This window comes from Nelumbo lutea, chromosome 3, assembly GCF_056320005.1.
Source record: "Nelumbo lutea isolate HS-2025 chromosome 3, American lotus-T2T, whole genome shotgun sequence".
NCBI lineage: Eukaryota > Viridiplantae > Streptophyta > Magnoliopsida > Proteales > Nelumbonaceae > Nelumbo > Nelumbo lutea.
In genome coordinates, this window is record NC_142686.1 from 100,942,446 (window position 1) to 101,013,619 (window position 71,174).

A 71,174-nucleotide genomic window follows, 5' to 3' on the forward strand; every position below is an offset into this window, starting at 1 on the left:
CTGACCCGATGCCTTCTACTCCCTCAGATGGTCCAAGCAAGGAGATGGTGAGTGTTCCTCGGGATGAGTATGAGAGGTTTGTTCAATCCAAGTCGTAGCAGAACACAACTTCCTTTGCACACTTAGGTATGGCTTGTTTAGCATCCACACCCAACCCCTGGATTATTGACTCTGGAGCCTCCGATCACATGACGGAAACTCCAGGTTTGTTTTCATCTCTCACTCATTGCTCAACATCACAATCTGTTACCCTTGCTAATGGCTCCACATCATCTATCTGTGGTGTTGGTAATGTTGACCTAGACCCTGTATCCCTATCATCTGTTTTTTATGTACCTAAGCTTCCATTTAATCTTATGTTTGTTAGTAAGCTGACCAAGTCCCTTAAGTGCTCCATCACATTTTACCCTTCTATGTGTGTTTTTCAGGATCTTAAGACGGGGATGAAAATTGGTGGAGGGCATGAAGCCGATGGATTGTATTATCTTGATGGTGGTGGACGAACGTCGACGGCCCTTCAGTCATCCATTTCTCCTCTCTAGTGGCATTGTAGATTTGGTCATCCTTCGCTAAAAGTGTTGCAGTCCTTAGTCCCTTCATTGAGTCAACTTTCTGTTTTGGATTGTGAGTCGTGTCAATTTGGGAAACACCATCGTGTTCCCTTTCGTTCTAGGGTCGATAATCGTGTGTCAAGTCTTTTTTTCTTTAATTCATTCAGATGTTTGGGGTCCTTATAAAGTGATGTCATATAATGGATACCAATATTTTGTTATTTTTGTTGATGACTGTTCAAGAATGATGTGGCTCTATTTAATGAAAGAAAGAAGTGAATTATTTGCCATCTTCCAGAAATTTTATGCTGAGATCCGTAATTAATTTGGCGTTCACATCAAAATTTTCCATTCTAATAATGGTCGTGTATACTTGTCTTCATCTTTTCAAGAATACTTGGACCAACATGGCATTATACACTAAACTTCATGTACCTACACTCCGCAACAAAAATGGGGTGGCTGAGAGAAAGAACCACCATCTTGTAGAAACAACACGCTCCCTCATGCACCACATAAATGTTCCCAAAACCTTTTGGAGCGATGCAATGCTCACCTCTTGTTTCTTAATTAATCGGATGCCCACGTTTATCCTTGATGGTCGTTCTCCTTTTAGTGTCTTATTCCCTAACATGTCTTCGTTTTCGCTTTCTCCTTGGGTATTTGGGTGTGTCTGCTTCGTTCATAATCTGGGTCCTGGGACTGACAAATTAGATGCACGTTCCCTGAAGTGTATATTCCTTGGCTATTCCCGAACTCAGAAAGGGTACAAGTGTTATCATCCCAGTTATCGTCGTTCCTTGGTATGTGCTGATGTTACATTCTTCGAGTCTACTCCGTTCTTCGTGGGGTCCGGTGCTGCTGCTTCCTCCTCATCACCACCTCCTCTTCCTCTTCCTGTGGCTGATCCACCTCCTATAGTTCCAGTCATGCCTACGTCCTTGCCTCCGGTGCCATCGTCAGTTGACCGTCCACCCATCCATCACGTGTATGCACATCGCCCGCGTGTACCGACTACAGCTCATCCAGCTTCATCACCGTCGACAGATCCAACTCTAGCTCCGACACCAACCTCCGACTTAGATCTTCCTATTGCCTTTCGGAAAGGTAAACATACTTGCACCCTTCACCCTATTTCCAATTTTGTTTCACTTACCCACCTCTCCGCCTCCCATCGCCAGTTCATCTCTTTGTTATCCTCCATGCTATGGAAGAAGAGCTCTCTGCTCTGCATCATAATCACACTTGGGATCTCACCGCTCTTCCTCCTGGGAAGCAGGCTGTCGGTTGTAAGTGGGTGTATAGTGTTAAGTACTTGCCAGATGGTCATGTTGAGCGCCTGAAGGCGTGGCTGGTTGCCAAAGGGTACTCCCAAACCTATGGCATTGACTACATAGAGACATTCTCCCCGGTTGCTAAGATAGGGTCAGTTCGTGTCGTTATCTCCCTTGTAGCTATGTATGATTGGCCTCTCCATCAGCTAGATATCAAAAATGCCTTTTTGCATGGTGATTTGTTCGAGGAGGTCTACATGGAGCAACCACCATGGTTTGTTGCTCAGGGGGAGGATGGTAAGGTATGCAGACTTAAGAAGGCTATTTATGGACTTAAATAGTCCTCTCGAGCATGGTTTGGTAGGTTCAGTGAGGTGGTCAAGAAGTTTGGTATGAAACAGTGCCAAATTGATCATTCTGTCTTCAGTTTTGACTTTTCAGCAGACAAAATAATATTGGTGGTGTATGTGGATGACATCGTTGTGACTGAGAATGATAAAATGGGCATTGACAGATTGAAGGCCTTCCTACAGGAACACTTTCAGACAAAGGACCTTGGCAAGTTGAAATACTTTTTGGGCATAGAGGTAGCAAGATCTAAGCATGACATTAATTTGTGTCAGGGGAAATATGTGCTTGATTTACTGGAAGAAACAAGGTTGTTTGGTACTAAACCGACTGAGACACCTATGGAGACAAATACGAGGCTAAGTAGTGATAGGTGAAGTATTTGAAGACCATAGCAGATACTGACGACCTGTAGGCAAACTAAACTATCTAACCATTACTCAGCCAGATATTTCATTTGCGGTTAGTGTGGTGAGTCAGTTCATGCAGAAACCTTTGATCCCACATTGGAATGCAGTGCTAAGGATTGTGAGGTATCTGAAAGGAACTCCTGGTCGTGGTTTGCTGTACCGGAGTGGTGGAAAACTGGTAGTAGAAGGATACACCGATGCTGATTGGGTAGGTTCTATGTCTGATAGACGATCCACCACAAGCTATTGCACCTTTCTAGGGGGTAACCTGGTAATGTGGAAAAGTAAGAAGTAAACAGTTGTGGCAAGAAGCAGTGTAGAAGCAGAATATAGGGCCATGACACATATTGCTTGTGAATTAGTGTGGCTGAGGAACCTTCTACAGGAGATAGGATATGACATCAGTACTCCAATGAAGCTCTATTGTGACAATCAGGCAGCGGTTCATATCTCTTCCAATCCGGCGTTTCATGAAAGAACCAAGCACATCGAAGTTGACTGTCATTTTGTGAGAGAGAAGGTGCTGAATGGGGTGATAGAAACTGCATATGTTAGTATGGGAAACCAGTGGGCAGACTTGTTTACAAAAGGTTTGAGTCGGGGGAGAGTAGACTACATATGTAACAAGCTGGGATTATATGGTATATATTTACCAGCTTGAGGGGGAGTGTTAGTGGTGTTAGTAAAGGGGTATTTCGGTCTTTGTACTTGTTGAGAATGTTGATGTGTACTGTTATGTTAGTTCAAGTGCTTCTTACTTAAAGAAGGGCACTTAAGTCTTTTCCAATAAGTTAATAATATAATAACAGGTCTGGCCGAATCTAGGGATAACTTCTTTCTCTAATTCGAACCAGCCTATCTCTCTTTCCTCTTTTTTCTCTCTTCTTCTTTTCTCTCCTACTTCTTGTTTATTTTACTTTACAGTCAACGAATAAGACAGAATTCTAGGGCAGGTCAAACTTCAACAATTGACAACAATACCCCTGACCGGAGCTTACTTTTATTTAGCTGGATTTGGGTTTGGGTGGTTGGATGGGAGGGGAGGTTGATGCAGCAAACATGTGGGCTAACAAGAGAGTTTTGGAAAGTCTTGTGAATTGCGATAACCATCTTTGATAATCCGAAATGCAAACGGTTTCTGGAGCAGTTTTGGGTCACATCATGCATCACTCCATTGAAATGTTGGAAAACCTATCAGTCTCTGGTCCTTTTTTTTTCCATAGAAAAAAGATTAAAAAAATGCAACCAGTTTTGCTAGTTTCATTAGTTTGTTACTTTGTTCTGATGGTTTTGTAGGGTTAGGTAGGTTGGTTTACAACCCTAGTTGAAATTTGTCCAAGGAGGTATAGAGAAGTCTTTACTTTTGTTGGTAAGATCTGGTTGAAGCTCTGGAAATTATTTGAGCATTGACAGGGTAACTACTAACAACTTTCTGCCATGGGACATGATGATTTATAAGGGATGGAAGAAACCAACACAGTACCTTTGCAAGCTGCTAAGAGACAGAGGTGAAGCCCGCCCTACTATAGTGTCGGTTGTTAGCTGTTAAAGTCATATAGCTGTTGAACTTCTGTTTCTTTTCCTCATCAAGAGTTTGAGTCTCGTGATAATATAAATGATTTTGATGGTGGTCCAACATGGTTGGTAACGCCCACACTAAGGGTCCTCAACTAAGGGTTGATTAAAGGCCTGTAGATGGCCAAAATAAATATAATCTTACCACCATTTATTATTATAGGATGGATTTTTATATGCTTCACTTGGTACAGAATCTATACTGTACATCTCACTGAAGTAAGTAACTTCTCAGTTTTTCCCTAATCGTTTCGGTTCTGATTTCAGAACTGGTGTCTATTGGGTAGGCTGTAAGCCTGTAAGTTTGCTCATTCTACTTATCCATGGCTTTCTTATATCAATCTCAGGGCATTCCTGCAGAGGGGATTGCGGATTCCATTGGCCCATAGAAAGTTTTAGAGAGAAGTTGTTTTCTTTATACCGTGAAGAATGCTATTAAATAATGAGTTTAATGGACTTCTTGGGCCAATCGAATCCACAACGCCATAAAAATATACACTACAAGCCAAAGTTGGACATGTCTTTTCATCAGTGGTCCTATCTTCTCAGTAGGGAGTAGGGTAGTCGTCGTTTGCTAGCATTCCTCTTGTACATGAAAAATATATACATTAATGCACTAGAGCCCATTAAGAGCAGCTCTCCTCTAGGAAAAATCCATCCAAGCAAAGAGCTGCCTCTGTAAAAAAAGGGTCCCATCTGTCCCAGATTTAGCAAGACAATTAACCATGTCGCTTTGCTGCCAGGGTATCTATTACCCCCATTCTGGCTTCGTTTTATGACGTTAGCTGAGTCCTTTCACCAACTAAGAGATTTGGGTCTGTCTAACAATGAGGGGGTTCTGACCTCGGGTTCCAACGAGTCCTTGTCTTTGTCTAATGGAACTACTGAAGGCCCAAAGACATCATCATCAGGCTTGAGGAACAACCCCACCAACCTCCCCACAAAAAAATGCCAGCTGGACTTAGACATTGAACCGTAGGAGGCACCTGTCTCATAACCACCATGTTGGTCCATGATTTGGCCAGAGGGTTGCTGCAAATTGTCTGAGGTTCTGAGCCGAGAAGATCCCGGGGTGGGGAGTGAGAGAGACAGTGAATAGGAGGGGAACTTTTCCCAGGGAGACAGAGACTGGGCATATTACTCTATGCAGTAAGATAAATTGAATTGTATTTGGTAACTTTTCTCTGTTATGTACTCTATTTTTTTTTTTTTGTTACTGTATACTCCCTTCACCTAGCCCATTTCATCTCTGAGAGGGTTTTGTAATTGTTCTCCTTACCCGCATTTGAACAAATTAGTTACCAATAGAAAAATAAGAAAAACAACATTTTCTAATTTACAGCTCTAAATTGAAATTATGATAAAAACTTGTAAATATCCAACATATCAATAAAAGCATCCAAAGTAAAACAATACAAGAAACATAAACCAAGGTTTTTTAAAATGCCTGACGTATTTAATGGAGGAGAAGCAGAAGAGTTGCCCAAACTGGGAGATTAAGCTGATTTAATTAAGATTAATTTTATTAATTACATCTCAACTATATTCTTTTTTTTTGGAGTGCTAAAAAAATAGATTATAAAGAGTAATGAGTCATGTGAATCCTATGCAAAACTCACAATGCAGCACTACCCCAATTAAGAACATCAGCAGGCAAAGTGCTCCCATACCCAACCAGCACCCTAACCTCACTGGTACATGAGCATACCGTTTTGAATTTTCATCCAGAAAATATGAACAATGAAAGTTAGAAAGACTGTACCTAAATTCATTACAACAGCTTGGTAGCCTCTAAGATCCTAATAGATCCTTCCAGTCCATCAAATGGCATTTTCTAAACATAGTTCAATTGCTGAAGAGGCAGGGCCAAAATCTCAAGGCTAATAGTCTTTAAAGTGTAAGCAAAGCCACCACCTCTGCCTTGGTAGAATTTGAATGCCTGACTGGTTCACTAAAAGCCCAGAAGATGCCTAATCCCAATTGAAGCTTCACCAATACCGGATGGACCAGAATAGAATTTCAATTAAATTATAACTTTATCCTCTCAGTGAATGAGGAAGACTTACAATAGGAAGTCAACCAAGATAGGATTGAAGCTTCTTGGAATGCAACAGTTTTTTAGGCTAAGATTTTACAAGAAGAACCTGCCTATTAAGGCTTCAAAGTAGCCAGCTTTTCTCCATAAAAAATTACATCTGTTTCTTTCCTCCCGCACTTCCTAGGTGACAGCACGGATGTGAACTTCTGAAAACAGCAACCCTGTCAATATAAGCCTAAGTGACTTCCATTGAAAAACATATCCACAACTTGAAACTGCCCGTTCTAATCTTAACAATCCCAACAAGTGCAAATTTCCTTCTTTTCACACAATGAAATGCTTTACTTCAAAAATTAGGTTTCTTGAATATGACTTGCAAGGCCACATTACTGTTATTGTTCAAGAGTAAAAGTTTATAATTAATCTCCACCTGTCCATGTAATTAAACACTCCATATAGTTTCAGCAAATGATCAACCAGTAAGAGAAGGCTTATTCACGGTAAACATAGGGCCAGTATTCAAAGGGAGTAAACTCCAGTACGAACCATGACTGTCAATAAAGCACCCGTGCCACTTGATCTTGTAAGAACCCACTGGAAAAGCAGAAACATTAAGCATGCAGGTTGAGAACCCTTGCCCTCTCTCATTGAATTCTAAACAAACACAAGCACTAATAGACCCATCACAATTTTTGCTTTCCCTCTCATGCCTTCTGCCTGTCCCATTCATATCTTCCCTGACATATTGCAGGAGCTGTTCATTCAAACTTACCATTTCTTCTGTTTCCCAAGCTCGAAATCTCAACTGAGTTTGTCCCTTGACTTCACCTTGTATAGGTAAGAAATCAGATATCCTACAGGAAAGAATGCAGTACAACTTAGAAAGCTGGAAAGAAGGGACATGGTGTGCATCTTTCAACTGGAGACAGAGGTTTAGTGAGAGATGGAAACCCTGAAAGATGGATAATCCACCTGGGTTTCTGTTATTGGCATGGGAGGCAAAGAGCTCTGCTCCAATGCAAGGCCTGAAGAGCATAGATTTCAAAACATCAGAATGCTTTTCATGAAAATTCTGTTACACTACAATGGAAATAAGAATGCTTAGAACCTTGAGAATAATAGAACAATCATGCCTGATCTTGAGTGGGAGGAAAATAGTTGAGTAAGATGTTCTATAAATATGTCAAAATAAGGGGCATGCCCTGAAATTACAAGGTATTAAACATGGTTAACGAGTTAGACTAGTAAGACCAAGCCACTGACCCTTGTCCCAAATACAGTAGTTTTCTTCTGGTTTGCAGTTGGCTAGCTCCAACCTTATTTATAATCTATGCATAATACCACCAAAATAAGTCTGTCAAATGGTATGGGTTGACCTGCAAGACCCAAATTGATCATACCCTACTACACAGAATCTGAGTCTGCATTTTCAGTCCTGATTATTAATAGATTAGGTTACATTTTACCAGTTTCTACCTGATTAAAGTTGTTTATGGTGCTGTAGTGTGTTGAGTCTCAACATTTGTTCTTGAAATTCCACAGAAGTATCATGTAGGCATTTTTCCTTTATGGTACAAAATTTGTATTTTGTTGGGTATATTTAAGTTCCAACATTTATACCATTTGTTGCATAGGGTTATGTGCCTGGGGTGTTTCCTCCAACAGGGGGTGTTTCTACTTTAGTGTTTTACATGGTGTCTAGTGGCACCTGTATGTCTAAAATCACAATAAATTATTATACATTGTATAGTTTGCCAAAACATTTTACTTTCCCAATTTCCAATGGAATATTTCAAGTACAAAACTTGACACTAAACACACCATGGTACCAAACATACCCTAAGACCCAAAGCATATTATATGGTTTACCTTTAAAAGCTTCATATAAGATGTTTAAAATTGTAATTTTATAGAATTTTGAGAAGAGAGAACAAAAGAATAACAGATATATTGTCAGATTACCGGGCAAGATGTCAGTCAGTTATAATAAGGTCTTATTAGGTCAGACCTGATAATCTTCATTAATAATAATTTCTGGGTCTGTTACTTACAGACCCCACGGTGTCAGGATCAGGAGTAGTCTCTTTTATTACGGTTCAGGACCAGGTCTACACTAATCCAGCCCAGACTTGACCAACCCATTGACAGGCTTAGAGAAAGAACAAACCAAGCCTGTTTAGCTTTCTGTGGTTTGCGTTGACTAATCCCACCAAGGTTTGATCAAGGATCTGGTTAGTTTCTTCTCCCCAACATCCCCCATCCCCACCCTCCCTCTGAAGGAGAAAGGATAAAAAAAAAAAAAGATGTGAATTTGTCACAACAAAATCCAGCAAATCACCTCAAAGAGGAATTTATAAATCCCCTCAAAAACCATTATAATAAACATTATACTGTATGAGTTCCTAGCCATTTTACATTTAACTGCACCGATAAACCTTACCAGGCATCTAATAACCTAATTCTGTTTACCACTTCCAGATCAATAACTTCTAATTGTGAAGCTACAAGAATAATTGTAATGCAAGAAGCTTAATTTTATGCACATCGGCGACATCGTACCTTACTTGAAAAAAGAATCTGGGAATCCAAAAAGGAATGCATATCCATTCCTTAAGTATGTTAGACAGAAATTTCAAATAGCCTCTCGAAAGTTGGAAAAGACCACCTTCATTATCCATTCTCTTAGTTCTTTCTTCAAGCTGGAGAGCAGCTGAAACAGCAGACCTACAAACCCTTAGAGTATTTCTTTCATGATGGCCAACCCTCAATAACTGGGTTCTAGACTGCAAGTGGGAACATTTTTCAGGCTCTCCTGTAATTTTCAGAAGCAGCTTCAGGTTTGAAATGGTCTCATTGTCAATATGCCACAATCGCTCAGCTAAATCTTGTATTAGAAAAGAATGTGAAAACTTCTCTGAGTTTGAGACATAAATAGTAGAATTCTGATAACCAGGCAACGCTGGAATAAAGCCAGTACAAAAGGCCAATAACGAACAGTTAAGTGCAAGCACAGAAATAGTTCTAAAACTATCAGCATCCAAGTCCATGAATGATATGGCAAGAAGATCAAATTCTTGTGCTAACTTCTTCAAACGGAAAGAAATACTAGTGACAAAGTACATGAATGAGTGGATATACTCTGCATGTCCTGGGGAAATAATCTCATTACTTCCCTCAGCCTGCTGATTACTGCCAATGTGTCCCTGGTTAGCATTAGCACTCAAGAGTCTGAACAAGTCTACAATGGTTTGAAGAACCTTAGCTCTTAGAGACAAAAACCATCTTTGAAAATAGAAGGCTCGACCCAGTATGACATTACCAGACAAAAGTTCCTCTGAAAAGCAAATATTACTACAAGCCTTAGATAGGTTATCACCATAGTCCTGCAAGCTGCTGGTAATACCTTCACCAACTTCACCAACCCCAAATTCATGTATCTCAAATCCATTTACTAATTCTTGACCTTGTTTAGGAAAAAGAAACAAAAGTATGTTGCTTTCAGCACTGGAAAATAAAACCAAAGATTTCAACCAGTAAAAATTGGAATCTGTTTGAACCTTATTTGTTAGTTTGTTAAATATAAATGTAGCAGCAAACCATACTCCTTGACATGCTGCATATTGTCCAAGTTTGTAGGCAGACCAGGTATAATTCATTTCCATCATCTTCTTTGCAAACTCAAGAGTCAGCTTTTCATGTTCAACCCAATAATAATCTTGACATGTATACAAGTCTTTGTAAAAGTTGGAGGTCCCACTGCCCTCATTTGTCAAGCAACTTTGCATGATTTGATAATGCAAACAAAGTGAATGAACTGAGAATGTATTGGGATCAAATAAACTGCTTTGTTGTATGCATATAACCAGAAGCTTCACATTGTGAAGTACCTGGGTAGTGATAGCACTGGTTTGATTAAGTGTTTCAACACAACCCTCTGCAAACCTGTAGAGGCATAGGACAAGCTTTGACACATTGGACATATGTTTTTTGCCTTCAAACTCAAAAGACTCATTGGCAGAAGAATTTGGTCCCCTTGGGTGTATGCACCCTTCTTGCATGTTCAACAGAGACTCCACTGAGACTCTTATCTTGTCTAGAACAAAAGCTCCCAATGTTGAATACTCTTTAACAAGAGAAAGAGTTAAATAGAGTAGGTGTTGGCATTCTTTCCACAATTCATTTTCAGCCCAACAATGCTTCTTCAGAAGTAAGGTAATCTGATCAATAACTAATGAGATAACCTGGGATGGAAAATATGTGGAATAATCACCATCAGATGCTATTTCAATTCTCCCCCTAAGTTTGGATGATATATCAACAAGAAGATAGAGGGACAAGAATATCTTTGATTTGGCTGGAGATTTAGCTGCATTCTCAACAATCTGTAGAAGCTTCCCAAGTTCCACCATGCCCACAAAAGACAGATTTGGCAGGGAACAGAAGATCTGCAGGTTCCCCAATAATTCAGTGAATAGATGTTTAATTAAAACTAATCAGAGATTAGAGTAATTGGTTGCACAAAAATGACCTTACGTAATATCCGTAGGACTTTACATTGCAGATCAAGGGGAATGTCAGGCTTATCTACTAAATGGAACAAAGCTTCGAGTAGACTTCCACTGATTGGAAGCCGACAAACCCCACTCATGCAGAGAAAACAAAGACATCTCAGTGCCATGACTTGCACATTCAAACAAGATTTCTGGGCAAGAAATGACACAAGCAAGTCCACCTATACTCAGAAGCAACACGAAAAAAATATATCAGAATAAAGTCTGAACAAGCATTGTTACAAATAGTGTAGACAAGGCGGTCATGGGCACATTTAAGCAACCTAGGAGATGAAACCATATATTTGTTCCAAAAAAAGGATATGAGGTGGAACACTAAATAACGCATGTAATAATTAGATGTTATCCCAAAGTCATAAATCAGAAATAAAAGGTATTAATAAGACAGCAGAGTTAAAAGAACAATCAGATTGAATTAAAAATGGAACTCCAGACACCAGAAGTTAAATATCATACAAATTATATTTAAAATATCAAAAACAAATCCAAAATAAAAAAAAAATGAATATTAATTGTGTATGCACCACAATGATTTAAGAAACAGATCCAAACGCCTTGACTTTTAGCAACTAGGCGCCCGCCTAGGCAACAAAAATGACAAGGCGGGTGGGTGCCTTTCATATTATCATTTATATTGCTGTATCTTATTAATGTATGTGTTAATACATTTTATTATATATATATATATATATATATATATATATATATATCGATTATACTTTGTTTTAATGTTTTACTATTGAAATTTAAAAGATCAAAGGGTTTTAAGGAGAGAAAAAGAAAAAAAGAAAGAAAGAAAAGAAAGAGGAAAGAAAGAATAGAATAATAAAGTTTTTTTTTTCTACTCTCTCTCTCTCTATTTAAATAAAACAGAAACTCCATCATTGTTTTTTTTTTCTATTTTACTTTCCATCTTGAATATTTATCATATAAAGTTAATAACCTTCTTTAGCTGCTCATTGATATGAAATTGCTTTATTAAATTCATTATAGTAGTATTATTTTTGAAAATAATGAAATTAATATATGTAAAAGATTTTTATCTTTTAGATGTGATGATTTGCCACTAGAGGAAATTTAATGTTCTTAACAAAGAGAATTTCTATTTTTTTCAATTAATATACATGCTGAATGGTATATAAATGTAGGAAACTAGCCAAAAGTTAGTTTTTTATATTATAAAATTTTTATCGCCTAGATGCCTTGAAAATTATGATGTTTAACTCACCTAATCATCTGGGAACCAATTTGGTATAAAGGGTTTAATTGGATAGACAACACCCAGTGCCTTGACTACACGTCTTCTACTCCCCTATATTTTTTGTACTATTTGCATTTTCTTCATAATGTTTATAAATAAGGATGCTGATTTGGCAGAAAGGGTCCGTGAGTTTGGTTTCTATGGACAGATGGAAAAGGTGAGCAGCAATGAGACAGAACCATGGCTCTTCTGTCTGAAGTCTAGAACCCAAGGCAAATGGTTTTGATGTCTTGAGCAACAACATTAAACAGAACATGGTGAAGCTTCGAGCACATGGAAAATGGCCTTGTGAATCAGGGAAATAAGAATTTTGTTTTTGGTTAGAGAGGTTCAAGCTTCTCTTAGATGGATACCAAAGGAATAAGACACCAGAGCTGATTTTTCACCAGATTGTAAAGATTACTTGCTGGTTTCTTTTTGTAATTCCTCCCTTTTTTATCTTTATACACACTGTAAATCTTCTTTTTGTCCATTATTAATGAAAATTTAATGCTATTCATTAGCCAAAAATAGCAATTTGATCTCAACAACCAAAATGACTACCTGCTCAGAAATCAACACTCCTGAGTAAGAAGCAAGCTTTGAGAGTGACATTAGCATCACAACTATGAAATTTTCATCTGAAGAGTCCAGTACCATCTTTCGACCTGTCTGCAACATCATATCATGAACCACACACACATACACACAAACAAATATAGCATGGAAAAATAATGAAGGGTGACAACTCTTTCCAAAATCAAGTGGTGTTTGAAAATTGTTGAAATCGATGCCAAAAGCAGAATGTGGGAAAGATTCCAAACTCAAGAATAGCTTAAATCCAGTGTATTATTGGTAATATGGTAATATTTTTAGGGGTAAATAATCACCCCAATGTCCACATTTCATCATTAAACAGTAAGTGGGTAACAAGTTACTGAAATGTTGAATGGGGCAATTTTAAATTTGAAAGCTTTTCGACATTCTGCTTTCAGTGCCTATTTCAGCAATTATCAATGCCACCTTAGGTTGAATGAACAATGTCTAAATTTGTCACCGTGGAAGGAAAACCCCCCTCTGCAGCAGCTCTCTTAGAATCATATTACAGCAACTACTTGTTCATAAAAAAAGAAAAAGTTCTGATCAAAGTGGGTATTGGCAGTAGGAGGAGGTCAGCTGTTTAAAACTAATTTCCTCCAACAACATATCTGCTTCGAATGCAAGTAATAGAATACCGGTATTGGAAAACATATTTTAAATATAAATTTGTCATTTAAATTGCTATACTGTGACCTCAAATCCAATTCCAGAGTTCTGGAGGCTACAGCTGTTTGTGAATAGGATGTATCTACAAGGACAAATCTGTCTGGATTTATTTATTTTTTTATAGATAAAATTCAATTGATTTCATTAGATGTGAATGAAAAATAGTTCGTTACAAGCATCCCAATATGAGGCGCAAGGTGCAGCCTCACTCTGTCTGGATTTAGAACACAGGGATTTAACAAATATTGGTTATGGTCATAAGGTCTTCTGAACAACCAATTTAGAGACAATGGTACTGGTAGAGGGGCATAAAATCATCAAAAATTTGATCTTTGATCTCAAATCAGAAGTAAACAAAGCTCTGGGGAAAAGAAATTTGAAAAAACTGGGCAGATGGTCTGGCTACTTAATGTGAAAATTCCATTAGCTAGCTCAATCCTTTTTTATTGGAAATTTGCTAAGTTTCTGTTCCATTCAGTCTTCGAAGTAGAAAACACATTTGTATGGACAAAAAGATAAGAAAAAAGAAGGATCACTTGGGAGGTAGCTTTTCAACTTGATCTGAAACTCTCACTAGTTAGCATAATCCCACTGCTTCACCTCCAATACAAAAAATATTGTATTGGTGGTTGCCAACTTCATGGACTTGTCTGTCATGGGTCTCTCAAATCAAAAAAGGGCAAGACATAACCTCCCAATAACTCCTGTATTTCACAAACCCTCGTTTACAACTTGTTCTCTTATGATTTGAGGTCTCCATGAAGGACGAGGCACATGATGCAAGCATTGCTCTATTGTCTTTCACATATGCACTTTCCTTTATCTTGTCATAACAACTTGGTGAAATAGCACACATAATAGATACATAAGTGGCCATATATTAATTAGATATGACATGCAAGAAGAAGGAATGCAGTACCTTATAAGCTCTACAGGAAAGTAAAGAAGAGTATCCCATTTTAGCAAAGGCACGTGCCCCTCTAAGCCTTATATCAGAGGATGTTTTCGATAAGGACACCATATTAATCAGCATCTCCAAAACAATAGTTGCAAAGTCTTCTGATAACTCAGAGAAGCAACCTGCAGCAAATAATGATGCTTTTACCTGCAAAATTCCGACAAAAGATTCTAGTGCAGCTCTAAGTCATCTTAGTCTACATAACATCCACTTTGATGATGAGGAGAAAGGAGGAAAAGAAACTCGGAGATAAAAAAGAAAAAAAGAAAAAGTAAGTTGATTATAGGAGAGTGTAATTTTCAAATTGCAAAATTCATGATATAGATGAAAAAATATAAATTAATTCATTGGGTAACCAGTAAGGCATGGTGATCTAAACAAAACCATAGCTGTAGATTCATGACATACATGAAACAGGATAAACTATTTGTTAGATGATATATAAGGTAGGCTACCAAAAGCATAACAACACAAGAAAGAGTTGGGTGTTGCTAAGCAAGAAACAATTGGAATTCTGTTTAACTTGGACAATTAAGGTCAATGCTAACCCTCCATGCAATAAAAACAATCTTGTGGATTACCCATTCGTTTTTGATTGGTAACTTACCTGAGAAATTTTAATAAGTCAAAAGAGGATAAGAGTACAAAAGGAAGAAAAGACAACTGACAGTGTATGGATGTAGAACTAGTTATGGACAAACTAACCAACCTAAAGCAATACCCTGATAAAATGTAAAACATTTGCTTATGTTGAATTCCACACTATTCCTTCTGATCATTTAACACAACCAACCACTTTGGGTGATTTGTTGGTATATATACTCAATGATTACTTCACAATTTACATATCCTCATAATATATGTAAGAGCACATAATTAATGGTAGAAAGAAATTTCACCTCCAAATCATGGCATGACCCCATACTTGACAGTATCATATAGCGTATTTGAGCACTATCCTTCCCAAGGTCGGCCCAACAACCAAGGAGATATAATGCCAATGCTCTTGATTCAACATCACCAGTATCAAAAACTATCTTTACTCTTTTAAGCAGTTCTGTGTGGTTATGTACTCTGTGCCTTGCCAGAATCCCGTTATATTGTCTACCTTTCTTTTTACGGTGCCTCATCTCTAAGAGAAAGACCTTTAGAACAGAGAGCCTAGTATGCTTGTCTCCAGACCTAAATGTCTCTGCAAGGCGAAGGAGAATAGTGTTCAAGAATAACCTATCCTCCCCTGGAACTAAACCAAGCATGTTTAGTACCACCCCAGATGGTTCAGGCTCCCTACTCCATCTTGAAAGTCTAGGCCCAATCTGTAATATAGATTCAATAGGCTGACCTGGAATGCCATGAAGAAAGAGGGAAAAAACAATTAGCAAGATCAAATGGTCAAAGTTCACATTTACCAAACATAAAGCATAATGTTAGAAAAACAAACTGTAGATACTTGGCATAAACAATCAGAGGAAACTCTAACGAAGAGAAGAAAATGAAGCTGGAATTTGTATCAATGGACCATGACACCAGCAGAGAAAAATGCTGATTAAAATTTGGCTCATGAACATACACAGAAGCAAGAAGCTTCATTAAAATGTTTCCCATGAAAGAGATGAAACATAGAGTTATCAATAAGACCAACTTATTATTTAGTTGACAAAGGAAAAGACTTCAATACATATTCTAGAGAAAGGTCCACATATCAGATGTTCAGGCCCTTCTAAGTTCTAACAGAATGTGAGTTCAGAGGAGGAATATCCTAGGTGCAGTTTGATCATTTTGAAGATCCCAGAAGGCACAATACAGTGTATTAAAAGCGTAAGGGCCTTTTTGCACTCGAGGCACAATTTTTTTTCAAAATTTTCAAAAAATAAAAAAATAAAAAAATAAAAAAAATCAGAAAATTGAAAAAATAGTTAAAAATGCACACTTAAATTTAAAGCTAAAACCTTTTAAACTGCCTATTTCATTAAAATACATAAACATAACATGTAAAACATATTCAAAGTGAAAATGTAAAAAAATAAACATAACACATAAAACATATTCAAGAACTCAACAATGTAAGCAGCTAAGCATGCAAAACTTTCAATATCTTTATTTATTTATTTTTCCTAATTGCATTCCTCCAATTCCATGAGCACTTTGTACTGAGCCCCATAAGGCAAGCTAGAAAGAAGTAGAACCCCCCTTTTGCTAATATTGTTGCCTTATTCTTCTTAATATAAATCAATTTTTAAGAGATAAGGAACTATAATTAAAATTATAAAAGCATTTTTGTGTATGGGTTAAGAATTTAAGACCTTAACATGGATTTGTTTGGGCTTGCCTCAAGGGACTTGGTCGGGGGTCTGAGGGCAGAGCCTCAGCCCATCCACCATGCCTGAAAAAATACAAAAAGCACAAAACTTAATTCAGGTGCACCAGGCACACACCTTTTTAAAGGGGCAGTGCCTAGGCCTAGGTGAGGCGCAGGCCCTGAAATTCACCTCACTTACTAACAAGTCACAAAATTTATGCTGTTCTAAATTCATATTCTGCATTTGGATCAAAACGAATTTGAGGGTTGAAACGAAATTAAACCCAAGGATCAAAATATTGATACGATACACCCAGATACGCATGGATATACTAATATAATTAAGCATTACAAGTTTTAAAACTTTGGGATGATGATTGATATCCCTTTAATGCTTATAAAAAAAAAAAAAAGTAAAAAGATAAAGATATTGAGTATCGGTGATATCGATATGTTGGGTATTTGGGTGTATTGATATTTTGATCCATTTAACTCTGATAAAATTCATTTCCATTTCTATGCTTGTTAATGAGGTGCAGAATCCAGAAATGTGTAGATTATAGAGGGATGAATTCCACATATTTTAGTGGATTTGATACCCTTAGAGAAAGGAATTGCCTTTTTGAAATCCTTAAGGGAGGTAGTCTAATTGAAATTCCTACATTAACTTCCATTTTAACATCTGGGTCCAGACAATATCATAGTTTTTTATGATGTAAGACTGCGAATGTGCATTGTGAGAATTTTCACTGAGATTCGACCAGGGGAAATTTTAGTCTCTTAATAATAAGCAAAAAAGTCACTAGTTAACAACCTTGGAAAAATGGGAGGCCAAACGCCGTTCATGAATTAAGGTCCAAACCACATACAAAACCAGAAGAGCCAAGACAATCAACCCCATAAGCAAACCAATTTAATCCTACCGAAGCACTTCTCAGAGGATCATTCCAAACAGAAATGTATAAATAATATGCGCAAAGTTACAAATAAATCGAAACTAAATTTTGAAATTGATATTGACAGTGATTTATCGAAATAAAAGCAACAATTGCAACAAAGCATGAAGAACGAGGGATTATGAGATTGCTGACCGGGTTTATTCGACCGGAGCCCTTTCTCGAGCTCAATACTCCACTCCATGGCGCAAGCCGCGGAGACCTTTTCCATTACTCCCCCAGGGAGCAAGTCCTTATCTCTTGGTTGTGCTTTCTGAACCCTAGTTCTGGTTTTTCTCTGTTATGAGACTCCTCCCCCCAACAGCCAACTGGTTAGAGAGGCAGATGGCAGAGCCAGAAGGTACCTGATACAGGTTCTAGTTATGGAACTTGTAAATCAGTCTCCAACTCACTCAACTCATGGAAACTCGAGTGGGAACTCCCTCCAAATGAACCGAACGAACATGTTTTTAAAGGACAACCAATTTGTTTGCAATGCAATTTCATTTTAAGAATGTAAATTCCGATTTACTTAAACTTGTTTGGGTTTTTATTTTAGAGAAATTTATGGCTTGTTCCCCTCAGAACTTTTATACTGCAAAAAGTGAAAAAAAGAACCCTTTATTTTACTTCATTTATACTGCAAAAAAATAAATTAGAATTTGCATACCACCCATTTGTACTCCTATTTTTTTGCACCAATGCAAATGAATGTGCTTTGCAAATTGCAAACAAACTGGGCCATTATAAATGGACTGGATTTGGTCCAATCCGATCCAGTCAATGTGAGTCCATTATAAATGGACCAGGTTTAATCCAATCCAATGAATGTTTTGAACCAGTCCAATTTAATGTCTGAATTGTCCAATCTGTTCAAATTTATTTTGATTTAGATTGGTTTCAACCCAAATCCGATCCATTGACACATATATTCTTACCTTGCATAAATGGACCAGATCTTGGCTTAATCCCATCCTATTCAATATAAATTTATTACAGACGGACCAGGTCCAAACGAATCTAATAAATATTTTGGACCGGATTGGTCCAATCCATTATGTCTTATTGGTCCGTGCAATTAATCCATCCAAATTGATTTTGGACTGGACGGGGTTCAATCCAAAATCGATCCATTGACACCCTTACACATAGGCTGGGATTGAGATGGGCCACGGTAAATTCAGGTTTACCGCATGAACCAAAAGGCGTAGCCCAGGCCTGGACCGCCTGGTGCAGTGCAGTCTACGTTACCTGAATATGTTCAGGGAATATCATCGTCTCCTTCAGTGATCTGCAATTTTATATCAGTGAGGATGCCCACCCAGTGGCCAGTCCAAGGCCTCTTCCATGGTCCTTATCAGTGCAAACAATTGATTAGCTCCAATGGGATCATTGGTGGCCGGCGCCGGAATTTCAATCTACACACAGGACACTGACCTTGGCTCTTCACCCATGGGAGGATGCAGTCTCCATGGAACATGTGATTGCATGGAGTGATCAGGACTTGCTCATGGAGAACAAAGTCTTCTAAGCAAATTGAACAACCCTTGGCTTCGCCGTCTTCTTCCTCGAGCTCGGTGCTGATGCTACTCTTGTTTCTGTAGTAAAGCTGTGGTTTTGTTTTCCTGGGTGGATTGTAAACCTCCTTTCTCAGCTTCTCTACAACCTTCTTTTGCTCTTCTTGGGTCAGTCTGGAGTACTCTTGTGGAGGGGTTTGCAGGCTCCGCTCGTCCATGATCCTCATCCGCTGGGACTGTGGAACGAGCTGAGTGTTCACCCCTTGCGCCATCTCATTACTGAGAAGATGATCAATTGGTATGGGGGAAAGGGATTGCCTCGGATGATATCTGGCATGCAAAAGCCAAAGATCGATCATCAAATGGTTAAACCAAATAATGGATGAGATGATGAAGCAAAGTTATTACCCTATAAAACGATGTCTGATTCTCAGCCTCTCCTGATCAGACGGCCACCGACCCAGTTCTCCTCTACTTTCTTCCTGCTGGCCAGATAATAAGATGTACACATCAAAATAAGTAAGAATCCTTCCTTTCCAGACACCCTCATCGTTGGGTTTCTGATTATTCATTCTTTGTTGTATACAATATTGTTCCTTTTAATCTGCATTATATTATATTTAACCAGCTGCCTTGATGGATACCAGATGTTTGATATATATTTCCTACCATTACCATACAATATAATTCAATGTGTATCTTGTAATTAATTCAAAGATCGCTTATTGGTTCATCCCTAACCCCAAGCTAGCATTGTAAATGTTTAAATCTTTCATCAAGGTAGGGCATTAATGACGTAATTGGATGAAACTAAGCACAAGTGGTTAATTAATTGTATGTCAACAGAATGGTGTCACAGATTGATGAAAAAGTTGACAACAAGAATGATAATGCTAATTAAACCTTCAAGTAGGTCATGCGGCATGAATGGGAGCCGGCAAAGTAATACTTACTGCAGCGCTAGCGACGTTGAATTCAATGGTTCGGCGAATTGAGCTTGTCCAGAACCAGTGATGATCAAAAGGAGAATAGTTGCCATAATCACTTCCCAGATGCCTGCTGTTCATGATGTCTCCTCCTCCTCCGATCAGATGATAGAAGATCGAATTTCAGTATTCCTTAACAGCTCGAGAAGTTTTGAGGGATGGAGATGGGTGGGGCTCTGGTCTGTTAATTATAGCCAAACTTTGCTCTGCATTTGGGTGATATTGATGGATGTGGCTCAACACCAACTTCTTTTTCTTTGTTTCCAGTAAGTATCTAAAGGGAATGTATTCTTGTTTGCCATGATAATGAAAGAAAACATGAATGGAATAAAAGGGAGGGGTGTACTTGCAAGAAAGAGATCTAGTGTTCCTTTTTAATACTAGTTGTCAAGCAAATGAAACAGGCTTTCCATGATGAGCTACAGTATGACCTTCCTTCAATACGGCCGTCTCTTCAATTACTGGTGTTAGTGTGAGATAGCTGGTTTAAGAAAAAAAGTACTATGCAGCTTACTGCAGAATTCTGAATTTTACAGTGTCCATTTGATATCAATTCATAGTCAGAATTCATCCTCACTTGAATATGACCTTTCGGAATCTCTCGGCATGACACCATAGCTAATTTGGGTCCTCATTTGCCTTTTCAATAAAAAAAGTATTGGGTATAAATACTATTTTACCCACAGTACTCATTATGAGATATCATTCACATCAGGCTCCCAGAAACAGCCCAGCATGTGGGTAGGCTGTATCTTCTGATTAGAGAATATCATTAAGAAAAAGAACTTCTAAAGTGGAAATATGCACATTAAGAAAGGAAGGTTTGAGCGCTCCCCTTCATCAAATCCATGTCCAAGATGTTTGTGATTTGTAACATAACCTTGCCGAATAAAGTTGCCTGTCGAGTTGATTCTCTTGTCAACAACATAGAGTTACTTTTCCATTTAACTATTGTACTTTTTATCAAATAGTCAACAACATAAAGTTGCCTGTTGAATAAAGTCTTGTTAGTATATATATTCTTTTGTTAATTAATAATGTGGTTATTTACATATTTTATTATTCGCAATTCTTATTTATCTTTAAAGCTTGACAAGTTCAACAACTGGGCAATCAGCTATGTCCTTAATTAATTAAGTGACTATAGTTTTTCTTTTAGTGTTGTCTAACATGTTCATTTTGAGCATATATATTTATATGAAGCATATTTGAAAAGTTTAAATGGGTCTTGGTAACATTGTTTACATTGTTTGAAATTCATGTAAATTTTGTGTTGTCATTTTTATATACTTATTATAATATGCTCCTCTTACTATTAAACCAACTTTTTATTTATAATCATCACAAGCATTATACCATACTTCATCTAAATCTAAGATATCTTTGACTATCACAATGGAGGTTGGATTAATACATTTATTTTTCCCTTTCTCATCTACAATTTTGATCTTTCTTTACTTATGTCAACCTCAAATAGTTGGGAATTCGAATCTTATTTTTTGAGTTGTATTCATGCTTTTTTCTCATTTTGTAATTTATTGGATTTGTATCTAATTAATTTTCTATTTTATATAAATTAAATATCTCATATCATATTAGTTACTTATCTTTATCCTTGGGCCAGATTGCATTCTTTAATTTGAAGAACCTAGACATGAATGTCTTGTGGAGTGTTTGTCATCAATGGGTGAAGCTGGGTTAGGATTCGCGCTCGGTTAAGAAGTTGTGGAGGGAGAGCTAATTGTTTGGGTGAAGCTGGTAGAATGGTGTTAATATGTATTTGAATCAGTTTCCAAAAAAAAAATGGAGGATATTGACAAGTGTCAATGGAGGTTTTGGTGGAACTTAGAAGAGAAACGACATAGTCTAGGGTGGTGTTCATGGGATATTAATTATTTGTTCTCCAAAATTTGTGCATGGTCTTGTTTGAGAAAGGCAGAGAAAATGAATGAGGCCTTAATTATAAAACCTGTGTTCCCTGTTCACAGAAATTGTAGCATTAATTTTAAAATTTAAATACTTCTCATCGTTTGGATGTATAAATTAGGGGCATTATATTTTCTTGTCAATATCCTTCATTTTTTTTTCTTTTTCTTTTTCTTTAGACAAGCCAGGGGCATTTTCTTTCATTTTTCTTTAGCCAGTTTGTTTATTTATTTCTAATGACTAAAAGATTAGTAAATAGATTAGAAAAGAAAGCGCCAAACAGAGATTACAGAAGAATGTCATTGTTTATGTTCCATGATTCCATCCTCTCAAAAGTAAAAAATTACATCACCTTTTCTTCCATTAACAAGAAAAAGAAAGAGCTAGGAATGGAATGCTTGGAGTACAATTTTTCTTTTTGCTTTCTGTTTTTTGTACCGGGTACAAAGTACATTATACATCACATATATGGAATATTGTGTCCTTGTGTTCCCCCCGGCCATCTCCTAATTAATATTCCGGAATTTCCAAATGCTTGGTGTACCATTCATCAGTATTCACTCCTAATTCAAAAGTCAGACAACTTGTATCCCTCAACTAATAAATAATGAAGACATAAACTCATAAAAAAGTTTAAACAAAACACCTTGTGGAGACATAAATGTTACATTTGGCATTACTAGATAGATTGGTCATAAACTTTTGGAATATCATGTCTTTTATTAAAGTTTTATTTTAGTATTTGTCAGTAATCTCAGGGAGGTTTAAATATTTTTCCCTAAAATTTTATTATAAAATACATGACAAATAGGATAGGGGGTGAAATTCTCTTTAAAAACAAGGATCAATCTAATCTTTTTGAATGGTCCACTCCGATCAACCACATGCAATTCAACAATTGGAGATGCTTTCATGCTGATTTTTTGATGATTCATTTCAACTATTGAGTCCATGGAAGATGCTCTAATACTGTATTAAGCAATAGCATCATTCCACAAAATAATAATAATAATAATAATAATCAAACTCTAGTGAATCAGAGACAAAGAAGATGTTCACAACAGAAAAGTAAATCAAGAGTAAATAGATCAGTTGAGGGTTTAAAGTTTGAGTTTTTAGTGAATGTGATTGTTTAGTTAAATGTAAAAATACAATGGAGCTAAAAATCAAGTATGATTCGATATCTTATACATTGTATGTGTTTTACAACATGTCAACATGGAACCAATTAACTAGTTAGTAAGGTCTCTTGCTGGTTGTAGCAGAGGATTTGGGGTTGAATCGCACCTACATTAGCTAGGGTTAAGGATTTGGGGCATGGGCTATGCCATTGGTGGATCCAACTACTTTTAGAGTGCTAGTGGTTCTTTGAGCCATAACTCCCTCTTTTATCCATCAAATGTCCTTATGAGGGAGTTAGCATATTTATTCATTGCCTGTCTTTGAAGGTTTCTTTTTTGCGCAAATTACTTAAACCTCCCTAGAGGTTTATTATAATTATTTTGGGATAATTTCTTATACCCCGAGGTTTGAGGAAATAATTTATATATACTTGTAGTTCCAAAAATTACTTACTACCTTGTTGAGCTTTCAAACTTGAAATCTAACAGATAAAACTCAAGTCCAAATTCTCTCTCTCTCTCTCTCTAAGACCAAATTCTTCTTCTTTCTCTCTTCCTTTTTGTCCCTACAAATACCCCCAAATGATGAAAATGGTGTTTTTAGAGCAGTAACAAAAGTTCTCTTAAAAATAGAACAAAGAGGGCTAATGAGCTTCCTTTGAAATCAGTCGAAGCACTATTCATTTGCCATGTTTGCCCCTTATATATCTAGTAAATGTGCATGTGCATGTACATTGCACAATGTATACTAGTAAATGTGCATGAATGTCTCTTAATTTTTTAAACTTTGTATGCTTTTTTATAGATTTTAGTATTTCTATCTATTTTTCATTGTTATTATTTCGTGACATTATGAGTTAACCTAGATTATTGAATTATTGAACCATTCCTTGAATGAAAAACATTTTTCCTTTTTAAAACAATTTTAAATTTTTATTCCATTCCCACCATCAATAAAATTAATACTTATTCAATATACTTATTTTCTTTAATATGATGACTATATAACATTAGAGATGTGCCAAATTTCCTACTAAATTGTCAACTTTTTTTGTATTTTTTGTATTTTGTATTTTCATTATTCAATTATAACAACATGGTTTGACCCATTTGGTTTTAAAATTTGTATTTCATTACATCATTGATAAAAAATAATTCATGTTTATCACACTTATAATTTTTAATATGAATTATGAAATAATATATAATATTAAAGACGTGTATAAAATTTTCTATCTTATGTATTTGAATGTAATTTTTTATATCTTTTATATTTTTTTTCTATTTAAAAAAAATATTATTTAACTATGACATCATGGGCTAATCAAGTGATCTGAATAGTTGAACCATTTGCATACCACTCATGGAGAGAAATGGTTTCATTTATGGATCGGTTTTAAATTTTGTATCCCATTTTCATCATTAATAAAAATATTTTTTATTTATCATATCTATTTTTTGTTTAACATGACATATATATATATATATATATATATATATATATATATATATATATATATATATATATATATATATATATAATATTACAATTATGTAACCCAAACCATAGACCTACTTACTTCCACTTAAGGGCGTCAATGGACCGGTTTTGGATTGGACCTTATCCAGTCCAAAATTAATTTGGACAGATTGGATGAACCAACAACCCAAGGTATATTGGATTGGATCAATCCGGTCCAAAATATTTATTAGATTGGATTGGACTTGGTCCATCCGTAACAAATTTATATTGGATTGGGTTGGATTAAGCCAATATTTGGTCCATTGATATAAGATAAGAATATATGTGTCAATGGATCGGGTTTGGGTTGAAACCAATCTAAATCAAAATGAATTTGAACAGATTGGATGGTCTAGACACTGAATTGGACCAATTCAAATTGATCCAAAACATTCATTGGATTGGATTGGACCTGGTCCATTTATAATGAACTCACATTGGGCAGGATCAGATTGGACCAAATCCAATCCAATTGGCACCCCTACTTCCACTTAGAAAAACCAATTTAGGTTTTACTTGATTTTAAAAATATAGGTTTTATATTATTAACATCAGAATTCATGGGTTTAATGAGAGAAAATGAGAGTTAATGCCTTAATATGCGTCTTAATGAGAAAATGAAATAAACTAAAAAGTAATATCCAAATTATAATTTCTGTCCTTACAATAGAGAATTCAAAATGAAGGGTATTTTAGTTCAAATAAATTTTAGAAACCATAGGAGCTATTCACACCTTTTATAGTAATATAGATACAGATATAAATAGATAGATAAATAGTTATGGATTACTATTTAGTTCTATTTTGGATGGCAGAAAACAATACTTCGTGCATGATCAAGCAAAATCCAGATAAATGCCTCTACTTATATCATTTAAGGTGGATTTTGACCTCTTTGATCCTCTTGTTAGACCTAATAGGCACTGACACGTACATATATGCCAAATGTTATGAACATCCCTAAGGTAATAAAAAATATAAGCGAAAGAATGCACCAACTAAATAGTTATAAAAATAAATAAAATTAATGAAACATACAAAAGAAAGAGTATAACTGGAAAAACAGAAAACAAGAAAAATGGAGGTTTAAGCTGCCTTAATATATAATGGCAAATCCTTGCCGTGAAGCTCATCTCGTGAACTAGACAAATGTCATTTTTTATTTTTATTTTTTTGGGAGAATGACTGGTACAGTTGGGGTGGGTGCCAGCTCGGAATTGATAAAAAATATAAGCGAAAGAATGCACCAACTAAATAGTTTTAAAAATAAATAAAATTAATAAAACATGCAAAAGAAAGAGTATAACTGGAAAAACAGGAAACAAGAAAAATGGAAGTTTAAGCTGCCTTAATATATAATGGCAAATCCTTGCCGTGAAGCTCATCTCGTGAACTAGACAAATGTCATTTTTTATTTTTTACTTTTAAAAGAATGACTGGCACAGTTGGGGTGGGTGCCAGCTCGGAATTGATGCCAATTCACGAGCGGGCATTGGTGTGTAGAGTGGGGGTTTTTGACATTTTGAATGTTTATAAATCTGCAGTGGAATTCAGAAACCGGTAGGTTCAGCATAATGTAAAAGCCCATTCTCAAGATCCAAATGGACAAATTAATACCAATTATTTTTTAATGAATTTGCAAAAATGATTTAGCTTCTAATTATAAGTTAACATTAGTTTCATGAAAGCTCTCTCAGTGATTATAGCGAAAGAACGCTTTGCAAACAATGCTGTTATGAAAAATCCATACAACTGCCTCTGCTTCCTCCATTTTGGTATTGACTTGACACAAAACTTGCATTCAAACCCATGATTCAAATGAAAGTCCATACAACAGTCTCAAATTATTGCCACAGAACTCATTGCATTACTTGCTCATGGTCGAAGACAAGTAGAAATTCCAGAATATGGAGCAAGTGGACATGAAGGCAACACGAGCTTGAAGCGGGATCACCCTGCAGATATTCCATATCTAAGTGTTAAACTATGTTTTCAAAATGTTGGTCTAATGACTGATGATTAATTGACATCTGACACTAAATTGGACATATGTGAAATATCACCATTGCTCAGGTAAATATAAAAAGAAGCAACATAAGCAAATATTTCCAGCAAATACCATGCCATTATCCAGGATAAGAATACTAATAAAAAATATTTATTGAAAAGTTGCAGCACAAGTGAAGCTTTGCAGTTCCCAGGTGCATTGCAGTTCTGTATTTAGTGGGTTTTATAATCTGCATCACTGGCAGTCCTTGTGGCAAGTCTGGTGCATAGGCAACCAGAACTATAATGTATCTATTGAAGTTCAGTGGGAAATAAAACATAGCTAGTACATCATTGCCCACACAAGAAACAAGTATTATACTTATATGTTTAGGAAAATGATCTGCTTAATTGTTCCACCTATTTTCTACCCTCATCCATCCCAAAAGATAAAAGAAGAAAGCCTTGAACTGCTAGAGACCCTTGCCTATGAGAACAAATTTTTGAAATAGATATTTTATCAACCAAATAAGAAGGACTAAAACAGAATATATGACATGCAAGTTTAATAATAATAATAATAATAATAATAATAATAATAGTGCAAATCAAGGTATGCTTGGGAAAGGAGACCAAGAGAAAACTCAACGTGACCTTTTCCAGTACCTTGGTTTGATAATTCATAACAAGGGAGAGATGAGGAGGATGTCACCCATAGATTTATAGCAACATGGGCAAAATGGAGGGCTGCATCAAGAGTTTTATGTGATAGGCGAATACCACTTAGATTAAAAGGAAAATTCTTTAAATAGTTGTAAGGCCAGCTATGCTGTATGGAGCAAAGTGTTGGGCAGTCAAGAATGAACATCTCCAAAAACTGAGGTGGCATAAATGTGTATGCTGAAATGGATGGGTGGAAAATCTAGAAAGGATAGGATCAAAAATGAAGTCAATCATAGGAACCTACAAGCAACTTCAACATGTGATAAAATGAGAGAAGGCTATGATTGTTTTGTCACATGCATTGAAGGCCATCAACAGAACCCATAAGAAGAAGTGATTTGTTGCAAGTTGAAGGAGATAGATGGTCTAGAGGTAGACCAAAAAGGACACTAGTAGTAGTAAGGAATGATTTAAGCATCAATAATTTACCATTGGATATGGCATTAAACAGAATGGAATGGCAAAACAGGATTCGTGTAGCCAACCCCATATAGTTGGTATAAGGCATTGATGATGATGATATTTTATCAACCAACATAATTAAATAATATAAAATTTTAATTCTAATATTTTTAATAGGAAAAGGGATTCCTAATAGGGTGTCTTTCTAGACAACCTACCCAAAGCCTACTTTGGATAGGGTACCCTCTGGATTAGCCAGCTTTTCACTCACCCAGCCTATATCATCCCTATAGAAGTGTCTTAAAAAGCTTATAAGGCTTAATTGGTTAGCCAGTTCCAAGGGGCTCTTATTCAAGGCAAACAAATCATCGACCGAATTTTAATTGCCAATGAGTGTGTGGAAGACTTAAAAAGGAGGAAGAAAGGTTTTGTATGTAAGCTGGATCTTGAAAAAGCTTATGACCTGGTGGAGTAGTCTTTCCTTCTTGAGATTTTGAGGTGTTATGGGTTTGGGGAAAGATGGTGTAGATGAATTGAAGGTTGCTTGAAAACTTGCCAATATTCGGTAGTGATTAACGGAGTAGTCAAGGATTTTTGCTCAGGCAGTAGAGGACTAAGACAAGGGGACCCACTCTCGCCTTTTTTTGCTTATTGGTTGTGGATGTGTTTAGTAGGTTTCTAACAAGGATTGATTGGATGGAATTTTTCAAGGGTGGAGGATAGGAAGTTCGGGATTAGTGGTTACTCATCTACATGATACCATCATTTTTTGTGAGAGTTGGGATCCCCATTTGGCAAGAAACTTGAAGTGGGTGGTGAAGTTGTTTGAGTCTCTTTGCAAATTGAAAATCAATTTTGAGAAGAGTGAAGTGGCTGGAATTAATTTAAGTGAGGAGATTCTCTAGGGTGCCCAATTCTAGATTGGCCTTTGGAGTACTTAGGTTTGCCTCTAGGAGACAATCCAAGGGAAAGTAGGTTATGCATCCCAGTTATAGAGAGTTGTGCTAAGAGGCTGGTTGTATTGAAGAGAAACTACATCTCTTTAGGGGGAAGAGTTAAATTAATTAAGTCTACTTTAGCCAACCTACCAGTATACTATATGTCAACCTTTAGGATGTCACAAAGGGAGGTTTTGAAGATAGAAAAAATCATAAGGGACTTCTTGTGGGAGCCTGGGGAGGGTAGGAAGGATCACTTGGTCAAATGAGTATGCTGCAACAAAGCAATCGCAACAAATGCTCAAATCACATAGCAAGAGCGTTAGCATGTTCCAAAATCTTTTTTTCTTTGATAGGAAACGGTAATTTTCATTAGATAATTGAAAAGATTACAGGCTTACCACCCACAAAATGGATGGAAAAAGAAAATCAAAAACTTACAAACAGGCCCAAAACAAAGCCTCCTTAGTAACTCCTTGCTTAGCTAAAGTGTCAGCCATTCCATTTGCTGACCTTCTTACCCAATTAAAGTGCACCCCAATCTCCCTTGCTAAGCTTATAATCTCTCTTAGAGCCTGTCTAAGAGACCACAAGCATGTTCCAAAATCTTGCACACTAAATGGGGGCTTCCTATCACCTTTGAGGCTTTGAGCCATATTTTTCCCCGTACCTGATACTTCACTTACCAAAATTAGAGTCTTAATACTTTAAAACTATCTTCGAACCTTTCCTATTTTTTTAGAAACCCACCAGCAACTCTATCAACAACACATCGATCACAACATATGTTTTATTACAGTATTGTGCGATCATTTGGACGTTCCAACAATATTTAACACATATCTATGTGCCTAAGGTCCTATATACACCTCTCGACAAAACATGCTTAACCTAACCCCAGAAGAATTCAAATGGGGGTTGTAGACTTGGCCCGATCTTTATTAAGATTTATGAAGCTTTAGGTACAATAAGGGGGAGATAAAGAGTCTTATCTCCCCATCAATAAATTACAATGAAAGAAGATTAAACATTAGCCCAAAAAATAGCCTTTCTATTCACCCCAACCCATCTGCAAAAGAATTAGCAGTCCTTTTCACCCAGCTATATTGTATCTCAATGCCCCTACATAGCCATAAAAATTTTTTCTTTTCATTATTGTAACTCCACAAAACACTGTCCTCTTTCTTCAACCAGCTAATCACCACCTTTGAGTCACCTTCCAAAATCAGCTGACTGATATTTAGTTCCCTTGCTCTTTGAACCCCTTCCAACTCTCGAATGTTTCAGTAGAAGTTCAGGACTGTTATCAGTCTTGAACCCTAATGGATTTCAGGTTCGAAAATAAGAAGAAAGGTAAAGGGAAAAGAGGAGAAAGAGGGAGGAGAAGCAGTAGAACACAAGAGTTGAAAAAGGAGGAGCAGAAGCTTAATGTTCTGTTGCCGCCACTTTAATTAGTATTTATAGGTTATGCTCATTACATGGAAAGGACAGATCTGCCCTTAGTCTTTACATAACAAATAGGGCAAAAAAGACTGAAATAAATAACAACTAAATGACCAATAGCTAACCCTAGGAAGACTAGAACACCTTCTACCCTACAAACACAGTGGGACCGTAGCTGTGGGGCCCAAATCAGTGTTCTCTACACTCCCCCTCAAGTTGGGAATAAATGTTTATTATTCCCAACTTGGATAAATCCGTCTCTAGCTTCTTCCGTGGTACAACTTTGGTGAGGATATCTGCCAACTGCATGTTGGAGGTGATGTATGGGAGACACTTCTTGTGATGAGACCCTCTCTCGTACAAAGTGTCGATCAACTTCAATATGTTTAGTTCTGTCATGTTGCACCGGGTTGTGTGCTATATTAATAGCCGCTTGATCACAATACAGCATCAAAGGCTTCACATACTCAATACCCAACTCCTCAAGTAGTGATCTCAGCCAAAGAATTTCAGCCACTCCGTTAGCCATTGACCTGTACTCAGCTTCAGCACTAGATCGGGAAACAACACTCTGTTTCTTACTCCTCCAAGAGACCAGGTTACCTCCCACAAGAGCACAATATCCAGAGGTAGACCTTCTGTCATCAACACTCCTAGCCCAATCGGCATCCGTATAGACTTCCACCTTCACGTGGTCATTGTTTTTGAACAATATACCTCTACCCAGGCATCTCTTCAAGTATGCTAGTATTCTTTCTGCTGTTAGAAGGTGCATGGTTCTAGGAGAATGCATGTATTGACTGACAACACTAACTACATAACTGATATCTGGCCGAGTGAGGCATAGACATAGGAGCTTTCCCACTAACCGCTGGAACATAACTTTGTCTTCAAGCAGCTCCCCACTCTCTGCACTAATCCTATGGTTCTGTTCAATGGGTGTATCTGCAGGTTTGACACCCAACTTTCTAGTTTCAGCCAACAGATCTAGAACATATTTCTTTTGAGAGACAAAGATCCCCTGTTTAGATCTAGCAACCTCAATACCCAAAAAATACCGTAGTGTACCCAGATCTTTCACCTCAAACTCTTGATGAAGGAGCTGTTTGAGGGACTCAATCTCATGGCTGTCATTTCCTATCACCACAATATCATCAACATATACTGCAAGTAGTGTCAGTGAGGACTCTACCCTCTTGATGAACAGTGTATGATCTGACTGGGCCTATACATAACCGAACTTCCCAAGGGCTAGTTTGAATCTGTCGAACCAAGCTCTAGGTGACTACTTCAAACCATACAATGCCTTATTGAGCCTGCAGACCTTCTTACCTGCCTCTATATCATAGAATCCAGAAGGCAACTGCATGTAAATCTCTTCCTGCAAGTCCCCATTCAGGAAGGCATTTTTAACATCCATTTGGTACAAAGGCCAAGTGTAGCTTGCTGCAAGAGATAATAGAACCCGAATGGTGGTCATCTTGGCTACCGGGGCAAATGTCTCCAAGTAATCTATATCATAAGTCTGAGTGAACCTTTTTGCAACTAGCCGAGCTTTGTACCTCTCAATGGAACCATCCGCATTGTGTTTCACAGTAAATACCCATCTGCATCCAACTGGTTTCTTTTCTTTGGGCAAGTCAACTAGCTCCTAGGTATTATTTTTCAACAGGGCATCCATTTCAATTTGCATTGCACCTCTCCACTCCGGAACTGATAGGGCTTCTTGCACTATTCTTGGAATAGGGACATTAGCAACGGAAGTGAGATAGGACATGTAGGAGGGAGATAGGCGATCATAGGACAAAAACTGGGAGATGCAGTGGGCTGTAGATGTGGTGCAATGTCGTTTTCCTTTACGGATGGCAATGGGAAGGTCAATGTCATCTGCAGGGGGTGAGGTAGCAGCAATGGAAAGTCTCTGTGGGCCCTGGGACTGTAATATCTAGACTTGGAGCCGCAGAAGAGGTTGGAGCTAGCCGGGACTACTAATGACCGGGATCAACATGCCTCGCTACTGCAGCCCTCATCACCCACTGGAATAGGTAAGGGAACAACCCCAAAAGTATTAACCCTGCCCTCACTGCACTCTCCCTAAAGAAAATGACCCAAATTTCCATGCTCACTACTCTCCCCCTGAGGAGAGGCCCGAGAATAGTAGGGTGTCTCCTCAAAGAAAGTGACATCCATGGATACAAACTCCTTCCCTGAGACAGGATCATAGCAGCAATAACCCTTTTGAGTTTGTGCATAACCAAGAAAGATGCATTTGGAGGCTTTGGGTTCGAACTTGGAGTGATGGGGACCGAGAAGCTGAACAAAACAGGTACAACCAAATGTTTTGAGGGGAACAGTGAACAACTCCTCATCTGGGTATAGAAGGGAAAAAGGAGATGAGGTGTATGAGGGCAAGTGCTCTGGTGAATAACTCCATGAGCAATAAGGTAAGATGCCAATGGCTTAGCAAAGTATTCCTTTGCATTATGAAATCTAAGAACTTTGATCTTGGCATCAAACTGGGTTAGGATCATTTGGTGAAAGTTTTGGGTTAGGGCGGGAACCTCATCTCGTGAACGCATAAGATAAACCCAAGAAAACCGGGTATGGTCATTAACAAATAACAGAAAATATCTGTACCCACCCATGGAAGGAATGTGATATGGCCCCCAAACATCCGTACGCACAAGATCAAAATGACGACTGCTCCTTTTATTGCTCAACGAATAAGAGTGTCTACAATGTTTAGCAAACTCACAGCTTTCACATTGCAACTAGGACAACTCAACAGACTCAAACAAATTAGGAAACAAACTCCTTAAGGACCGAAAAGACAAATGACCCAATCGGTTATGCCAAAGCATAACCGAACTCACACTCTGGGAAACAAGTGACTTCTTATCCCCTGACTCTTCCCGACGAGAACTCTCCCCGAGCACATGTTGTGTTGAAACATGTGCTCTTAACTTAAGTAAGGGCACATAGGTCTTTTTAGTTACGTTTTAGTAATAATATAAATACTTACTGGCCGACTGGGAGAAGTCAAGTTGACTCTTTAAGTTCGAACCAGAATTCTCTCTTCTCTCTTTCTCTCTTTCTCTCCTTCTCTATCACTCTTTCTTCCTCTACATAACTGAACTCAGTCAGGCCGAACTCTAAGGCAGACCTGAATTCTAACAAGGTATCAGAGCTAGGTTAAATCTGCCTAGGGTTCATTCTCTGCGCACCCTATCTAGGGTTTTCCTCTTTTTTTTCTGTGTTCGATTGGAGATAAGGGAAAGGGCTGAAAAGGAGTGATCGCCCTCTTCCCTTGGGGGTTTCTATGCCTCCAATCAGGTCGTATGTGGTCGGTTGCTGTGATTTCTGATATCGCCCTCTCCTAGTAGAGGAAGAATAGAGGGCCGAACTGTGTGTGGCTGTTGTGTGTGAAGCAGTTGTTGTGTGTGGACTGCTCTCCTGCTCGTATGGGTGTTACTTCAGCGATAAGGTAAGAGATTTCAGTTCTTGATATGAGTTATGGATTAAATAGGAGGTGTGTTTCAGATCGTTTGCTAGTGTTTCGGCCAGTAAGTGCTAGGGTTTATGCTGATTCCTTTGTGCATGTTGAAGGAAGAGATATGATCATATAGTGGTGAGATTTCAGGTAGTTGTAGGAGCAGGGTTTGTGGTGTAAAGAGCACACATTCCAGCAACAATTAGTGCTGCAATCAGTGTGACAGGTGTGACCTAGTGGTGTGTAGCGTGCAGATCTCAGTGATAATAGAATTCAGCAAGTGTGCAGAATTGGTGATAACATAATGGGAGACAGTAATGATTATAAACCCAGTGTGATGGTGCCTACAGACTACCTGAATGTTCAGATGACCTCCATTAAGTTAAATGGAGAGAATTATGTGCCTTGGGCTAAATCCATTGAAGTCTTTCTAAAGGCAAAGAAGAAGGTAAAACATATCAGAGAGGAGAAACCCTCCTCTGACTCTCACGAGTATGAAGATTGGGAGCAAGAGGACGCTCAGATCATCACATGGTTGTGGAACAGTATGGAACCCAGGATTAGTGTGAACTTCATGTTCCCTGATACTGTCAAAGACGTGTGGGACCATGCGAAAAAATTGTATTCGGGGCAGGACAATACAACCAGAGTTTATCAGCTTTATCAAGAGTATTTTAATCTGCAACAGGGCAATCAGAGTCTTGAGGAGTACTATGCCAACATGAAGAACATACGTAATGAGTTGAATGTCTATCATCCTCTCACTTCTGATGTCAAGATTCAACAACAACAGAGAGAGCAGCTTGATGTGACTAGATTTTTTGTGGGACTAAAGTCTGAATATGAACCAGTACGGGCTCAGATATTAGGGGGATCAGCTCTTCCGTCCCTAGAAGAGGTATTTGCTCGACTTCGGAGGATTTCTATCGGATCTACTGAGAACTCTAATATCTCAGATAGATCTGCCTTTGCTGCATCGAGAGGCCGTGGTGGTAGAGGTGGAGCTTGGGGAGCTCAGTCTGGCCGTGGTGTTGGTAGTGGTTCTGCATATGGCCGAAGTGGCAATGGTGGGCCTACTTATAATCGTGGTGGTGGTCGTACTGGGAGCAGAGATTCAGGGGGAGCCCGTGGTAGAGGACGTAACCCAGGCCCGAGGAAGTGCGCTCATTTTGGTATGGATGGACATACCATCAACTATTGTTATGATTTACATGGTCCTCCCTCAACCTGGGCCAATCATGCCGCGACCGGTGACTCAAGTTCCATCTTTAAACAGGAGAATCATTCATTTGACCAGTTGCCTCCTACATCCACAGATGGTCCCATGAAGGAGATGGTGAGTGTTTCCCGTGATGAATATGAGAGGTTTATCCAATCACAGCAGAACACGACGACTTTTGCTCACTCAGGTATGGTTTGTCTAGCATCTACACCCAATCCCTGGATCATTGACTCTGGAGCCTCCGATCACATGACTGGAACTCCAGGTGTTTTTTCCTCCTTATCTCATTGCTCAACATCACAATCTGTCACCCTTGCTAATGGTTCCACATCCTCAATTTGTTGTGTTGGTAATGTTGACCTAGATCCTGTATCCCTCTCATCAGTTCTGTATGTTCCTAAATTGCCTTTTAACCTTATGTCTGTTAGTAAGCTGACCAAATCACTTAACTGCTCCATTACCTTTTATCCTTCTATGTGTGTCTTTCAGGATCTCAAGACGGGGATGAAGATTGGTGGAGGGCATGAAGCAGGTGGACTGTATTATCTTGACAGTGGTGGTGGTAGAACTTCAACAACTCTCCAGTCATCTCTTTCTCCTCTCCAGTGGCACTGCCGATTTGGTCATCCGTCGCTCAAAGTCTTGAAGTCCTTGGTTCCGTCCTTGAGTCAGCTTTCTGTTTTGGATTGTGAGTCATGGGTCTTGGGAACGACAAGTTTGATGCCCGTTCTCTCAAGTGCATCTTCCTTGGCTATTCTCGGACCCAGAAAGGGTATAGGTGTTACCATCCTGGTTCTCGACGGTCCTTTGTGTGTGCTGATGTCAGTTTCTTTGAGTCTACTCCGTTCTTTTTGGGGTCTGGTGATGCTTCTTCCTCCTCATCACCTCCTCCCCTTCCATTTCCCGTTGTCGATCCTCAGTTTGTTCCAGTTGTGACCAAATCCTTGCCTCCTGTGCCACCACCTGTTGAACGCCCACCTATCCGTCATGTGTATACACATCACCCACGTGCACCGGCTACTACTCCTCCGGCTACATCTCCGTCGACGGATCCGACACCAGAACCCCACTTGGCATCTGAGATTGATCTACCCATTGCTTTGCGGAAAGGTAAACGTACTTGCACCCTTCATCCCATTTCCAATTATGTTTCTCTTACTCACCTTTCCGCTTTCCATCACCAGTTTGTTACCTTGTTATCATCAGTTATTGTTCCTAAAGATGTCCAGGAAGCCCTTGCCACTCCAGGGTGGTGCCATGCCATGGAAGAAGAACTCTCAGCCCTTCATCATAATCATACTTGGGACCTCGCTGCTCTTCCTCCTAGGAAGCAAGCTGTTGGTTGTAAGTGGGTTTATACGGTTAAGTATCTGCCTGATGGTAGTGTTGAACGCCTGAAAGCGCGATTAGTTGCAAAAGGGTACTCCCGAACCTATGGCATTGACTACACAGAAACCTTCTCACCGGTTGCTAAGATAGGGTCAGTTCGTGTTGTGATCTCTCTTGCAGCCATGTATGAGTGGCCACTATATCAGCTTGATATCAAGAATGCCTTTTTGCAAGGTGACTTACTCGAGGAGGTCTACATGGAGCAACCTACAGGGTTTGTTGCTCAGGGGGGGGATGGTAAGGTGTGCAGACTAAGGAAGGCTATATATGGGCTTAAACAGTCTCCTCGAGCATGGTTTGGTAGGTTCAGTGAGGTGGTAAAGAAGTTTGGCATGAAACAGTGCAAGGTTGACCATTCTGTATTTAGTCATGACTCTCCGGGAGGAAAAATACTGTTGGTGGTGTATGTAGATGATATTGTTATTACTGGGAATGATAACATTGGTATTGATAGGCTGAAGACTTATCTGCAGGATCACTTTCAGACAAAGGATCTGGGTAAACTGAAATACTTCTTGGGGATAGAGGTAGCGAGATCCAAGTATGGGATTAACCTGTGCCAGAGGAAGTATGTGCTTGATTTGCTGGAAGAAACAGGCTTATTGGGTGCCAAACCAGCTGAAACACCCATGGACACAAATATCAAGCTAAGCAGTGATATGGGTGAAGTGTTTGAAGACCCTGGCAGATATCGACAACTTGTGGGTAAACTGAACTACCTAACCATTACCAGACCAAACATCTCATTTGCAGTTAGTGTGGTAAGCCAGTTCATGCAAAAACCTCTGACTCCTCATTGGAATGCGGTTCTGAGAATTGTGAAGTATCTAAAAGGGGCCCCGGGTCACGGTCTGATATACAAGAGTGGGGGAAAACTTGAAATAGAAGGGTATTCTAATGCTGATTGGGCCGGTTCTATGTCTGATAGGCGGTCTATTACAGGCTATTGCACGTTTCTGGGAGGTAACCTGGTGACATGGAAAAGTAAGAAGCAGACAGTTGTGGCAAGAAGCAATGCAGAGGCAGAATATAGGGCTATGGCGCATACCGCTTGTGAATTAGTGTGGCTAAGGAACCTTCTACAGGAAGTAGGGTACAACATTAACACTCCAATGAAGCTCTATTGTGATAATCAGGCTGCAGTTCATATCTCCTCTAATCCAGTGTTTCATGAAAGAACCAAGCACATTGAGGTTGACTGTCACTTTGTGAGGGAGAAGGTGCTGAATGGAGAGCTAGACACTACACATGTTAATACAGGAAATCAATGGACTGACTTATTTACAAAAGGCTTGAGTCGGGGAAGAGTGGACTACATATGTAACAAGCTGGGAGTATATGATATATACTCACCAGCTTGAGGGGGAGAGTTAGCGTAGGGGTATTTCTGTCTTTATACCTTGATTGATGTTGCTGATCTGTAATGTTGTGTTGAAACATGTGCTCTTAACTTAAGTAAGGGCACATAGGTCTTTTCAGTTATGTTTTAGTAATAATATAAATACTTACTGGCCGACTGGGAGAAGTCAAGTTGACTCTTTCAGTTTGAACCAGAATTCTCTCTTCTCTCTTTCTCTCTTTCTCTCCTTCTCTATCACTCTTTCTTCCTCTACATAACTGAACTCAGTCAGGCCGAACTCTAAGGCAGACCTGAATTCTAACAACCTTCTTCGTCTTCAGGTCCTGAAAAACACACCGGTCAAGGAAGAAAGTTATTGAGCAGTTCATGTGTTTGGTAATACTACTGACTGAAAGAATGTTAGTATCAAGCTTAGGGACATGTAAGACAGAAGACAAGGAGATGGTATCTGATAGCTTGATGTCACGCTTGCCGGAAATGGGGACAAGAGAGCAATCAGCAATAGATACTTTATCCCTACCAGAAGATAAATGATAACTGGTAAACAAGGAAGGCAAGTTAGTCATATGGTCGGATACACCTGAATCTATTACCCAACAGGGTTCAGTGGTACCTGGAGCTGAGGCATGGCAGGCTGAGGTTCGAGTACCTGAATGTGCGGAAGCAAATGTGGCTGGGGCTAATGGTGACTACGGTGGCTGGGGCTAAGAGCAACCCGAACTGCGGCTAAGGTCTCTAAGAATGTGCCTCTTGTGCCAGACGAGGATGCTGAATTAGTATGCACTGCCACATGAACGTTACCCTTCTTGCTTCTTAACTTTGCCGGGACCGAATAAGGATGTAGCTTCCAACATGTTTCTTTTGTGTGTTTGGGTTTCTTACAATGCCCACATACCACATAACTACTGGTCCCAATATTGCCTTCTGCCTGATTCTTAAACTCCATTTCGGTCAAGAACTAGAAGTCTCAAAATTAGGGTTACTACAGTCAAAAACAGCACTTGGACTATCAACCACAACCACAAAATCAGTATAAAACCAATCTGTACTCACAGCAGATGTACATGAAACAGGTATAAAACTGATCTGAAATCAGTAACCACACACAACAGCAACAGTCCGAACTGTTTCCACCCCCTTATAAGAGTAAGAAACCCCAAAAGAAAACTAAAAAACAATTTGAAGAACAATCTGATATGCTGAAGCCGTATTGGGGTTTTAATTAGTCCTAAAAGCAAATTCTCAGCCGTACACTCCAGACAGTACCGTACGGATAAGGCTTGTAGTAGGGTTAATATGAAACCCTAAAACTAATCAATGTTGAGGAGAGAACTATTAGGGTTTGCCGCAGTATTAGATCACAAGGTTCAGTCCAGTACTAGGGTTTGCCGCAGGATTAAGACAAAACCCTAGAGAATAGAAAGATAAAACCCTAGAGTGGTTCGGCCGCCCTTGCTAGATAGGTCCAACCTATCTTCTCTGATAGTACTTCTCTCAGAAAATAAAAAACTTACAATAGGATGTTGTTCGCTGCCTTCCAAGGTTACCCAAATCCTAGCCTTCTCTGATTCTTCCTGATCACCAACTCGCTGCAACTGTGGCAATTCTTCAAACAGCTGCTAATCCTCTGGAGATCTCCAAGAACCAATCAACGAACTCTACTTTCTCAGCTTCCAGCCTTAGATGGTTCTCATGTGGTCAGCTGGACTAGACTCACATGAAAAACCCTAGCTCTGATACCAAGTAGAAGTTCAAGACTGTTATCAGTCTTGAACCCTAATGGATTTCAGGTTCGAAAATAAGAAGAAAGGTAAAGGGAAAAGAGGAGAAAGAGGGAGGAGAAGCAGTAGAACACAAGAGTTGAAAAAGGAGGAGTAGAAGCTTAATGTTCTGCCGCCGCCACTTTAATTAGTATTTATAGGTTATGCTCATTACATGGAAAGGACAGATCTGCCCTTAGTCTTTACATAACAAATAGAGCAAAAAAGACTGAAATAAATAACAACTGAAACAACTAAATGACCAATAGCTAACCCTAGGAAGACTAGAACACCTTCTACCCTACAAACATAGTGGGACCGTAGCTGTGGGGCCCACATCAGTGTTCTCTACAGTTTCTTGACAGAATGCCTTCCATCAAGAAACAATGGAGCTGGCAATTCAATCTAATTTCTTTCATGCTTCTTGACAGAATGACTTCTATCAAGAAGTAAGGGGACTAAGAACTAAGAGTAGAAATTTCAAGACCACTAGATCCATCTCCACTAAGCACCAAGAGCAAGAAACCGCAGAAAAATCGATTCATTAAGCACTAAGAGTAAAAAATTGTAGAATCACTAGATTCATCCATTGCAGCTCAAAGCACACTAAGAAGAAAAGATAACTTATGCTTATCGGCAAGAACACTCTTATCAATAAGCAAGGGGCGAATTGTACGTACATGTAGTTCTTTATCACCCCAATTACATTTGTAAATATCAAAATAAGGTCACGAGCGCAAATCTAACAACACATGGAATCTCCTAGACCCTGCGATGGGCTTAATAATAACCATCACAGACTTGCAATGAGCTTAATATCCATCATAGAAATTGCGATGAGCTTAAAAGCTACCCAGGATCAATGATAAGCACAGAAGGCCATCCAAGATTTGCAATGAGCATAAAACACCTCTTGGGATCCATGGTGAACAATGGGTGTCGCCTAAGACTTGCGATAACATCGCTAGTCAAATCTTGTCCTTTAACACGTGGCCACTAGGAAACCTATAAGGGGACGTAGCCTACACATGGCACATGAGAATCCTTAAGAGATAGGAAACTTTGTCTTTAAAGGATCTCACTAGACATGTGGTGAAATCCCAATGTTGCTCCCTTAGTAGATGAGATAAAGATCCCCTTTCCTAATAGGAAAGGTCTCCTTTTAGATTCTTCTCCTTATAGCCTTGGGGTCCTCTCTATAAAAAGGGGAATAACTCTCCCCCATGTCAGACAATATCAATATAACCTTGACCTAGGGCTTCTTAGAGGGGCTCTCTTACTTTTTCTCTCTCCTCTGCTCTTCTCCCACCATCCTCAGCAACCATCCTTCTCTCCCTTCTTCTCTCTTTACGGCCATCCTCTCGGGACCTTTGGAGACTCGACCTACCGCCAAGAGTCCATGGTAACTACAGGGGGTTAGGACTAGGGAACCTAGGGAAGAAGAATTTAGCTCTACTAGGTAAATGGTTGTTGAAGTGGCCTTTGGAGAAGGGGAGAGACTCTAGCATGAGGTGATTGAAAGTATTCACAGCTATGTAGGCAATGGTTGAGATGCAAGTGTTTATCAATAGGCAACTTTTGGCTTCCCCTAGGAAAGCCATACATGGTATTCTCCCACAAATTTTTAAGCCTTATAAGGTACGATGCATGTACTAGAGACAAGCTCTTGTTCTGGGAAGAATGGGTTGGCAATTCTACTCTTCAGGACCTTTTTCCCTCTTTGTATTTTCCCCCTCTGTCCTTAAACATGAACCTATACAATGTTTTGCTTCCTTCCTCCTTTGATAATCGGGTGTGGTCCCTAAGCCCTAAAGGCCTCTTCTCTTGTGCTTCCTTTTTCTCCTCTTTGTGTGTGGACTCTTCTGGCCCAATTTTCCCTACAAAAGAAGTGTGGGCTAAGCCTATCCCTCCTAAGGTTGGAGCTCTCTACTAGGAAGCATTTCATGGAAAATTAAACACCCTGGACAACTCACAAATAAAAAACCGTACCTTTATTTTTCCCTGAGCTGGTATTTCTTGTGTAAAGTCAATAATAAGAGTTGTTACCACCTTTTAGTCCCGTGCCCCATTGTTACAAACTTGTGGGAAAGGTTGTTTGATGATAAGGAATGCTAGAATCTTTAATGATAAGGAAATGAATGAGGAGGCTATTTGGGAATGCATTGTTTGTAGGGCCTTTCTATAGGCCAGAACACTAGACATCTTCTCTCTGGTCTCCTTTGATGATCTGTGGAGGAATTAGGGAGTAGTAGCAATGAGCTCGATATAAAAAGGTTAAGCCATTGATAGATTGGGCTCCTCGTGAAGATGGCTTCATTAAACTCAACTTTGATGGTAGCAGTTTGGGGAACCCAGGGCCTTTAGGAATAGGTGTTTTCCAAGATGCAAGTGGCAGTATAATTGGTATATTTTCGGGTCTGCTAGGTGTGGGAGACTCAAGCAGAGCTGAGAATCAAGTTGTTTAGTAGGGGGTACAATTGGCTAAGGAGATGAATGTTGGTAGATTACTCATTGATGGAGACTTGAAGTTGGTATTTAGTTGGCTACGGAATTCGGAATCTGTTGTATGGGCCTATAGGGAAGCTGTAAAGAGGTTTAATTGGCTGACTTCTAACATGACAGTGAGGATTCAATGGGAAAGAAGATCAACAAATGGGTTAGCTGACTGCCTAGCTAAGCAAGGGGTGCATGGGGATCACCTTTTTTTGGGCTAAACTGTAATGGCTGCAACTCGCACCTCTGTATGGGGAAACTTATTGTATCAGTTGCTTTTGATAGAACTTAATTAAATTTCTTCATTACTTATGAAAAAAAGAAGAAGCTTATAAGGCTTAATCCTTGAGGCTCATCTTTCTTCACCTCAAATCAATATCCTGTGGCTCAACTTTGAAACTCATCCCTAAAACTATATTGTATATCCTCATAACTTTCTTTTGGTAGATATATATTCTTTTACCTTATAACTTGAGAAGATGGTCAATGGTTTGAGGTGAATTCAGGTGATTAAATGACTCTAAAGGATTGACAATCCGAGTTAAATGGTTCTCAAAGGACAAGACAAGGAAACACTAAACTTTCCCACATTGCAAAACGGGTTTTAATTAACCTCAAAATTTACCTGTAGATAGAGGAAAGCACCAGAAAGTAATGGGGCCCTCATTTGCGGAAGATTCTCGGTCATTTAGAATTGTTCACTAATTGACCCACAAAGAGTTCTTTGTAATATGCATAACATTAATACAGGTAATTGCCATTATCCCTGATGCAGAAAGTGTTTCCAACTATGGTAAGTTCACGTCTAACAAACTTTAATTGAACCAGTTCTCTCAATAGGCAGAAGACCCATTGAATTGTTGGTGACAATTATTTAGAAATTACATAGTAAGCTATGGTAGACTACATCTATCTACATGTCCTGTGGTCACAACCACAAGGCAATCTAATTTAATTCTTCAAATTGGTCTCTTCTCTACCAAAAAAAGGGAAAAAATAAAGAAATCCAGTTTCTGTTTTTCCTTATCTCTTGCAGCCAAGGTTTATCAATTCCACTATACTGGCTATTAATTTTGAAGAACAAATTGCATGCCTTTCAAAAGTCCAGGCAATATTCTGAATTTAGAAGGCTTTTTAAAATATTATATATGACGGTTGGTATTTGAGAACCCTCCCTTTCTCACCCCAGGTGTGACTCTAGCAGTAATAGGGCTTTATGTGACGAACAAATGATAGATTATTACTTTAAGACTTATCAAGCTACAATAATAATTTTCAATCGCAATACTGACTATCATAACTTCAAAAAGGAAAGGGAAAAAGCATGTACCAAAAATTTAGTATGCTAGCGGGAATCCAAAACCTAAATCCTGCATAAGAAGCAAAAGGGAACAATCCAAATGGTAATGAGACATAGGCAAAATTTCTCTGTCAAATAAAGGTTTTGATGTTAGAGGCATTCACCATAGAACAAAGTAGGAAGGGCATCCTTATGGTATTTTCTAGGAAGCTCTGAAAGTTTATTTTGCCACAAGTTATTCCATGCAAAAACAACAGCAATCACACATGGACCAAGTACAATTTGGTTCAACAAGACCTGGCAAAAAAAAAGGCTAAAATATAAATATTTGAAATTGTTCAAAGAATCTAATACCCATTCTCAACACACTTGTAGTTTGAGAAGTTTAGTTGAAGGCTCAAATAAGTATACCTTCAATAATAAGTTCTCCACTGTTTTCTTAGGCAATGAATGATCAAGAAACTGATACCATGCATAAGAGCCAGGACCATATAGAAGAAAGCCATATGAAGCCATGCGAAGAGCCCGGAGCCAATCATGACTTGAAAAGATGGACGAAATGACATCCTAAATCAAAGTACTCAAGCAAAGATACAGAATTTTTCCATTAAATAAATAACAAGTCAAGTTGATAATTTAGCAGCATAAGCATCATGGAATGCCATGGATGTATGTCAATGGTTGCAAAAATGGCCTGAGATAGTAGCTAAATTAGTTAACATATAGGGACAAAGATCCTTGTCTTCATGCCAGCTTACCCACCAAAAAGCAGAGCTATTGAGTATTGATCATGAAATAACCAACTGCAAGCCAACCTAATAGAGAATTTCCAAAATGTTCCTCATGAGGTCTTCAGAAGTAGGAGAGCAATTTGGTTGGGCCTGGATTGAGCAATTGTGTGTGTGTCCAAAAAAATTACAAACACCTACTTATTGTGCAATGGAGGATTGTTCTTCTTTCATGCACATTGTACATATGTCAAGATAAAGAGGGGAATGGATGAATCATTTCTCCTTAGAGCACATAAAATATAGCGACTTTGCCATAGGTAGCTTTATACCCGCACAGAGGCAAGGGGAAAAAAGATACTAAGTGGAAAAGTGAAGTATTCCTTAACTTGGTGGCTGCATGGTTAGAGGTAATGAACTAGAAATGGTCTAGAAACAAATTTCTAGTTGGAACTTATTCACCCTCTATAACCTCAGAAGGGGATCAATTGGACAACTTTATAGAGAGTGAGAGCATGATTTCCAGTCTGAGGTGGTCACTTTGTGTCACAGAAATAGCCAAAAGTTAGGATCAAAGGTTAGGACTTAGGACTGCACCCATTCTATCCCCCCCAAGACCCCATATAACTAGGACTAACATTGGGTAATGGCATTTTTTATTATGTAACTGCAAAATTACTTTCAGAATTGAAGTAGAGCTGTGGGGAATTCCCCTGACCCTGTTGTAGATTTCCAACCATGAATGGAGGGTACCCCAGAGTTTCCTTTGTAGCTCATCCATGGGACAGACTTTGTTGACAAAATTACAAGCATTTCTCTCTCCCCAGATTATCCAAATGATCAGCGGGAACAAATTCCATATGGTCTGAAATGAAATATTTTACCAAGATTTCTGTGGAATTTTGTGATTGGTCAAAAGTGCAAGGAAACAAAATGAACATTTGTGACTGAAAAGAAAAGGGAAGAAAAAACGAAATGAACAGCCATTTAAATCTTATCATTACTCATTTCCTTCAATCCTAATTTATTCACGATTCCATGTAGAACAATAGGAATTTTATGTTCCAAAATCAGTTTGCACCAATGACCCTTGAATGCATAAATTTCAACAAAATTTAAATCCTTGACTGTAAGAACAAAGTGATAAGAAGTTGGTTGCCATCACATTCAGTACAATCAGAATATGAATAGTTTAGCTTAATAACAAAGCAAACAGTTTCTAATAAGTCTGATTAAAGAGCATTACTGCAACATGTGGTTAAGCACCTGAGAAAAACACAATTTAATGATAAGAGGAGCGTTACAGTCATCGTCATACATAGGAATTTATCTATAGCTCTTTTGAGGTAGGTAACATAACACTATACCGACCTTTTTGGTCGATTTGGCCGTTCGATCAAGTGCCCTCCATCGGGCACTGGCTTGGGCAATAGTATCACCAGTCAGAGCGAGAGAAGCTGCCGTCATCGCCTGCTTCACCGGGAAATCAAAACCTTTTCCTCCTCCTCCGTCTACCGACTCGGATGGTTTCTTAGATTCCCTCTTAGAACGAAATTTGCGACCTTTAAGAGGGCTGTTCCACCAAAAACCTCCTTTTCCTCCTAAAGCATCCATTCGAGCTGCAAGCTTTGATTCTGAGATCCTTCTCCGTCTTCCCCAAGTTTTAGCAAAAGGCCCCGCAGCCCATCTTTTCTTCTCGAGGAGTCTTCGAATTGGAACGCTGAAACACTGAGAGAAGATTTCCCAATCTCAAATGGCCAAAACCCAGGTAGGAAAACTAGATTATCATACTATCAGCATACCCTACGGACTACAGCTACAGAAGAATTCGCGGTGATTTAGGAAGTTTTAAATTGGAGTAAGCACTGAGCTGGTTGTGGTTGGAGACTGGTGTAGTGACTTGGCTCTTTTCTTAACCAAGTGGAACTAATCCATTAGTCGCACTGCTCTCCCTTTTGACCTTTCGATAAGAATTAAGGATCGATAATTCGATCAAGGCCCAAGGGACTTTTGATGTGAAAGGTGGACGACCCTAATAGAGTAATAGTCACCCGTATAGACGGTTCGGATTGAATCATCCATGGTCATGGCAGGAAGTCAGTAGTAGAACAAGTATTAGCCTTGGGACTTGGGAGGTTGGCTCACCCTCACGCCTCAGCTGCTTTGAAGAATCGAAAAAAGCTCATATCGAAAATAGCACATTAGCACATTCTCAGCTTCTCTTAGGCTGCATTTGACATTCGTTATTTTAAGGTAAACTCCTCGAATATTTAGTGTTGTTGCCCCGCGGGTTGGTCGAGGGCGATAAGCTCAAGCGAAGTTAGTAAGAGGTGTGAAGTAAGGGAGAGTGCAAAAGTGCTCCTCCATAGATCTTCCTGAATTATGCTAAGTAGATAGTGTAGGTGCAAGAAGTAAATGAGTGAGTGATGTTGGAGTTACTTCGTTCCAACCCCTTTTAAGGGGTAGTTATCTTGTATTTATACTTGAGCATGTTGGTGGTAAGTGAATATAAACGCCTCAGATGAGAGCCATACGAGGTCATACTGTAGGCCCTGGCGGTACGCCAGATAGTTATGTGATTGGCTCCGTACGAAGGCCACAGGGCTCTCACCTACTATAGCTAACGTTAGCAGGCGTTAGTGGGTTGGGCCTTCTAACCCTATGTGGGCTAGGCCAAGCTAACCCACATCACTTGCCCCCACTCTCGAGAACGAGGTGAGGCCTTGGCTTTTGCCTGTAATGAGGGTGGTAATCGAAGTGAGTTTTCGGCTTCGGTCATAGGGAGTAGTGGTCATTATGCCTTTGGAATCGTCAGTCGAGGGATGCCCTGCAGTGGCATCGTCTTCGCTGTTCGCGCCGTCACTCTTCGGTTCAGAAGCACGAGCGATGTGGATGCCTCGGCCTGGCGGGGGTGTCCTGTATCCCGCACAAGGAGTTCATGTTAGCAGGGCTACCGTGTAGGGGATGACCTGGCGGATTGCATGGTTTGTCCGATGGTTCGTGGCAAGCAGGTCTTCCAGTTCGCTCGGCTGTCGTGGACGGTCTTTGTAGTTCACCCGACATCATTTCACCTTCCAAAGGCATGCGTTAGGAGGTGCGGTAAGACTAATTTGTAGGAATGGAGGGCTTCCACGTCCGTTGGATCTGCGTCAGTCTGAACTATTGGTTTGAGCATCATTTCATCTTCTGAGGGCTTGTGCTAGGGGGCTCCCGCGTTTGTTGGATTTGCGCCGATCTGAACCGTTGCTTTGGGCACCGTTTCATCTTCTAAGGGCTTGCACTAGGTGGTACATTGCAGTTGGATGGTGGAAGCGGATTGGTTTCAGCCGTTGGATTTAGAGAAATCCTAACCATTCATTTTCCTTTAAATAAGGACCCTAGTAGTGCTTTTCTTCATTTGAACTTAGATGCCCTTGCTCTCGAGTGAACACAGCTCCCCAACTCCCAAGTCCCCAAAACTTTTTTACTTCCTTCCTTCTTTGGGACATTCTACCCTCTTTTAGGTAATCTTAATCATGTCATTTTTAGGCTCTGGTCCCGAGTGCGATGAACTCCATAACACTTCGAGAGGGATCTCTCCTACAACCCCCTCTCCCTTGTCTTCTCTAGGCTCTTTAGTTGTAGTCCCCCATCGACGGGAGGTGGTCGTTTTGAGAGAGAGGTTAACCATGGGGGGTGCCGATGGCAGTCATCAGGGAATGACTCTCCCCATGAAAGCGCTGCCTTGGCATCGCCGAGTGAGCCTAAGGGGTCTCCAATCTCCGAGGGTGATGCCACGGAACTCATCGACAGACTAGTAGGGAGAGTGCTGCCGAAGGGTGGCTGACGCTAGTGTCCCACGTTTGGAGTTTGATAGCTCCTTGGACATGTGCCAGGTCAAATCCCTGGCGAAGAGGTTCCATATACCCCGGTCTTACAACTTGAGGATCCCCGACATGGGCGATAGGGCGTGGACCCCTGAGGAGGGGGAAATCTGTGTCTACTAGCATTTTTAGAGTCTGGCCATAGGTTTCCCCTCCCAACCTTAATCTCTGAACTACTGGAGTGGTACGACATCACCATCAGCCAGTTCGTACCTAACACCCTCAGGACCATCGTGTCGATGATGGTGGGGGTTGGGCTCAGGGGCGTGGAGTTGATGTTGAGACTATTCCACGCCATGTTAATGCTGAGGAAGCATGCTTCCGAGGCTGACATATACTACTTCCACCCAAGGAGAGGGAAGTCAGTGCACAACCCCTCTTCCATTCACGGGTGGAAGGACAAGTTCTTGTACGTCTTCTGCCCCGAGGGCTGGCGCTTCAGGTCTGATTGGGGGAGGCCCGCGTCATCATCGAGAGATGTTCCCCACTGCTCTGTGACAAAGAGGCTGCAACAGTGGCTCATTTACTTGTGATGGGGACAATCCAGGCAAAGCTGTTAGTGGAGGAGGAGGTCCCCTTAGTCTTCACAGGGATTAGCTCAGCCTCCCTCGGTAGGAGAGGTTCTGTAGTTAGTGCGTCCTTCACGTTCTTTTCTTTTTCTCTTTGCTGATGTGCTAACTACTTTCATTTGTTATTTCGCAAATGTGCCAATGGATGTCAAGGAACGCTTGTTGGAGAAGGCCCGGGCGAAGCAGGCCAGGAAGAAGGCTGGTGGACAGACACTGAAGAGGCCTGGCGACGAAGTTGCCCCCTAACCCCGAGGAAGGGGGGAGATTCGTAAGTACCTTCCAAGGGGAAGCAGACAGTAGTGGGACCGAAGAGGATGATGGAGGTTTCGAGGAAGCCCACCACCAGGGTAGAAGTGCCGAAGAATCCCAATACCTAGGAAGAGGCACTGAAGAGGCCCATGGAGGGGCCCGAGGCAAGAAAGAAGAGGCTCGCCACTGACACGCCGAGGGAGGAGCCTCCACGGAAGCTTGCCAACATAGATAGGCAGGCCGAGGAGGTGGTGCGGAGGTCCATGCATGGGGAGCGCCCATCCGAGCCTTTGTTAGCCCCTCCATCAGTATAAGGCGCCTTCGAGAGGACCGAAGGGCTAGCAAGACTTTCCACCCCCAATGGCAGCTCTGAGAGGGGGACTCAATCCGCGACGAGGGGGTTAGCGGATCCATCCTACCGAGGGATCGCTACCGCCTTCTGCAAAGCAACCCCAAGTCTATTTATGACGAGGGCCTGTACGACTTGGCCGAGGTAAGATGTTCTTCAGTATTTCACCGTGTCTACGTTTCTTTTTATTTTTTTGTTTTCACTAATCGGTTTTGTGGCAGGCCTGTCTACACTTCGTTGGCTTGGGAAACCGAACAAGGCTAGCCATGGGTCGCGGCGACAAGGCTGAGAAGGAGAAGAAGGCTGCAGAGGAGAAACTCCAAAAGGTAACCACTGCTGCCGAGGAGAAGCACCAGAAGTTCCACAAGGCGCTTTTGGACAAACAATCGCTTCGGGACTGCCTCGAAGTTCAGTTGTAGGAGGCACGACAAGGGCTCTCCAAAGAGCAAGTGGAACGAGTGCGGCTGGAGAGTATCATCACGGAAGCGGAGAGACGAGATGCTGAGTCTGAGAAGAGAGTTGCCAAAGCCCTAGCTTCGATAGAGGAGTCAAAGAAGGTAGCGGCCGAGGCAGTGGAGACGTACAAGAAGTCTTTCAACTACCTAGATGCGTTGGTAGAGTATGCTTCGTCATTTTACCTCAACGACATAGAAGATACTAAGAAGGCACTCCTACTGGTGCTGCCGGATTTTGATGTCGAGGGACTACAAGTGATCCCCGACGTTCCTGCCGAGTTTCCCCCAGCTAAAGACACCATTCCCCCTCTGGCCCATGATGAGGCATAGGAATAGACTTCCCCCCTTCTTATTTTGTTATGTTGCTATAATAGTGGCCATCTATTTTGTTGTTATTTTTCTTTTCGAACACAATACAAAAATTTGTAAAGGTTGTACAAGATCAAAATTGAATAGTGAATGAAGTGAGTGAAGCCATTTTTTGTGTACACTCTGTTTTGTGTATGTTGTCTATTTTCCTCTCTTTTTTTTTTCTCTTTTTCTTTTTATTTCTGTGTGAAAGGTCCTTGCCCCTCCAAAAGGTCGAAACCATGATACACAAGGCACACACAATTCAGCCGTAGTATTCATTTATTTGCATGTTCATCTCGGCTTGTCGGGTTATTGGGAGCCGAGGTAGAGTCATATGCTCGAGGCGAGGCTCACCTGGCTTCCAAGTCCCGTGCTATCTTAGGCAAGGCCGAAGAGACTAACACCCTGGCTGAGGTCTAGGACCAAAGTATACCGTCAAGGTACTTGGGTGGATGAAGAGCCACAACAGAGCAGCACCATCGGGGTGCAGCTCCCCTGACTCGTTCTTACCAAGCGTTTTCTCCAAGGAGGCTGAGGCATTCCATCAACGAAGCAGAGGGCTCTGTCTCGTTATTTTCTTTGCGCTAAGTGCAAATAGTCGAGGGGGCACCACACTCCGAGGTGACAAGGTGACGAGGTGAAGTGAAGAGGAACTTTGCTTCATTCATTCACTACTTTTATAAAAAAATTACATTCATCTGTATTACATCCGGAGGTTCTTCAAGTTCCACATCCGAGGGACAGGTCTTCTATCTATGTTTTCCAGCCAAAATGTGTTGGAGCCAAGAGCTTGCTTAATTCGGTCAGGGCCTTCCCAGTTGGGGCCCAGCTTCCCTACTCTAGGTTCGAGAACCATGACCTTCCTGAGGACAGGGTCTCCCTCTTTGTAGTGCTTTTCTTTCACTCTGGAGTTGTAATAGTGGGCCACTCGTTGCTGAAAGGCAGTCATCCTAATATGTGCTTGTTCTCGGGTTTCTTCCAATAGGTCTAAGTTTTCTCTAAGCGCCTTGTTATTCTCATCCTTGGTATACCCTTGGAACCGAAGCATTGGTTGGCCAATCTCAGTTGGGATCACTAGTTTCGTGCCGTAGGTTAGGCCAAAGGGGGTTTCTCCTATCGTTGTTCAAGGTGTGGTTCAATACACCGAGAGGACGTTGTGTAGTTCATCAGCCCATAGGCCGTTAACTCTGTCCAACCTAGTCTTCAATTCGTGCAGGATGGTTCTGCTCGTGACCTTGGCCACGCCGTTCGTTTGGGGGTACCCCACCGAGGTGTACTGTTGTCTGATGCCGAGGGAGGTGCCCCATTCTCAAAATTTAGCATCATCGAACTGCTTTCCATTGTTCGTGACCAGCATGTGGGGGAGACTGAAGTGGCAAATGATGTTCTTCCAAAAGAAATTCTGAATTGCCTGCGCAGTGATATTGGCTAGGGGTTCAGCTTCCACCCATAGTGAAGTAATCCACAACAACGACGAGCTACTTCATGCCTCCCGCTGCTTGAGAGAAGGGGCCGAGGAGGTCTATCCCCCACTTGGAAAAGGGCCAGGGGCTGCTGAGGGCCGAGAGGGTGGTGGCTGGTTGATGGCAGAGGTTGGCATGTCTCTGACATTGATTACATTTCTGCACCAGCTCAACTGCATCCTTGTGAAGTGTCAGCTAGAAGTACTCCTGCCTTAATGTTTTATGAGCTAGGGTCTGGCCGCTGAGGTGATTGCCATAGATGCATTCGTGAATTTCCCGGAGCACGTACTCGCCCTCCTCCATGCGGAGGCATCAGAGGTAAGGCAAGGTGAAGGACCTCCTTTACAACTTTCCTTCTAGCAAAGTGTAGTGTGTTGCTTGTTGGAGTTTTCGGCTTTGCTCCTATCATCGGGTAGCTGCTCCATCAGTAGCAAGTCGATAATAGGATCCATCCAAGTTGGTTCGGCCTCCACGGGTAAGATTTGGATGTCCTCTATGGATGTCTGGGGTAGTCTTTCCACTCACACAGTGTGGCTAAGGGCTGCATCTGAGGTGCTTGCCAATTTGGAGAGAGCATCAGCTTGGGAGTTCTCGGCTCGCGGGACTTGCTGTAGAGAGAAGCATTGGAAATGGCAGCCTAACTCTTGAACTTTAGTGAGGTACTTAGCCATGATTTGTTCTTTGGCCTCATACTCATTGTTAACTTGATTCACCACCAGCTACGAGTCGTTGAGGACTTCGACGTGCTTGGAGTTGAAGTCTCAGGCAAGCTGCATCCCCATGAAGAGGGCTTCATAATCGGCTTCGTTGTTGAATGCAGGGAACTGGAATCTCAGCGCATACTCTATGACAGCATTGTTGGGGGTGAGGAGAATGAGGCCTGCTCCACTCCCTTTGGTGTTGGATGAACCATCGACGAAAAGTCTCCACAAGGGGGAGGGAACCTCCTTGGCCAGTTGTGTTTCTTCTGGCTCATCTTGCGAGGTCGGCTAAGGGGCCTGCTAAAAGAGCTTTCTGCTACGAAGTCAGCCAAGGCTTGTGCTTTGATCGTGGGTCTTGGCCAGTACTGTATGTCAAACTCTGACAGTTCTTTTGCCCACTTAATCAGGCATCCCGAAGTCTTTGGCTTGGCGAGGACAACCCTAAGGGGCCGATTTATCAAGACCACTATGGAGTGGGCTTGGAAATAAGGCCTGAGTTTTCTGGCCGAGGTGACAATGGCGTAAGATAGTTTTTCCACTTTGGGGTACTGGGTCTCAGCATCGTTGAGGACCTTGTTGACGTAGTATACAAGTCTTTGAACTCCATCACCTTTCACCAGGACCGAGCTGATGACCTCGTCTCCAGCTGATAGGCACAAATATAGGGTTTTCCCTAACATCGGCCAAACGAGGAGCGGGAATGAGGCGAGGTACAACTTAAACTCGTCAAAGGCACGCTGGCACTCCTCCATCCACTGGAAATCTTTCAGCTTCTTGAAGGCAGGGAAGAAGGGAAGGCAGCAGTTTGCCAACTTTGACATGAAACGGTTGATCCTATGAGTCTCCTTCACTAACTGAGGGGGTGCCATGTCTAGTATGGCTTGTACCTTGCTTGGGTTGGCTTCAATGCCCCTTTGAGTGACGACAAAGCCTAAGAATTCCCCCGAGGTAACACCGAAGGCACACTTGCTCAGATTGAGCTTTATGTTGAATTTATGTAGAGTAATCAAAGGTCTCGGCCAAGTCCGAGGTGTGCGCTTCGGCCTTCAGGCTCTTCACCACCATGTCGTCCACGTAGGATTTGACGTTCCTCCCTATTTGATTCTTGAAAATCTTGTTGATGAGGCGTTGGTATGTGGCCCCTACATTCTTAAGGCCGAATGACATTACCTTGTAGCAATACGTGTCGTGCTCGGTGATGAAAAATGTCTTTTCCTCGTCGTCGGGGTGTATCTGGATCTGGTTGTACCAGAGAAGGCATCCATGAAGCTAAGTAGTTCATACCCTACAGTGGCGTCGATGAGGTGGTCTATCCTCGACAAAGGAAAACTGTCATTTAGGCAAGTTTGATTGAGGTTTGTGAAGTCAACACAGATCCACCATTTCCCATTAGCTTTCTTTACCAAAACCACATTAGATAGCCAGTTGGGGTAATGTACCTCATGGAGGAAGCCGACATCGAGTAGCCTATCAACTTCCTCTCCTATAGCCTTCCATCGTTCCAATGCAAAGTTGCTCTTCTTTTGCCAAACTGGCTTAAAGCTCGATCCACGCTTAGCCTGTGAGTAATGACCTAAAGTTCAATTCCAAGCATGTTAGTGGCGGACCAAGCAAAGATGTTGGCATTAGTTCGGAGGAAACTTACCGGTTCAAATAGGCATTCAGGAGGGAGGTTGAACCCGATGCGAACTATCCTTTCTAGGGCTGACTCATACAGGAGAATCGAGACGAGGTCCTCGGCTGGTTGGCCTCGGCTTGCTGGTTCTTCCTAGGGGTCGAGGCCTTCATGTGATGAGGCCTCCTTATTCTTTCCTTTTAGCGCCACCATGTAGCATTGGCAGGCAATCTGTTGGTTCCCACGAATGACTCCGACACTGTGCCCGGTGGGAAACTTAAGGGCTAGGTGATAAGAGGACATGCCTGCCCCTAGTGCATGAAGGGTTGGTCTTCCCATTATCTTGTTGTAGGGAGAGGCAAACCCCACCACTAGGAATTCATGCATCTAAGTCACTTGGTGTGGTGCTATCCCTACCGTGATAGGCAAGGTAATATTTCCTTCTGGCCTGATGGTGCTGCCAGAGAAGCCAATGAGGGGAGCATCATCTGGCTATAGTTTCTTTGGCACGAGCTTCATTCTCTCATAGGTGTCATAGAAAATGATATCAACTGGCGAGCCACTATCCACCAAGATCTTTTTCACCATAAAATTGGAGATGATGGCTGCGACCACAAGGGCATCGTCGTGGGGGATAGTAACCCCCTATAAGTCATTATGGGTGAAGATGAGGTTATGCTTCTTTGGGCCTCTGTCCAGATATTTCTGCTTCTTTGGGGCAGGCTCCTGGATGTTGAGGTGCCTAGCATAAGCTTTTCGAGCCAAGGCCGAGGCTCCACCTGAGGCCATGCCCCCAGTGATGGTGTCAATGACACTTGCCACTTGTTGGTGGTGCTGCTGGGATGATGAGGAGCCGACTTCTCCTCCGATGAACTGCTTGAGGTATCCTCGGCGAATGAGGGACTTTATTTCATTCTTTAGGTCATAACAGTCCTCAGTGTCATGCACGGTCGCGTAGTGGTACTTGTAATACTTCGTAGGGTGCCCCCTCTTGGGGTTCTGCTTCAGATTCGTTGGGCACTTCACGAACTTCTCTTCCCCTATCTGTATCAGTATTTGGGTATGGGTGGAGTTGAGTGGCGTGTAGTCCCTGTAGGCCAGGGTGCCAAGCTTCTTGTTCTCTTTGCCGCCATTGTTGCTAGGGTGGCTCTGGTCTCCACCTTTCATCTTCTTCTCTAGGGGCCTGTCGTGGCGCTCGGTTGCCCTTTCTTGGTCGTCCCCGACCAAAGCCTCTTTGGCCGCAATGTATTTTTGGGCCTTTTTAAGGAATTCGAGTTTAGTCTTTAGTGGGGTCTTGGCAATCGAGCACTTGAGAGATGAGCCAGGGTGGAGTCCGTTGATGGCCTCGTGCATGAAGACCATAAGGTTGAGGTCTTGCACTTCGAGCTCTTCTTTCTTGAAGCGGTTGATGTAAGACTGCAGACTTTCACTTGGTTCCTGTTTGATCGACATTAGAGAGACTACACTCTTCTAGCATCGTCTGTTGTTGATGAAGTGAGCGAGGAACAGAGTTGTAAATTGCTTCCACGAGCTGATTGATCAAGGAGGAAGGATGGAGAACCAATGGCAAGCAACCCCCTTGAAGGTAGCTCAGAAGGTCCGGCACGTCAAGGCGTCAAAATAGCCATACAGTATCATTAGCGCTCTAAAGCCCTCCAACTGGTCATCGGGGTCAGTGCTTCCATCGTATGTCTCTAGTGTGGGAGCCTTGAAGTGTGGGGGGAGAGGCTTCGAGTCCATGCGACCGACGAAGTTGCCGTGACCAGATGAGGCATCGACTCTCCTTGACTTGGCGGAGCTCATCCTTGATGGCTCCAATCTCAGCTCACAACTTAGCAATCCCTGGGTTAGCACAGGCATGGGCCCTGCTCCTATCTTCGCGGACCCAATGGATGTCGTCTCAGACTCCCGAATACTCTGAGACAGGGTCGCACACTCTTCAATAGGTGCATGGTCATTCAGAACGTCCCTGAGGTTTGAGACGGGAGGTGGAGTGGGATGGCATCGACTCTCACCTCAGGAGCGAACTCCAGGGTGGTCGAACTGCCCACCATCGTCCTGGGGGGCCTCCCTACGACGGCGGTGGTGCTGATTCGAAGATTGATGACTGTCTTCGGATTGAGCGGGCACACTCTCCCTTCGGCTAGGAGGATAGACATTCCTTCGAGGTGAGTTGGGGAGGCGATTATTGCCCGATTCAAATAGTTTGCCCAACGGATTATCGTGGTCGAGGGTTGGTACCTAGATGTTCTTGCGTCGGCCCTAATCCTCTGACACCCCAGCAGGGCGGTCTTCTTGAGAGGGATCTCATGCTCAAGGGAAAACTTCTTCCATTCGTTGGGTGAGGTGGTCCAAGCAATCGAGGATGGCCTAAAAATGTTCCTAGCTCTCCTCACCATGGCTTCCGAGCTTAAAGGGGTTTTGGATCTAGAGTGTTATTATTGTTTATCCTGAAGTGGGGGTCATCTTAGCTACCAATTCCCAGAGACGACGCCAATTGTTGCCATGCAGGTTGGCCGAGGGCAACAAGGTAAATTCACCCTTCAAGTTTCGAGCATTAGCTGAGGATCTCAAGGCCTCAGAGGAGGTTGACCGAAGTCGAGGGCAGCAAGCCGAACCAATGTACTCCTTCCGAGGACTATGGTAGCCGAGGACTGCTAGTCGAGGCAGGGTCTCCAGTGATGAGAGATGCTGCTAGACAGGAGACGTCAGAGACCTCGGGGTGGATACCCAAGGTGGAGGTTCCGACTTTCAAGTTAGTAAGAGGTGTGAAGTAGGGGAGAGTGCAAAAGTGCTCCTAGAGAGAGTCCTCGAATGCACCAGATCTCCCTGAATTAATGCTAGGTAGATAGTGTAGGTGTAGGAAGTAAATGAGTGAGTGATGTTGGAGTTACCCTGTTCTAGCCCGTTTTAAGGGGCAGTTACCTCTTGTTTATACATGAGCGTGCTGGTGGTCGGTGAAGATGAACGCCTCCAATGAGAGCTGTACGAGGTGAAATTGTAGTCTCTGGCGGTACACTAGATAGTTATGTGATGTAGCATGATCCGATCACTCCTAGTTGGTGCTCATGTGGCTCCTAGAAGATACCTGAGAAGAAGAAAATTCCCGGAGGGAGTTACCCAGCGGGAACACTCCGATGATTAAGTTAGTACTTGGTAGGAGAAGCAAGGAGGAAGATGAAAACTAGAGTGGAGATAGCGCGTGTATGGTAGATGAATCCCCTTCTAGCCTTGATGCTAAACTCCTTATAGCAGATATCTGTTACCTCTCCCCATCGGCCTCTGATAGGGCGGGTATAACCGTCACTACCAACCTGTCGCAGCCGTTATTGGCAGGTCTGATGTGGCACGCGCGGGGCCGTCACCGCTGGGTACATGTCTGTCAGGTATAGGACACCTTCTAAAGGTGGTAGGCATGACGCTGCCTGACGAGGGACACGACTGCTGTCACCAGATTTGTTTGGTACGGCGGTCAGGCAGGAGATCTTCCTGCCTTCCCTCATGCAGCTCGCCGAGCTGCCACAAACTGGGGTGCTTCAGGGCAGATGGGTCCCTGCCTCGAAGCACTGAGGTGCTCCTTCCTAGGTGGGTAAAACCTTGGCGTTCCTTAGAGGAGAGTCCGGGCTCTCCGAGCTAGGCGGGGGACTGACTCACCGAGGTATTAGCCCTTGGCGAGTTGACTATCTTTGACTTGGCGTTTCCTCTGTGCCGAGTCGGGATCATGCTGCTAGGCTGGACTGTTCACCAAGCCAGGTCATGCGCACATGTCCTAGGTTCATGGGGTTGAGCCAAATCGTCCTCCATCAATTGCCCCCCACTCCCCGTGCTGGGGATGGGGGACCCCAACGCGGGGAGTTCATGGTTCACTGGCGGATTTGGCTCGGTTACTCACACTGCCATGCTAGGCGGTTCAAAGGTTGGACCGGCCAGGCATTTGGTTTTTTACGGGAAAAAACCCACATCTCATGCAACTCACGCACATACGTCAAACACTTATGCTGCGCGGACGCCAAAAAATGCGCTAAATTAAATTCTTGTCGGGAGCCCCACAGTTGGTTTCTTTGAGGTCCGTTGGATTGATCCAATCCTGACCGTTGGTCACCAGGTCCCGCATCTATAAATAGTGGGGTTCTGGCATTCTTTTCGCTGCTAAGTAGCTTTCGCTCTGAGCTCGGGTTGTTTCAGCTCATTTTCGCCTATTTCAGGTGATTCTCTGAGTCTTTCCTTTCATTTTCTTTCTTCTTTTCTTAGCCCGTCCTCCTTATGTCTAGCGAGAGTAGCTTCTCAGATGAGCCCGGGGTGGGCACTTCGGGTCATGGTGACCCTTCCCAGGCCCGACCTGCCCGCGAAGCATGGGCAGCTTCGGGTAAGTTGGCGTCCACCTCCCATCGAGGTCGGGTGCCAGACCAGTTTGGTCCCTCTACTCTGACACCGGAGAGGCTTCGAGACCTCATCCAGCAGTTCAACCTTCCTTCTGAGTATGGTACAGACTTTCCACCGGTAATTTCTCCTGGAGCACGGTCCAGATGAGGTCGTGATTTTCAGGGAATAGCTCGTCGGTGGGCTTCGTCTCCCTCTTCACCCCCTTATCCCCAAGGTGTTAAGGCGTTTCAATATCACATTGGATCAGCTCCACCCCAACTCCATTCGGAATTTAGTAGGGACCATTTGCCTCTACCATGAAAAGCAGTTCGCTTTGGACCCGGACATACTCTGCTCCATACTACTGATAAAAAAGAGCGTCTCTAGCGTTCCCCCTGAGCACGGGCAGGTCTACTACTTATCTCCTCGCCCAAGCTTTAAGCTACTGCATAAGTTCCCGAGCAAGGTCCCGGCTTGGAAGCAGGACTACTTTGTGGTCCGGGCTAGCACAAGATGGCCCTTCCTTACCAGCTGGAGGGTTGCTACCCAGGCAACCAGCATCACCCTCAACCAGCAGACATGGGAGGCCTTCCACTCTCGATCATCGGGAATACATCACCGAAGAGAAGCTCGCTCAGGCTGGTTTGAGCTCGGGTAGGTCTATTTCTGTCTTTTGGCACTTTGTTTTTATCTGCTTGTTGTTTTTGGATTTACTGACGCCAACTTTGTTGTAGGCCCCATGGACGAAGAAGAGAGAATCATGGCTACCCAGCTCCTTAACCAAATGAAGAGGAGGAAGAAGCAGACTGCAAAGAAGGTCACCAAAAGGGCTCGTGTGGAGTCACCGAGGGCTCCCTCCCCTGAATCCAATCATTCCTGGGCTCCTGCCCCTGTGACCGAGCTCAACAGTGTCCCTCCGGTGATAGATCTAGAGGGTGACTTTCCACCCCAAAGACCTGAGGCTGCGAGGGGGTTGGAGAACGAGCCAACCGGGGTTACTGCTGAGGCCCCGAGCTCAGTTGGGGCGGCCGCTGAGGCTATAGAGGGGTCGGCTCAACATACTACAAACGCGATGGCGTCCAGCTCGGGGACTGAAGAGGAGGAGTCCATCTTGGATCCCGAGGTCAGCCTCGACCAAAGCAAGAGGGGCGTCATCAATGCAGAAGTCATGAGCTTGGCTGAACTCTCCCAAGGTCAGCTCGGAGGTCGGGCGGCAACCCAATCATGGTGGTAAGTTCATTTTTTGTGAGCAAACACTTTATCTCACTTCTCTGCATTCTCCCCCTTTTTTTTTGCTGACTAGTTTCCTTCTGTTAGGCGAACACCGCCATGCATGCCTTAACTTTCCAATCTGATAAACACCTGAGGCACCCTTTGGCTGCTGAGGAGTCATCCTGTGTGGCTCATGTTGAGCTGAAGGCAACACAAGACAAGGTCCATCAATTAGAGAGTGTTGTCGCCACCCAGAAAAGTCTGAACGACACCTTGGCACTAGAGAGGGAGGAGCTGGCCTGGGAACGAGACAGACTGAAGGCAGAGGTGAACGGGCTCCGAGTTGGTCAAGAAGCCCTAAAGCTCGAGGTGGAAAGCCTCAAAATGGCCCAGAAGGCTTCGTAGCTTGAGATGCAGGCCCTCAAGGGAACCAAGAAGGCCCTAGAGCATGAGGTGGAGTCTCTCTAGGCCGATATCGAGGAGAAGACAAAAATCTTTCACGATGCTCTAGAACAGACCAAGGTTCAATCCGTCATCGACTACGTCAAGTCCTCGAGATTCGACAACGTAATGGCAAAGGCCTACCGTAGGGGGTTCAAGCTCGGCTGATGGTGGATAAGGCATACCTACCCCGATCTGGATATAAGTGCCTTCACTTCTTTCAACATCACATATGACATGGCACGCCAGGTCGTGAATGACCCAGACTCTGAAGATGATGGCGGCAACGGGGAGGCTGACGCCACTGATTTGACTAATTCATTTGAGGAAACCCCTGAAGAAACCCCTAGTAAGGCCAATGAGCCACCCAAGTAGTCAGGCGCTCCTTGTATTCTGGGCCAGCGAGCTCGATTTCCCTCTCTTTTGTATTGAATGTACTTATGTAGTGTAGTGGAGCCTATATAATGAAGAACACTTTTCGCCAAATACTTACGCAATTTTCTTTTACTTGCTAAAGTGGTTGTCTTACTCTAAACTGTTAGGCTACTAGGCTGATTATCCGGAGTGTGGGTTCCTCAATCATCGTGGTCCCGAACTGTATTCCGACACTTAGTAGGGGTAGCCTTGTGTACACCGAGGAGAGTGACATAGTAGGGTGCATGCCTGACCTGTCCGCACCCGGGTTAAGTTCGCATTGGTTGTCTCTTATGGGTTTAACTTGTTGCATGCCAAGGCGGGCTATCCATCACAGGTTCCTGGCCAAAGTGCCTGTGCCTTAGGTATTGCAAGCATTTAGCCTATGCTGATGAGACAACTAGATAGTGTATGCTACCGAGGTCTTTTCATTATCTCGGCGATCTAGCCCTTAAGCTGGAGGAGTGGATCGTGGCCCATTCTCGGAGTCTACCCATGCCATAGAGGCGGCTGGGTCCTGTTGTGTCGAGGTCATGTCAGCTCGGCGTTCTTTGCCCTTAGGCTCAGGGGGTGACTTATAGTCTATTTTTGAGGTTTGCTCGTTCCTCAAAGGCGAACGGGTCTTATTGTGCCGAGATCATGTTATTTTTACATTTTTGCCCTTGGGCTTTGAGAGCGGCTCGTGGTCTACTCGGTTGCTATAGATAGTATTGTCTTAAGTTGACAATATTCCATGCCCGAGGTACTTGTTTCCCTTCAAGGGTCTCAAGCTCGTACGTTCCTTCCCTGAGCACTCGCTTCACTCGATAGGGACCTTCCCAGTTGGACCCAAGCTTGCCAGTGCCAGGCTCAGGTACCATAACTTTACAAAGGACCAGGTCGCCAACGCGGAGGTTCCACCTCTTGACCTTGGCGTTATAGTACCAAGCTACTCTCTGTTGGTAGGCTACTGTTCTGATATACGTGAGGTCCCTTACTTCACCGAGTAGATCGAGGTTGGTGCGTAGCTCATCTTCGTTCGTTTGATCACTATATGCTTCTAGTCGCAGCGTAAGCACTTCGATCTCTGCAGGGATTACTGCTTCAGTGTCGTAGGTGAGATTGAAGGGTGTTTCTCCCATAGCGGTCTTCTCCGTGGTCCGGTATGCCTATAGAACACTGGTAGTTCATCTGCCTGCAATCCTTTAACTCGGTCTAACCGTGCCTTTAATCCACGGAGGATGGCTCTGTTCGTTACTTTTGCCTGACTGTTTGCTTGAGGGTGTGCGACTGAAGTAAAGTTCTGTCGGATTCTCATGTTTTGGCACCAGTCTTGGAATTTGATATCTTTGAACTGTTTGCCGTTGTCGGAAATCAATACTCGAGGTAATCTGAAGTGGCATACGATGTTTTTCCAAAAGAAGTTTTGGACATTTCGGGCTGTGATTGTTACGAGGGGTTAGGCTTCTACCCACTTGGTAAAATAGTCCACTGCTACCACTAAGAACTTCCTTCCACCCGTTGCTGGCGGGAATGACCCGAGTAGATCGATACCCCACTGTGCAAACGGCCACGGACTGGTGAGATACTTGAGGTCAACAATGGGTTGGTGGTGAATATTGGCATGTCTCTGGCATTTGTCACATTTTCTAACGAGTTCAACGGCATCTACCTTCATTGTTGGCCAATAATACCCTTGTCGAAGTGATTTCTAGGCAAGGGCCCTACCCCCCAAGTGCCCGCCGCACAACCCCTCATGAGTGTCGCGGAGTACGATCATGACATATTTGGCTGCCTAGCGCTGTAGGATCTCCTATACAGCTGCTCGTCTATCATGACATATTTGGCTGCCTAGCGCTGCACCCTTTTGGCTGCATTGTGATCTGCAGGGCATGTAGCAAGAAGCTCGCAAGCGGGTCAATCCAGCTTGGCTCTGCTTGAATGACGGGAGCGACCTTTTTTGCCCCTCTGAGAATGCTAGGCCGAGACAGGTCCTCTATGTACACGGTTCTCACGGTGATGTCGCTAATGCTGGCTAACTTGGACAGGGCGTCGGCCTCAGTGTTCTCCAACTTAGGGATCTGTCTGATGAAGTGTGACTGGAAGTCGAGCATGACCTCTCTAACTTTGGTCAAGTAGGCAATCATGGTTGGCTCGCAAGCTTCATACTCGTCGGTGACCTGGTTAACCACGAGCTGGGAGTTGCTGCAGATAACAATGTGCTTTGCTTTTACTTCTCTGGCTAGGGCTAGTCCAGCTATCAATGCCTCCTACTCTGCTTCTTTGTTAGACATCGCGAACTCAAAGCATAGCACGTATTCTAGTTTCATGCCGCTTGGGCCGTGTAGAACTATTCCGGCTCCGCTGCCCTGTTGGTTCAAGGAGCCATCTATGTGAAGGATCCAAGGCTCCTCATCCCAGCTCACGGTTAGCCGAGCTAGGAGAGATGCCACACTGGCTACTACCTCACGGGGTTCGGACTCAACCGACATGGGAGCTTCGGGCTCACCCGAGCTGGGAGCCTTGTGCTCAATCGGCCTAGGGACTTCGGAGCTGAATGTGCATTCGACTATGAAATCTGCTAAGGCTTGGGCCTTAATGGCAGTTCGCGGCTTGTACTAGAGGTCGTACTCGCTGAGCTCAATGGCCCACTTCGTCAACCGACCAGAGACCTCGGGCTTAAGCAATACTTGCCTCAGAGGTTTGTCGGTGAGGATGATAACAATATGAGCTTGGAAGTACGAGCGGAGCTTTCGAGCTGTGATTATCAGTGCGTATGCTAGCTTTTTCATCTTTGGGTATCTCGTTTCTTCTCCCTACAATACTTTACTAACATATTAGATGGGTCGTTGGACCCGATCTACTTCCTTTATTAGTACCGAACTGACCACTTCGTCACTCGCCGAGAGGGTTCTAAAACATCGCCCTCCTCGGGTTGGGTTAAGGTCGGGACACTAGCGAGGTATTTCTTGAGCTTGTCGAACGCGAGCTGGTAGTCTTGGGTCCATTCGAACCCTTTGCTCTTAATTTCCTTAAAGAACGGCAGACAGCGGTCCGCCGATTTAGACATGAAGCGGCTCAGGGCGGCTATGTGGCCATTCAACCTCTGAACCTCCTTCAGCTTCTGGGGTGGTCTCATATCTAAAATGGCCTTAATCTTATCCGGGTTGGCTTCGATGTCACGCCGGTTAACGATGTATCCTAGGAATTTGCCCGAGGTCACACCAAACACACACTTGTTTGGGTTCAGTCTCATATTAAATTTACACAGAATTTCAAAAACAGAGTGCAAATCTTGTATTAATTCTTGTGAGAGTTGAGTTTTAACGACCATGTCGTCTACATAGCATTCTACTTTTCTGCCGATTAACGACGCAACAACTTATTTACAAGCCTTTGAAAGGTTTTCCCTGCATTTCTCAACTCGAAGGGCATAACCTTGTAACAGTATAGGCCGAATTCCATGATGAAGGCAATCATTTTTTCGTCTGCCGGGTCCATCTTGATTTGGTTATAGCTCGAATAGGCATCCAAGAAACTTAGCAACTCGTGCCCTAAGGTCGCGTCCACCAAGTGGTCGATTCTAGGGAGCGGGAAACAGTCTTTTGGGCAAGCCCGGTTCAGGTCAGTGTAGTCAACGCACATGTGCCACTTGCCGTTGGCCTTCTTTACCAGGACGGGGTTGGCTACCCAGCTCGGGTAGTGGACTTCTCTTATGAAGTCAGCTACGAGGAGCTTTTCGACCTCCTCGTCGACTGCTTTCCACCGTTCCGAGGCTAAGTTGTGTTTCTTCTGTCTAACGGGCCTAACTACAAGATCAGTATTCAGCTTGTGAGTTATGAGTTCGGGGTCTATACCAGGCATCTCTGCCGCGAACCATGCAAAAATATCTAAATTTTGAAGTAAGAAACTCACCAGTTCGGATCGTAGAGGTTTCTGGACGGAAGCGCTGATTTGAAGCGTCTGAACTGGGTCTGTTGCTGAGGTCGGAACTACGACTGTTTCTTCTTTGGGCACGACTCGTTCTTCGCCTTGCTCCATAGGCCAGCTCGAGGTCATCGGCTACCTTGATTTTTCCCTTCAGGGTGGCGACGTAGCACTTACGGGATTCGAGCTGGTCGCCCCGCGCTACCCCCACACCGAAATCTGTTGGAAACTTCATAACCAAATGGTAAGTGGAGACCACCGCCCGTAGGACATGGGTGATTGGTCAACCTATTATGGCATTGTAGGGGGAGGGGGTCGCGACCACCAGGAAGTCGTGCTTGAATCTGACCACACAAGGCCACGTGTCGATTTCCACAGGTACTGTTATTTTCCCAAGGGGCTGAACTTCTTCTCTGCTAAAGCCTACAAAAGGAGTGTCTACGGGCTTCAGGTCACTTCTTTGCAACTGGAGCTGGTCAAACGCAACTTTGAAGAGGATGTCGGTTGAGCTACCTGAGTCAATGAGTACGCGCCTGACTTTGAAGTCGTTGATTCTTAGCTTTATTATGAGCGCGTCATCGTGGGGGTAGTGGACTCCTCGTGCATCTTCTGTGAAGAAAATTGGCTCTTCTGTTCTCGGCCGCTTTGGGGGGTTCTGCTCCTCCTGGGTGGCCTCATGAACCGACGTCCGAGCTGCCGCTGAAGTGCAACCCGCAACGATCAAACCTCCCACTATCATGTGGATGGTTCCCCGAACTGGCCTCTCCTCCGGAGGCTGCCTCTGCGGTTGCTCGACCGGCCTGCTGTTGGACTCGGGGGCATCCTTACTGTGCTCCCCTTGCCGACATGTTTTATTACTATTATTATTATTCTTTACAAATTTTCTTAGATATCCGTAGAGCTCATCCGTCGCGGAGGTTTTTACAACTCTCGGTACTATGACCGTGATCTTTGTGAAAACTGCAATACAAATTCTTATTTCTTTCATTGGGATGACCCCTCAGACGGGGTGGCTACTTCATGTACGGGGCATCCTTGATCGCCATTAGGGTTTCAGCCCGCCTCGCATTCAGTGGGGTGTAATAAGCTCGGTCCGCTACAGGAGGTCGGAAAAACTGACCCGGCTTTGCCCCTCGAGCTATGTCCTTTTTCTTTCGGCTGTCCCCTTGGCTGGAAAGCTCTCCTTCCCTCTTCCTTTTTTTGGGCGCGCCCTCGCCCTTTTGGTTGATCTCCTCTTCGGTGGCTATGAACCTGTCCGCAAGTTTCAGGAACTCGGTTGTGGTCACTGGTTGGTTGACGACCATGTGCCACTTAAACTCTGTGTGTCATGCCCTTCTTAGCTGCTGCAAGGCGCACGACGGGGTCTAGGCGCGGTATCTGCATACAACTATCGTTGAACTGCTTGATGTAACTTCGGATGGATTCTCCCTCTCTCTGCACTATGATGAGGAGACTTTCTTTAGTTCGCGGACACCGCTTGCTGGTAACGAAGTGGGACGCGAAGGCTTGTGCGAACTGCGCCCAACTTCCTATCGATCCAGGTGCCAAGTTATGGTACCATGTACGAGCTGCTCCTCTAAAAGTGGTGGAGAAGGCCACGCACATGCACAACTCACTAGCTGTCGCTAGGTGCATCTGCGACTGAAAAGCGTCCACGTGATCGTTTGGGTCGAATGAGTCGTCGTACTTGTCAAGAGGGGGGAGCTTGAAGTCTTTAGGCATTGAGACTGCCAGGAGCTTGGGAGATGAGGGAGACTAGACTGAAAGGAGGGGTGCCTTGACTTCGCCCGAGCTTACCTCTTCTTTGCCCCCGAGCTCAGGCAGGTCGTGGGTGGCAGATCGGCGAGCTCGGCGGCGACGTCTCTGCTTCTTGGCGGGCTTGACGTTGGTGCTTCTCACCTCTGTGCTGTGAGGAATAGTGTGTGCCGGAAGTAGCTCAGGCCGCTGGTGCTGGCTGCGGACAGAGGGGTCTTGCTTGAAGCCTACGACCAGGATCTCAAACCGGTTCTCTAGGAATGGGGTATCGGGCTTCGAGGGCTGAGGAGACGTTGACCTGTTGAGCTGAGGTCCTCCCGACTTGACTACCCGCGGTGAGGCCGGAGTGGCTGTTCTTCCATGCCTGCTACGGAAGGAGGCTTGGCTCCTAGGAGGGTTCTAGGGGGCCTCTCCTTGGTGGGAAAGGTGCTCCTCTTGGCGGGGAGACCTGGCTTGCTGTGAGGCTGGGTGCCGAGGAGGGAGCTGCGGCTGCTGATGCTGAGGTTGGGGCAGCTGAGGGAATTGCTGCTGATACTGGTATTGGGAGACCTGGTGTAGCACATGTTGTTGATTGATCTGAAATTGTTGAAACTGCTACATTTGAGCCTGCATGGTCCACATGCACTACACCAAATCTTCCAGCTGGTTTGGGCTGGCCACTGGGGGCACAACCGAGGGTTCACTGAAGGTTGTTCCGACTGTGGTAGGGAGCGGAGCAATGACGAGTGCCCCTGCAAGAGGCACGTTCAAACTAGGGATCCCATCTGCTCAGAGGGGGACGGTGAACTGTCCGATGCATACAGTAGGAAGCTGGGGCTGTTTCCTGGAGTTATTCATCTCTGTGCTTCATCTGACATTGCTTGAGGACGCCATGAGCGTTGAGCTTTTGGAGAGTAAAAAGATGTGAAAGTTTAGAGAAAGGCTTTTTGAAGCGTTTCCCATAGATGACGCCAAATGATGTAGCATGATCCGGTCACTCTTAGCTGCGCTCACGTGGCTCCTAGAAGATACCTGAGAAGAAGAAAATTCCCGGAGGGAGTTACTCGGCGGGAACACTTCGATGATTAAGTTAGTATTTGGTAGGAGAAGCAAGGAGGAAGATGAAAGAGTAGAGATAGCACGTGTACCGTAGATGAATCCCCTTCTCACCTTGATGCTAAACTCCTTATAGCAGAAATCTGTTACCTCTCCCCGTTGGCCTCTAACAGGGCGGGTATAACCGTCACTGCCAACTTGCCGCAGCCGTTGATGGCAGGGCTGAGGTGGCATGCACGGGGCCATCACCGCTGGGTACGTGTCTGTCAGGTGTAGGACACCTTCTAAAGGTGGCAAGCACGACGCTGCCTGACGAGGGACATGGCTGCTGTCACCAGATTTGTTTGGTACGGGTTGGGCAGGAGATCTTCCTGCCTTCCCTCATGCGGCTCGCCGAGCTGCCACAAACTAGGGTGCTTCAAGGTAGATGAGTCCCTGCCTCGAAGCACCGAGGTGCTCCTTCCCAGGTGGGTAAAAGCTTGGCATCCCTTAGAGGAGAGTCTGGGCTCTCCGAGCTAGGCGGGGGACTGACTCACCGAGGTATTAGCCCTCGGCGAGTTGACTGTCTTTGATTTGGCATTTCCTCCGTGCCAAGTCGAGATTGTGCTGCTAGGCAGGACTGTTCACCAAGCCCGGTCATGCGCACGTGTCTTGGGTTCATGGGGTTGAGCCAAATCGTCCTCCATCAGAGCTCTTCTTTCCTGAAGCGGTTGATGTAAGACCGCAGACTTTCACCTGGCTCCTGTTTGATTGACATCAGAGAGACTACGCTCTTCTAGCATCGTCTGTTGTTGATGAAGTGAGCGAGGAACAGAGTTGTAAATTGCTTCCACGAGCTGATTAATCGAGGAGGAAGGATGGAGAACCAGCAGCGAGCAACCCCCTTGAAGGTAGCCCAGAAGGTCCAGCACGTCAAGGCGTCAAAATAGCCGTATAGTATCATTAGCGCTCTAAAGCCCTCCAGCTGGTCATCAGAGTCAGTGCTTCCGTCGTATGTCTCCAGTGTGGGAGCCTTGAAGTGTGGGGGGCCATGCGACTGACTAAGTTGCTATGACCAGTTGAGGCATCGACTCTCCTTGACTTGGCGGAGCTCGTCCTTGACGGCTCCAATCTCAGCTCGCAACTTAGCAATCCCTGGGTCAGCACAGGCATGGGCTCTGCTCCTATCTTCGCGGACCCGATGGATGTCAGCTCAAACTCCCGAATACTCTGAGATAGGGTCGCGCACTCTTCTACAGGCGCGATGGTCATTCAGAATGTCCTTGAGGTCTGAGACGAGAGGTGGAGTGGATGGCGTCGACTCTCGCCTCAGGAGCGAACTCCAGGGTGGTCGAACTGCCCACCATCGTCTTGGAGGGCCTCCCTACGACGGCGGTGGTGCTGATTCGAAGATTGATGATTGTCTTCGGATTGAGTGGGCACACTCTCCCTTCGGCTAGAAGGACAAACATTCCTTCGAGGTGAGTTGGGGAGGTGGTTATTGCCCGATTCTAACAGTTCAGCCAGCAGATTACCATGGCCGAGGGCTGGTACCTAGATGTTCTTACGTCGGCCCTAATCCTCTGACTCCCCAGCGGGGCGGTCGCCTTGAGAGGGACCTCATGCTCAATGGAAAACTTCTTCCATTCGTTGGGTGAGGCGGTCCAAGCGATCGAGGATGGCCTGAAACTGTTCCTGGCTCTCCTCACCATGGCTTCCAAGCTTAAAGGGGTTTTGGATCTAGAGTGTTATTATTGTTTATCCTAAAGTGGGGGTCGTCTTAGCAATCAATTCCCACAAACGATGCCAATTGTTGCCATGCGGGTTGGCCGAGGGCAATAAGGTAAATTCACCCTTCAAGTTCCGAGCATTAATCGAGGATCTCAAGGCCTCAAAGGAGGTTGACCGAAGCCGAGGGCAGCAAGCCGAAGTGATGTACTCCTTCGGAGGACTATGCTAGCCGAGGACTGCTAGTTGAGGCAGGGTCCCCGGTGATGAGAGATGCTGCTAGACAGGAGGCGTCAGAGACCTCGGGGTGGATACCTGAGGCGGAGGCTCCGACGCTCAAGTTAGTAAGAGGTGTGAAGTAGGGGAGAGTGTAAAAGTGCTCCTAGGGAGAGTCTTCAGATGCACGAGATCTCCCTGAATTAATGCTAAGTAGATAGTGTAGGTGCAGGAAGTAAATGTGTGAGTGATGTTAGAGTTACCCCGTTCCAGCCCCTTTTAAGGGGCAATTACCTCTTATTTATACATGAGCATGCTGGTGGTAGGTGAAGATGAACGCCTCGGATGAGAACTGTATGAGGTCAAACTACAGGCCCTGGCGGTACACTAGATAGTTATGTGATTGGCTCCGTACAAAGGCAACATATCTCTCTCCTACTGTGGCTAACATTAGCAGGCGTTAGTGGGCTAGGCCTTCTAGCCCTATGTGGGCTGGGCCAAACTAACCCACATCAAGTGTTAACAAGAGCATTTTAATTGTAAAAAGCAATAAATCCTAAAAATAAGGAATGCCAAATGCAGCCTTAATGCCAAAGCTTCAGTCATAAGCATTACGCTGTCAAAGAATGAGTTTAACAACTTAAATATATGAATTAACAAGAGAGAGGAATGTACTTAATAGTGGTTTTAATTATGTTTTCTACCTCTAAAATTAGAGTCTGGATCTGCTCCTTAGAGAGCACCTCACATTGACTTTACATTCTGTTTTGGCCACATATCGAGAACATCTTCCATACCTATATTTATTATTTATGAGGAAATATTTCCAATATAGGATGGGATGTGGCTGTGAGGTCGGTGTGAGGTGCTCTAGGTGAGAAGTAGATCAGTTCCTAAAATAGAGGGGCCAAAGTCAATCGTGAGAATGAGATTGGTGTTCATAAATTGCAATAACAATCCAATTTTATAAGTTGCATATTCTGTGATTTTAGGGACCGATCCGCAAAATCAAGGATTGGAAGTGGGAACTGTTTATTTTTCTGATAAAAAAAAAACGAATTCTTGAGATGATACCTAATGAGTCTTGATCTTCTAGCAACCCTCTACCAATAGTATTAGGTGGAGACACATGTCCAAGACACAATTACAAGCTTTTCATGTGTGAGCCAATGGAAGGGACGAGTTTAGTCCTCCCATTTGCCCTAAAACATAATAAATATCTTGGCTCTCTGAGTAGGGCTGTACACGGGTCGAGTTGGGTCGGTTTATTGGGGTTTTCCCAACCGACCCAACCCGGTCGGGTTACCTGAGGTGGAAACCGAGACCGACCCACTGATAGGAAAAATCGACCTGGTCGGTTTGAGTCAAGTTGGGTCGGTTTGGGTCGGTTTCGGTTTTGCTCATGTAGTCAAACCTTATTTCTGAAACTTGTCTTACCTTTGGTCCAGTGTCAACCTTACTAACCCCTGTTCCACTCAAAAAGTTTTTGTATTTCCCTGGTAAGCAAGCAATCTTAATCTGTTCAGACCTTTGTTGACCACCACCTATCATTGAGCAGAGAAATATTCATGATCTGCTATTAGAGGAAGGAAGCTGTAAGACTTCTTTTCCCACACTGAGCTCCAGAGTTTTCTTATTTCTAAAACATCTAATCCCCTTCTGTGATTTCTTTCTTTGGCTGAAAAAGAAGATACTTTTGTGAAAAAGTATTAGGTTCAAAGTGTTATCAGTGGTTATAAGACTGATGTGGGGCTGATGTGAACTCAAATCTAGATGCCATATTGGAAGGGCTCTCAACTCTCATGCGGTTTTTAAATTTTATCTTTGCAGTGGAGCCCACTCAAAAATCTTATAAGCAGTAGTGATTAATAAAAATTTTGGACTTTGGAGAGAAAATTTTGGTCATATATACAACAAATAGTCTTCAAAGTAGCTATTAGAGGAAGGGAGCTGTAAGACTTCCTTTCCCACACTGAGCTCCAGAGTTTCCTTATTTCTGAAACTTCTAACCCCCTTCTGTGATTCCTTTCTTTGGCTGAAAAAGAAGCTATTTTTTCCATGTCATCATCTTATTCACCATAAAAGGACTATAGAAACTAGGATAGATACAATTTAGTTAAGTAGAAACTAGAAGATTGGGCTGTTCTAGTTCTAGTAGAAGACTAGTTAAGTAAGAAACTAGGAACTACCGAAGTAGTAGAAGACTAACTAAGTAGGAAGACTAGTTTGGTTCGGTTTTTACACAAGGAAACTGAAACTGATCCGATATTTCGGTTTATAAATTTTCCCAATTCGAAAATGACCGGTGCTGATGAAAACCTAGCCGACTCGGGTTGGGTCGGTCCAGGTTAGTCGGGTTGGGCCTTCTTATGAACATCCCTATCTCTGAGGTGGTGTTCGGAAGCATGGTGAAACCACGATCTATTGGGTTTCGAACTCCACTATATCGTGGTGTGTTCCCTGCCACACCCAAAATATCGATAGAAGGTTTTTTCGTGGTCTCAACCACACCATGGGTATTATAGCCCCATCTTTTGTTATGGTGCTTAACAGGTTTGTGTTTTTTGAAACCCCTACTCGTTGCTACCTCTTTTTTGCTGTAAAACATTGCTTTTCTTTTAAACTATTGTCGGTTTCTGCAGCTTGTGATTCATTGTCGTCCTTAGGTCAATTGAAAATAGGAAGGTGAGGTCTCATTTCAGTTCATTTATCATTCTCACCTGTATTAATCCAATGAAAT

General features: G+C 42.7%; 3 protein-coding genes and 1 long non-coding RNA gene across 9 annotated transcripts; 1 reads left to right on the forward strand and 3 right to left on the reverse strand.

Moving 5' to 3' along the window:
• Positions 1-5,637: 5,637 nt before the first annotated feature.
• EMB1895 (ARM repeat superfamily protein) lies at positions 5,638-17,909 on the reverse strand. 4 transcript variants are annotated; one of them, XM_088977385.1, is made up of 8 exons: positions 17,622-17,909; positions 15,131-15,573; positions 14,193-14,378; positions 12,572-12,679; positions 10,725-10,928; positions 8,756-10,641; positions 7,169-7,221; positions 5,638-7,050 (listed from the first exon to the last, which is right to left on the reverse strand). In XM_088977385.1, exons 1-8 carry the CDS (start codon positions 17,695-17,697, stop codon positions 6,998-7,000), a joined length of 3,009 nt encoding a protein of 1,002 aa, XP_088833511.1. In that variant the 5' UTR covers positions 17,698-17,909; the 3' UTR covers positions 5,638-6,997. The 4 variants fall into 4 exon arrangements, with proteins under 4 accessions (XP_088833511.1, XP_088833510.1, XP_088833509.1 ...); XM_088977384.1 differs by adding an exon at positions 16,535-16,614 and having other exon boundaries at positions 5,638-7,221; XM_088977383.1 differs by having other exon boundaries at positions 5,638-7,221.
• On the reverse strand, positions 17,693-20,190 carry LOC148867181 (uncharacterized). 3 transcript variants are annotated; one of them, XM_088977389.1, is made up of 5 exons: positions 19,936-20,190; positions 19,391-19,464; positions 18,903-19,312; positions 18,717-18,818; positions 17,693-17,830 (listed from the first exon to the last, which is right to left on the reverse strand). In XM_088977389.1, exons 1-4 carry the CDS (start codon positions 20,047-20,049, stop codon positions 18,727-18,729), a joined length of 690 nt encoding a protein of 229 aa, XP_088833515.1. In that variant the 5' UTR covers positions 20,050-20,190; the 3' UTR covers positions 17,693-17,830; positions 18,717-18,726. The 3 variants fall into 3 exon arrangements, 2 of the variants coding, with proteins under 2 accessions (XP_088833515.1, XP_088833514.1); XM_088977388.1 differs by having other exon boundaries at positions 19,391-19,467; XR_016109766.1 differs by having other exon boundaries at positions 18,717-19,312.
• On the forward strand, positions 18,751-20,364 carry LOC148867182 (uncharacterized). Its single transcript, XR_016109767.1, has 2 exons — positions 18,751-19,501; positions 19,829-20,364. It is a non-coding gene; the product is annotated as an uncharacterized LOC148867182 (long non-coding RNA).
• Positions 20,365-26,154: 5,790 nt separating this feature from the next.
• Positions 26,155-45,995, reverse strand: LOC148867183 (Peroxisomal membrane 22 kDa (Mpv17/PMP22) family protein). The gene is made up of 5 exons (XM_088977784.1): positions 45,143-45,995; positions 43,455-43,610; positions 43,208-43,340; positions 43,074-43,113; positions 26,155-26,492 (listed from the first exon to the last, which is right to left on the reverse strand). Exons 1-5 carry the CDS (start codon positions 45,383-45,385, stop codon positions 26,405-26,407), a joined length of 660 nt encoding a protein of 219 aa, XP_088833910.1. The 5' UTR covers positions 45,386-45,995; the 3' UTR covers positions 26,155-26,404.
• Between the last annotated feature and the right edge of the window lie 25,179 nt (positions 45,996-71,174).

Coding starts and splice junctions, on each gene's coding strand:
- LOC148867183 (XM_088977784.1), bottom strand. CDS start 45,385: ATGGATGCTTTAGGAGGAAAAGGAGGTTTTTGGTGGAACAGCCCTCTT. Junction 43,341..43,454: donor TGGAGAACTTATTATTGAAG/GTATACTTATTT, acceptor TTTTTTTGCCAG/GTCTTGTTGAACCAAATTGT. Junction 26,493..43,073: donor GCTAGCATACTAAATTTTTG/GTACATGCTTTT, acceptor GAATATCTGCAG/GGTGATCCCGCTTCAAGCTC.
- EMB1895 (XM_088977383.1), bottom strand. CDS start 17,697: ATGGAAAAGGTCTCCGCGGCTTGCGCCATGGAGTGGAGTATTGAGCTC. Junction 14,379..15,130: donor GGTCATGCCATGATTTGGAG/GTGAAATTTCTT, acceptor GGAATTTTGCAG/GTAAAAGCATCATTATTTGC. Junction 10,929..12,571: donor GAGTGTTGATTTCTGAGCAG/GTAGTCATTTTG, acceptor TTCTGAGTATAG/GTGGACTTGCTTGTGTCATT.
- LOC148867181 (XM_088977388.1), bottom strand. CDS start 20,049: ATGAACAGCAGGCATCTGGGAAGTGATTATGGCAACTATTCTCCTTTT. Junction 19,468..19,935: donor TCAACGTCGCTAGCGCTGCA/GTAAGTATTACT, acceptor TTATCTGGCCAG/CAGGAAGAAAGTAGAGGAGA. Junction 18,819..18,902: donor CCCATGGGTGAAGAGCCAAG/GTCAGTGTCCTG, acceptor TGCACTGATAAG/GACCATGGAAGAGGCCTTGG.